Consider the following 72,089-nt stretch of genomic DNA (forward strand, 5'->3'; position numbering starts at 1 on the left):
TTGCCCTGTAGTGTGCAGCCATTCTTGCAGCCACATCGCATAGCCTCTGGTAGGGTTGTCCAGGATATTTCCCATCCAACTTCATCCTTTGTGAGGAGTCAGAAATGAGAAGCAGACACAATGTGGACATTTATTCAACATCAGACATCTTCATTAAAATAAAGGGGTTGGATAAAGGCCTTCCTGTCCCTATCCTAAATAGAAATTCCCTGCCTAGGAAACTCAAACTAAATACTATTCTGTGTCTTGTCGTCAAAATTCTGTAAACTGTCCTTGTGTCCAAAACATATATGACCCTCACACTAGAAATGAACAAGTAAGCAGTGAAAGAAAACATTTCTCTGACCTAGATTTAGCAAAAAATGTTGCCAAGAAAAGCAAATAGTTAAAGCCAGCAAAATGTTTTTTTTCGAAGGAGAAGTCTTTGTATCCAGAGGGTAGTTCCCTTCCCCTTGATTATTTCAGGAAGGATGGTGAAAGTGTCTTTTTTCAAGCAATGTTTCCTTAAGGATGGTAGTAATATCTCTTCCTTACAAATTCTCTAACTTCAAGGATGGCAAAGGTATCTCTTCCACACAATGGGCCTCATTACGACCCTGGCGGAACGGGTCAACAGGTGCCGCAAAAGGATGCAGACCTGTTAAAACCATTCCACCACATTACGAGGTCCCCTCGCGGGACACGGTAAGCACGCCTGGTAAAACTACTAAACCAGGCGTGCTTACCGGGTCCTGTGAGGGGAAGAGGGAGCAAACAACGGGCCACTCATAATCGGCCCGTTGTTTGCTCCCTCTCCCATTCCCATTGAGCCCTATGTGGGCTGAAATGGGAATGGGGAAGGTCTGGGTCCGGGTACTTGGAGGGAGGAATTACTGGGCCCTCCGAACTCAGAATGGCCCGGTAATTCCTCATTCTGGGAACCCGGACCCGGATGAGATTTCGGCGGCAGCCATGCCGCCAATAGCGGAATGGCTAACGCCGAGGTCGTAATGAGGCCCAATACCTTTCTAAAGATGGCAAAATAGTTTCTTTCATACAAAAACTGTTTAAGCAGGACCTCCTGGTATACTCCCTGCCAGGAATCCTTCAGTAGATTCTTTGGATCCCCCAGTATACTGTCCTGCCGGGTATGTTTTTGCAATCAGTTTGCCTTTTAAATACTTTAAATGGGTTACCTGGTGTAATACCCTGTCAGGAATTCCCCTCTGGGTTTTGTAGATCCACTGGTATACTATTGTGCCAGGTATCTTTTCCCCAAAACGCTCACTGTCAGATGTACTTCATTTACGAGGACTTCTTTCAGTGTTCTCCCTGTCCTTCAGAATAGCACAGTTGTATTCCTGCACTGTCTATACTTTATTGGCTTTAGAAACTACTTGTTCCAACTTTCCCCATTTGAACATTTCATATATGGAGACTTGTTCAAGTTATAATAATAATTGGTTGTTTGTGTTGGTTATTTATACCGCACTTAATACCGAAGAGGAGGAGCTGGGATTCAAACCTGTGCTGCTCTGCATCGTTTTGCTTCCAAGATAAGTGCATTGCCACTGAGCTATACTGCCTGTGCTAATCTACTTCTGTCTTTTAACCTCTTCACCAGTATTCATTTGCTTGTGGCAACACTTGCTCCAACTTTCCCCATATTGGCATCTCATATATGGAGACTTGTGAAAATTCTATCTTACAACTTCTTCATTAACATTCGTCTGCTTGTGATAACATTTGCTGCAACTTTCCCTATATTGACCTCTCAGGCATGAGGATTTGTGCAATTTCTGTCTTTCTATTTTGCTTGGTCGGTATTCAAAAATGAATTTTTAATTTTTCATATGTTTGTCGGTGTGCCCTTGGGGTTTCCACCATCATTGGGCAGACTCACCGGTGTTGATAGCGTTTCTGATTTGTGGCATTTTGCTGCAGCAAAGTCTTCACTCAGGGATGCTGTCTCCCGCCTTGCAGACCCTCTTCCAGCTCTTCCGCCAACTCCTCATGCCCTTGCCGATGAAGCTGCTGCTGTTTGGCACAACCGTGTCCTTGACAGCTGCGCTGATGCTGCCAGTTTCTCAGCAGCTCTCCCCTGGTGCCTGCTATGCTTCTCTGGGTCTTGTGCCACTCAGGTAGGTAATGCTTACAAGTGTTAAGTATTTCAATCAGGCGATACACCCTGGTCTCAGCCTAGTATGCAGTTCACAACCAAAATACTTATTTTATTATATATATAGGGTCAATATTTTGAGTGATACACCACTCATATCACAACCCTTTTCAAATACCCCGGGTCACGGTGGACCAAGAATCATGCTGGTTGGTTAAGTAATATTTATTTATTTATTTAAAATTCCAATCAAACACATACTTTTTAATAGGGAGCAGCAATCACCAATGTGGTGACAATAACAGATAAAAAGGTATGTAATGCACTTAAATTCACTCTTTAGCAAAACAACTGGAAAACACCAAAGAAAAGAACAATTGTGGCTTGTATGGAGAGATAGCACTTAAGTTAGGATTTCCCCCTGCAGTATTCCTCAACCCACAAATAAGCAATTCTAAATAAATATAAGGAAGCAGCAGGTAATCAGGAATAAGGAATAGAAAACAGAATTGAATCCAACCTTCCCTCCCCAAACAAGAGAGAAAAATGGATTTAAAACTCTATTGTTTAAAATGACATTTTGGAAACACTGCAAATGTGCAAAAATCCCAGTAAACATTTCTATGGGAGCAACATTGGAAAGATACTAGCAGTCATAAGCAATATTTTGAGCAAAAGTAAAGAATTCGAATTTGAATGGAAGGCTGAAAATAATTTAGAATAAAAATCACACGTGTAAAACTTTGCAAAAATGTTAATTCCCACCTAAAATTAACCAAACGGTTTTTAAGAAAAACAGGTGAAATTCAAAAATCTGATTTTGAGTGCGGTTCTTGGGTTGGGGTGTAGCTATAGGTCTTAGGTACATTCTAAAATTGAAATGAAGTATCTAGCTATTAAACTGAGGGAGATATGCAATGTAGAATTTGAGGCGTTTTTAGAACAATCGGGTAGTGAAAACAGAAAAGAAACTCAGTTTGGACAAGAAAATATTTACTATAGTTTTACTCTCGACTAGAGCATTCTGGCTACAATACCAAAGAGGGACACAGTAAGCTCTGGAGTTGATTCATGACTTCAACCCCAGATCCCCAGCGCCCGCCCTGGCGGAACCAGTCAGATCACTTGAAATAGGATTGATAGTTTGGGATTTACACAAGATAAAATGACTAAAGAAATGGCGCTTAGCAAAATAAATCAAGACAGGATTGCAATAAGGATTCTGACAATGTTACAAGTTATTAAGGTAATGATAGGAGGGTTTGGAAATTGGGATAGGACAAGGCAAGGCAAGGTATGCTATGGTTTTCTATGATTCCTATTAATAGTTACAGTCCACTTTAATTTAGGATTTTGGACCGTCAAGGGTTCTGGATCACCACATTGATCTGGTCTAGCAGAGGACAGCTGGGTAAATCTGGTGGAACAGGATCAGCTGGGCCATTCTGGTCACCGGACTGCACTGGACTGGTTACTGGATACTACAGATGAGCAGAATGGCGAGTTTGCAGGCATGCATCTAGTAGCAGCAAGCTAGGCTGGATCAGGATGCTTCCCTTGGGTTTTTGAGATTTTTAGAATTTGAGTCCTAGCTGAAAAGGGGTTCAGCAAGTCATAGGCCTTGGCTTTACAATGAAAATCTGGAATCAGGATCAAACAGGATGAAGAAATCAGGAACAGGATGCCACGCAGGAATTCAGGAAGAAAGTCAGGAATCAGTGTGTGTGTGTGTGTTGTCAGGTGCCCTTAGTTATCATGCCAAATGACATCACTACAATATATGGCAGGGGCAGGTTTACTACCCACACCTATAATGCTAGGATTGGGCATGAGCATAGTTTCTGCCTTGCCCACAGCTGATTGGATCACAGAAAAAAGATGTCATGTTTATGGTGTGAATTTTACAGTGTTTAGAAACCTCCCCTAGCTACTGGAACCAAAATCTAATTTTGCCACAAACAAATATTTATGCAGTTATAACCTGTGAGATAATAAGATACACAGGCTACATATTTTGTGTGTCATATTTTAATCCAAACCCCAAGTCTGTGGGACCTGGTTTTGCCTTTCTGATACATTCTGGTCATTTTAACCATGAAAGATTTGGCCTAAAATTTCCCATTTTTGTACCCAGATGTGCATTTATCCCTGGGATGTGTGTACAAAATGGTGTGTTCGCAACATCAATACTTTCCCTGTAATATTTCCTTTTTCAACTTCTGTTCCTTATGCAGTAATAGGTTCTACCAAGTTTTCAAAGAAAGAACATAAAATTAGATATAGAACTACAAACCTTTCATATTTGTCCTCATTCTTGCTGCAAAGTTAAACATCTTTTAAAGTTCAATTACAAAATAACTTTAAAACCAAATGTCACTTGATCAGTTTTTGTTTCTTTTCCCCCAACTGCAAGCAGCTGTCAATTCCTTTGAAGCAGGATGAGGGGCCTCTCTCTTGAATGAAGGTTTTATTGCCCCTCACACTTGACAGATGAGAGTCTCAGCCTGCTATTGTCCCAGCCTGGAGCAAATACAAATGTCTGATGAGCTTCTGAAGTTCCTTTGTCCTGGTGTATTCAAGGTCCTTCCAGCTAGCAATTAGCGCTTTCCTGTTCCAGAAGTTTATGAGGTGTCACCCTTTCTCAGGGCTAGCAACTGGCGAGCAAGTTTTTTTTAAATATAGTTTGTCAACTTAGCCTATAAGTTTTAACATCTTGACTTAAACCTATGGAATTAGAACAGTTTATAGATGTACTTTTACCAGCAACAAATCCTTTGACCTTTCTAAATAAGCAGGCCTTCACACAACAATGTACTTTTAAATAGGCAATTTTCTCTCTTCAGTCAGAAAAAGCACATTTTACTATTTCTTTAAATTTGGTTTTCATCTCCAGCAAATACACACTTTCTGCAGCGATAGTTCTTTTCTTGAGTGTTGGAGTTGTTTTGCAGCATGGGTACATTGAACAGGCATCTATTTAGAGTCTTTCTCTGAACAGCTGATTCTTGATACTTTTTCAAAGAAAATAGACGTGTTTCTGTCTAAAATGTAAACAAAGCCCATGGTTGATTTTTCAAAGATACTTTTGACAGGCGCTGTCATTCAAATGAGGCCTGGTTCCTCTGAGACACAATGGATGATCCTGGGTATTTCAGGGCCTTTTTAATCACAGTGGTTCATTGTAAATGAAGGTTGAAAGATGTCATTGTAAATGAAGGTTGAAAGATGTCATTTTAAAGAAGCATTTTGGGTTTTCAGCAAAGTAATGCTGCCTCTTTCACTTGACTCCATGTTAAATGTTGCAGAGCACACTGGCAAATTCCTGCAGTGAGTACTCTGTTCCACCCCACGTGAAATGTGGGTGGCAGGGTGGTGCAGCCACTTTCTGGTTGTTGCAAAAACGCAACTTAGAGATCTTGGCGCCCCGAGGAGTCAGCACGGCCATTTTGCTGTTTCTTGCCCCAATGCAGCAAGTGATGTGGTAAGGCACATCTGAGTGGGTCAATATATCCCACACAAGCGGCAGCTTGAAAACACCTGCCACTTTCAGTAAAGTCTGTTTCCATGTGTCTGCCTTCACCCGCTCTGCTTCTCTCTTCTCTGACTTCCATTTGAAAGAGTAGGCCATTTTTAAATGTCCCGTGTAGCTGATCTTCATTGGAACAACTAGTCTGCGTGGTTAGCTTGGGGTTTATTTCAATCCAAATTAACTCATTCTTCCTCTTCTTTATCTTAGTACTTGAGGCGTTATGGGAGTCAGAGTCCATTGGATTTGCAGGACTTCTAAGGTGATTTCGTTTAACATGTTTGTTTATTATAAAAACATCAGACAGAGGAGATATTATGTGTGTGTTATGTTCACATGAGGTGTGAATGGTATTTTGCGTAGCATGTCTGGTAGGAAGGGTTTTTAGGGTTTTGTAAGTAGAGGGATTTGTATAGTGACAACATGCCATCAGGAATTTAGGAATTATGGTGTCTTCTTCATTTGGAAGGAAAGAATAGTGTGTCGCTCCTGATAGGGTCACTACATCTCCCCGAAAGCCAGCCATCTTTTCCCACATTATCCTTCCTCATGATACCAACCCCAGGGTCAGGATCAGTTAGCAGCTGCATCCCTCTGGCCACATGGAAGGATATTCCTGGGATGACTCCACAGCATTCATCACACCTTATTCTTCGACCCCCAATAAATTGGCGATGGAAGCTGTGGTATTGTGACCATTGTTTGGGCCCAGGAGTAACCAACCTGGTAGACAGCTCTTTTTGTTTGCTGAATGAGTGCTTCTTGCGTGGGAGGTAAATTGTCATTTACTCTACCTTTCTGAGTAAATAGGTGTTGTCTTGCCTCATTAACATGTTTGTCGCTACTAGTATGGTCATATGGTAAAACCTCAAATCTCTTGAATGATTTCAGCATTTCTTCTACTGCCCGATGACTAGGCCTGTCAACGAATCCATAAAAAACTGAGGTGACATTGCTGTATGCATTCCAGGTGTCCCATGCAGCCCTCCTGTCCATTCCTCCAAAAAAGGTCACAGTGTCATGGTTCTATGTCATATTTCTGCATTTTTAAAACCGAACACAAAAAGACAGATTTTTCCCCCCATTTTCTGTGTTGACTATAAAATGCATAAATATGACAAATTCCTCATCCCCCTTACCCACCACCATCTCAGACTAGGTTTCTTCTAAATTGGGAGTTTAATCCCCCAAAACCCTTCGTTTTCCCCACTCACCACCCCCTTCCCAGCACAACACACACTGACTCCACACACACATTCACTAACCCAGCACTCTGCGCCTGACAGCCCCTGCGCACTGTTCGATTTTTAGGTCACAGAGCGGTCTTTCTAAATCGATTCTTTTTTATAAGATGGTCTTTTAACCTAATACCAGTGTAACACCCAGTTATTGTGTGAAACATCGGTACGGCAGTACAACGATCAAGACCCAACGATCTTGCTAACTCATGAGCAGTAAAGAACCAAAGGTTCTTCTCAACTGCAAATACAACCCATAATTCCTCAATGTTCAGATGTTGTGCACATTTTTTGGTGAGAACTGCACTGTCAGTGTCCACAGTGCGTATTTCCGGCTTTGTTATATCCTTGCTGCAAAGCATCACATAAATGGAGTAGGATGCACGTGTCTGTTTCTTCATGTGAGCATGGAGCCAGTCCCAAGATATCATGATGATTTATAGAAAGCACATCATTCATACTATTTGCTTATGTCAATAGCTGTTACGATTTTTGCCAAGAAAGAGAACAATTCAGTCTTATTTTCATCAACCCAGAGAAAATCCTGCCAATTTGTAGGAAGTGCATTTCTTGGTTCACCACATTTCCGAACACCTTTTCCCGTTTTTTCTGCGTGTGTCTCTCTTCAAGCTGTCAGGTCTGTACGCATCCTCAATGATATCTAGCCTTGTATCATATTGAAGTTGAAATCTGATGTAGGGTATGAACACAGTACTTGCCCAATCTTCAAAGGTTTTCACAAATCCTGTTTGCAGTATGTTGACAATTGCAGCAACCGGAAGGATGGTCATTTGCACTGTTCGTTTTGGAAGTAGTGTTTTCTCCTGGTTTGTGTTCTTCCAGACAAATTAATAATTTAGGCGTTCTACCAGTTCTTAGGCTCCCTAACTTCAATAGTGCTGGAGGATAGGCTTAATTTTCATGTCTAAAGAAATCATCCAGATCTCCATTCAGTATCTCTAATGCAATGTAGACTCTGGAAAAAACGGAGCAGTCATCCCTTGTGATGTCAGTTGTAACTGTTTTCTTGATTTTTCACGAACTGGAGGATGGCTGAAGAAGTGGAGATCATTATGCTTAGCAGGGTCTGCAGTACGTTAAGTTTGATTAATATACCTGTCACTGAAATATAACTCATACTGGTCAACTCCAATTTTTATAACATTTAGCAATGTGTCTCCAACTGATGGATGCACTATAATTTTGCTGCCAAATACCATTAGATCACAGCTGGTTTCACTAAATGGGTTTCCCATATCTTGTATTGCATGAGTAAGAGACTTGATATCATTGGCAAAAGACGTCTGTGAATGTCTGTTGGCCTTGTGGTGACACTCATCTTTGTCCCATCTCTTTGTCTTTGTAGAATTCAATTCTTCTACTTAGTGGGCCATCTCAGGACCAGAGAACATCCAACAATGCAGAGCTTTTGGGTATTCTGTCAGGCCTGCAGCCCCTTCTTCACCTTTGAATGATGCGTGATGTTGTTTATGGGCTTGATCAATGGAAATAGCATATAACTGTGAGAAACCTGAGGGTATTTTCACTCCTACACCTCCTGGATCCTCCGCGTAGGTGGCCAGGTAAAGGCCATCACTATTGGATCCCTGCCCTGAGGGCAGAGAAGTGAGAGAGGATCACCAGGGTGGAGTGTTCTTGGTGACTGGGAATGGGGTGACCTTGTGTGAGATATAGTATCCCCCTTTCCTCAATGACAATCATCCCAACCCTTCCCCAACCATCATGATCTGTCTTAGGCCAGCCCCCACTCATGTCTCCACAATTGACTCTTGACAGTATTGGGACGAAGAAGAGCCAACTAAGAGCAATGAAGACTATGCTCTTTTTCAACTCTAGTACTGGAACGAGGAAGATGCCTGCTAAGATCAGTGAAGCTCAGGCATGCCTCTTTAGTTGTGGTCAGGCAAGGCTATGTGATCATCTGCACCTGCAGCCTGTCAAGGTGCTGCAGGTGTATAAAGGTAAACCTGACCAGTGGAAAACAATAGGTGAAGGTCCAGAAGACCGGTGCATGTAGCAGGGGACCCGACAGTGTGGCGTGGGAGATGGGATTCCCTTGAGCAGACTATAAAACATGAAACGAGCTATGCAGGAAGACTGTCCCTTTCCGTTCTACTCAATGTGCTCACTCCCCTATGGTGGAGGACAACCCCAGGAGTGTCAGAGGGGAAGGAACTGGAGCCCCAATAACAAAGTAAGAGGGGCATATGATCTGCGCTGCAGCACAAACTCCTAAAGTGACCAGTGAGTTTCTGCTGATTGAGAAACCCGGTGCACATGTGTGTGAACTTCTGCATTTCCTGAATTCTTTGTATCAGAGTGGTTGCATGCGCTGGATTAGCCATTTTTTTTCTCAAAAGTCTCTCATTATTTCATTTGTCAATTATCGAAGAAAGGGGAAATACTTTGTATTGGAGTGGTCACGTGTTGCAAAAAACACTTCTTTGAAGGTCTCGAAACAGTGAACTCTTCAATTAAAGTGAAAAGAACATCTATTGAACTACCACAAAGGGACAATGAACTAAAAGCAAATTATGTAATTATTGAATACCAAACTGAAGTAAATCCTTACTATCAAACAGAATTAAAACAGTTGGAATTCATGAAGGTAAATGGAAGTTTAAATCCAGGCAACCATCATATATTGAAGTACAAAAATGAATATAATTCTATACAGATCACAGTGTACTGAAAGCTACTGAAGCCTGATTTATGTTGCCATTTTTCAACTTGTGTGAAAGCCACTATTTGACTGAAAACTACAATGCATCTGAACAAATATTTGAAACAACAATAACTGAACTGTGGAAACAAGGATTTTTTGTGTTTCTTTTTATTTTTACTTTGTCATTTGGAACTTGGGGAAGCGAACCTGGGCCCTAACCAGGAATATTTCATTTCAAGGTTGTTTGAACTGTGTTACTTTGAGAAGGGAACCCTGAATCCTGACCAGGAATATTTCATTTCAAGGTTATTTGAACTGTGTAACTTGGAGCTTGGGGAATGAACCCCCGAGACCCGGATAAGACTATTGCATCCTAAATCTAAGAAAAGGAATTTCTTTTGTAGAACGGTTTTATACTTGGGGAAGGGAGCTGAAAGGAAGCTGTGAGCTGGAAGAAGCTCAGAACTTTGGATCAAACACTGTTTTGTTTTTGGTTGCTGACATCCCTACACATTGTATAGTTATAGTTGTGAGGACAAGTATAGGGTTTGGACACAGACAGATTCCTAAGGTGAACTCTTTGACTCAGACTTTCCTTATTTTTACTTAGGTGGGAAATCCCACCTTAGCATAGGATAAGTCAGGTGTTTTTCCATACTGACATTTAAGTTAATAAAATGTATTGTTTTTGTATTTGGAATCTGTTGTCTGTGTCCTGAAGTGGGATGCGGCTCAACCGATACAAGTTGGGGGACCTTAGAATTTGAGAAGCTAAGTGCTTAGAATCAGAACCCTCAGGGACCCCTACAGGCTCTATCGGGTTGGTATTTGTAGAAGAAGGGACAATTTAATTCCTCCAGGTGAAAGAAGACTGATACCCACTGACTTAATATTGATTCCTCTCGCTTATACCTATATCAGGCTAGTGCCCAAGTTAGGGTTAGCATGGAGATTTGGGAGTGATGCTTTAGCAGGGGTGGTAGACTCAAACATAATTGATGTTAAGTGGTGGGGACCTAGTCTAGGTCAGGCCCTGAAGTGGTAGACAAACACACAGACACATGTTTACTGCAGGTTTTATTGGCGTGTGACATGACTGCACTAGCAGTCACTTAAAGGGGCATTACATTCCTCCCTTTTCAAAGAAACCATAAACAGAATATACGGAACATTAACATTTATTTTCCTCTTGAATTGAACACATCAAACTTCAAACACAGATATCACAGTTCAATAATACCACTTGAAGAATTGCACCAATGGGTGCCCTCCGGCCTCAGGGAAAGTCCACCTCAAAGTCATGCAGATAGGTAGGCTGTCTGCACTGCTCTCTTACAGGGTAGTGCCTTTCCCCTCCTGGGTCATCCTCCGCCGAGGTCAGACCTCCTGCTTGGTCAGTCAGGCTGTCTCCCCTGTCACTGGATGTCTGGCCCTCCTGGCTTGTCTCTTCTCTTTCGCTGTCCGCACGTAGCCACCTCTATATTGAGTTGGTCCCCCGGCGTAGCTCAGCGCACAACTCTGGGGATTGTCCCATCTTCCTGAAGAAACGTGAATTCCTGGTCACCGTCGTATTGCTGTCCAACGCCATTACCATTGATCTGTTGGTGTCCATCATCCTGAGGGGAGCAGGCTCATGAGGCAGGGACAATTTCCCTCGCACATTTCTTGTTCTCAGCAGTACCTGATCCACTATTTCAAAATGGTCACTTTGCAGATTCCTATGATCGTTCACCCTCTCATTTGCCTTTCTCCTTCCTTCAGCTACTGCAGCATCATCAATGATTCCTGAGTGAGCGTGGCAGGTGGTCTGGGAGAAATCCACGCTGGCACCATTGAAATAGTGCTTCAGCGGGCACCACCCCTGTAGAGCAGTAAGGAGTTGCACGATACTCCACTAAAAACCTGTATAGAGTGCGTCTCTCACACTCCCGTTGCCTGTGGGCTATCCGGAAGACTATGTTCAATGTCCTCATGACTCCTTCAGAATCCCTGTTTGCTCTCAGCTACAGTGGTGTGATTTTTCGGTGGGCAACACCATGGTCACGCAAATACTTTGCAAACCCTCTACCTTGAAATAAAGGTCTGTTGCCGGAGTATATTTCGACTGGGAGTCCATGAGTGTCAAATATCCTCTCCAGCGCTGGGATTACCTCCTACATTGCTGTGGATTCAACAAACTTGACCTCCAGGTGTCTTGACCACTGATCGACAAGGACCACAAAATGGTTGTCTGTACAGGTCTATCCGAAGTCCATGTGTATTGTGCCCCATGGCACACAGCCTCTTTCCATAGACTCAATACAGGGTTCTTGTCTGTGAGGCAGCGCAGCCTGGTGCCACACACAGTTGCAGACAAATTCCTCCACTCGCTCTTCTAGGCCCGGCAACCACACCTTCATGTAGAGCCTTGGTCTTGGCAACACCCTGATGACCTTTGTGTGCCAGTGCCAATGCCTTGCCCACCAGGCTGGCGGGGACCACCATCTTCATGCCCCTTAGTACCAAACCATCGTCCAGAAATGTGAATTCCCCCCTCATTCTCCACATCCAATCGAGCGCTGTCCTGGCCTCTGTGATCCTTGCCTCAAACTTTTCAAGGGCTCTCTGCCACTCCCCTTTCGTTCCAGCAGCCTGAAAAATTCTGAAACATTCGTCATCGGCTGAAGCCTTTCGAATGTTGTCGATTGACGTGAGGGTTGGGGTCATCGCATCAGAAATGTTGTTTATGTTCTCCTCCGTTTCCATCTCTTCAGTGCTCTTGGTACTCGGGCTAGGGTAGCGTAACAAAAAGTCTACAGCGTTGGTGGCCCCGGGGCAGAACACAAATTCCACATCATACTCCTGTAGGGCAAGAAGCGTCTTTTTTAATTCTCGTTGGTGAAGTGGTTGAATTGCCGGTCATGATCGGAATCAGGGGTTTATGGCCCGTAATGACCTTCACAGGTTTGCTATAGATGTAGAGATGGTAATGCCTGCACCCCCAGAGCACCGCCAGGGCCTCTCTTTCAATTTGTGAACATCTCTGCTCGGTGGCTGAGAGCACCGGCTGGCAAAGACCACCTGTCTGCATAAGGACGGCCCCTAAGCCGAACGGGCTGTCATCCACTCTTATCTCTGAATTCTTCTCTGGATTAAAAAATGCCATCATTTCTTCTGCTGTCAGCACTCCCTTGATGTTGTTGAACGCACTTTGTTCAAGCGCCATCCACATCCCCGTGCATTCCTTTTTCGTTAGACTTCGGAGAGGTTCGGCAAGAGTGGCTAGGTTTCGTTAACACTGGCCACAATACATGGCCATCCCCAGAAAACTATATACCTCTGACACATTTACCAGGGCACATGTTTCCTTGATGTCTTTCACCTTCGCCCGGTCAAGGGATATGCCACTCTCTTGGAATACAAATGCAAAGAACTCGTTTTTTCTCTGCATAAGCGCGTATTTGTCCCGGTGCAGAGTGAGGTGGAGATATTGGATGCGCTGCAGTACACTTTCCAGTCTCTCCAGATGCTCCTTCTCTGACTTCGCGTAGACCATGATATCAATGTGGATGTTAATTTCTCCTTGTAGCCCAGCCAGCGCCCCTCTGATGGCATTTTGGAAAACAAATGCGGCCGAGGAGACCCTGAAGCTCAGGCGCTTATATCTGTATAGCCCTTTGTGTGTGCTAAAGGTAGTAATGTAGCGCGACTCCGGATCCAGTTCAAGCTGGTGGTAACCAACTTGGAAAAGTAACAGGCACCCTATAGGTCCGCCAGGATGTCGTTGAGGGTCGGTGTAATGTGTCACTCCCAACGGATTGCTCTGTTTGTGAGACGCATGTCCATGCAGATGCATATGTCGTCTGGCTGTTTGGGTTTTCTTGCGATCACTATAGGAGGTACTCATGGAGTCGGACCTTCCACCTTCTCGATGATGTCCAGTCTGATCAGATTGTTGAGTTCTTGTTCCACATGGTCTCTCAGGTGAAATGGCACATTGTGATGCTTCAACATAACTGGTTGCAACGTTTTATCAATGTGCAGCCGCACCGGGTCTCCCACGAGTTTCCCAATTCCGGTGAATACCTTTGCTGCATATCTGGTGAGCAGCATCTGGCTGTCCTCAAGATGCACTCATAACGCAAAGTTCACAATGTGGAATGCCTTGGTTGCAGCTCACCCTAGTAGAGTCACCGCGCTCACTTTGGTTACAAAAAAATGGGCCCTGATTGATGTGTCTTCATGAGTGACCCCGGCCAAAAATGTGCCCTCCGGTGGTAGTGGTTGTTTCCTGCCGAATGTAGAAATATGCACGTACGTCTTCCTTAGGTACGTCATCTAGCTGTCGGTAGCGGTCCTCTGCCATGACACTCACAGAAGAGCCTGTGTCGATCTACACGGGTATCAGGGAATCACAGATGCGAATTACGCACCTGGGCGGTCGCCGTTTTAACCTTTGTAGGACTGACATGCTCGAAATGAAGAAGGCATCCTCTTTGTCTTCTTCTGGTACCTCGGGCTTGTCCTCCTCTGCCTTAGGTTGTTCGACCTGGGCAACCTTGCTCTGTGCCCTCTACGTCATTGGTCTCGAGGACACTGGCTGCAGATAAGCGCAAAATGGTTTGCTATGCCACAGTGACCGCACACATGTCCTTTCGCCGGACACTCTTTGGGGTGGGGCAGGTCATAACCGCCGTTGAGGCATTAGGGCATGCCCCCTCCTTGATCTTCTTTCCTGCTCCACTGCTGGCATCTGTCACTCCTTTGAAACTGCCTCTGTGCTACCGCACATGCGTCCTCTAGCTTGATTGACTTCATCGACAAGCACATCTTGTTAGGGGGGACATCCGCCTGCTTGTGGTAGCGCCCAAGCTCCAGGATGTGCGTGTGGGTGATTCCGGGCTCACGCAGTATCTGGCGTCACAGCTTGATCTTGAGGCAGTCCTGTATGACTTGTTTTCGTATCTCATACTCCACGCCCGGCCAGGCACACGCAACTGCCATGCAATGCAGCCTGCTGTGAAAAGCGTCAAGAGATTCACCCTCTTTCTGCACAGCAGTTCTCATGAGGGTCCTCTCATAGTACACATTTGCCATGGGTGCAAAGTACTCCAGCAGGGCTGCTTTGGCCGATGCAAATGAAGCTTCCACGGGTTGTAGGGTCTCAAAGGTATTGTGTATCGCCGGTCCAGTCGAGTACAGCAGGATGGACTTCATCGTCTTGTCGTCATACTCTCGGTGGCATTGAAGAACATATCCAACCTCTTCACCCATGCAAGACATCTGGGACCCAATGATGACAGGGCGCCCGAAATGTCAAACTCCTGTAAAGGGGTGAGTTGCATTGATCAGCGTGGTAGCCTGGCAGCCTGCAGTGCTTCCCCTTCTTCCTTCATATTCACGTGCTGTGGTGGTGTCTCGTATATGTAGTAGCAGGGCCAACTGACGATGGATGCACCAGCGTAGTAGTCAGCTGGGGGGTCAGGGTGCACAAGCACTCACCTCTTGAGCTGCAACCCTGCCTACCATTGGCTTCCTGGGCTGTGTCTGGGCACCCCCCTGGGCAGCGGTTGGGCGCACAGGCACTCCTCTGAGGAGCCGAAACCTACAATGTCTTTGGCAGTGCATGGCACTGTATTCGTGGCAGTGCGTGGCGCTAAAAGGGGTGTTGGGGCTGGATTGCCCTGTCCCAGATGCTGGTTGCATGCAGTGCCTAATGAGAGGATTCCCTCCAGAGGAAGGATGATAAGTGTAGAATAGGGAAGAAACATTTTTTTTTATTGTCCCCGCACTGTGGACCGAAGCAGGGTGAAGTACCCCTCCCCCTCCATGCAAAGGCCTGCCCGGCATTTGTGATATGGCTGTGAGGGAAAGCAGGGAGTGTGTGGGAGTAGCAGCGTCTTTGCCGGGTTTATCGGCAGACATCCGAATCCTGCCATGGGCCGGAACAGCAGCGTGCTGTGAATGGCGGGGAGTCCCATCCTTGTTGCCAATGTTAAGTGGTGTGGGGCCTGGTCCAGGTCAGGCCCTGTAGCAGTAGATAAACACACAGACAAAGGCGTTATTGGCATGTGACGTGACTGCACTCGCAGTCTCTTAAAGGGACAATACAATTGGTGATGTTATGGTGTTGCTGCAGAACCACAGAAAGGGCCCATTTCAAGTTTACCAACGCCTTAAAATTGCACAAGGGGTAATTGAGAGAGCAGTGCTTCCCAGATTCAAAGAAGAATTTGAAAAGGAGAACAGTGACTGGAGACCCAAGCAGGTTGGGGAGGTTGATGAGACTTTGGGTGTCCATTCCAACCCTGAATCCAAAAAAGATGGCCAGGGAGAACAAACCTCACTTCCAGAATTAGCCATAGCTCAAGGAAATGACCCCTTTCTAAGGCCTTTTCACAAGTGGTTTATGAAAGGGAGGGACTTGAAAGAGGGGAATCTTTCTTCCTTCTGAAACAAGGGTTTCTCTATAGGGGAAATACCTCTCCAGAGGGTAAGGTGAAAGTACATTTGGTGATCCCAGAGAGTCATAAAAAGATGGTATTGGAGAGAGCTTGGTCACATTTGATGGACGATCACGTGGACCATTTGAAACTTAAAATCTATTCAAGAGAAAGGTTTTCCTGGTTTTGAATGAACACCAACATTAAAGCTATAATGCAGATGTATATGACTTGCCAGAAAACTAGTACTGCTATAATATCTGTCCCACCAATGCACTAAAATCTCAAGAAATAGAGGCTCGCCAAACATTTTTTATGGGTCAGCCCCACAAACTATGAGTCATTGGGAAAATACTAACTTTCCCAACCAAAATGGATCATCGGGTAGGTGTAGTTTTCCAGGCTTTGTGCACATATGCCATTCTTCCTATCAGGAACTCTGTAGAGGGGAATGGTTTCAATATGGTGTGTCCCCATGACTGTCCAGTGCCAAAGAGAGACAAAATAATAATCTCTTTGGGCGTACAGCTTGATTTTCCCGATGGTTTGCGCATTTATATATTATCACCTAAAGGAAGAGGGTTAAGAATACAGTCTATACTCTCATTGGGGGAGGAGTTTAAATGAGTTCTTTTTCATTTTTCTGCTGGGCAGTTGATAGGAATTTTGAGGTATGAAATCTTGTAAAAACCTTCCTCCTATCAAGCTTTGAGAGAGAATTATTGGAAGAAACTCCCTAGTTAGGAAAGAAGTCAAACCTTTTCTTTGATCCTTTAGAAGCAGAAAGACAATGCTCACGTGGGGAAGATATGTTGACAGAATCAGCAACTACCACAGAATGGTTGGGAATACAGAAAGTCAGGGAGGAAGAGGGGAAGAACATAAGCTCAGTGAATACTTTTGAGGGGACCTCAGAGAGCCCCAGTCAGTCATCATGTAACTATCTTCCTCGACAAAATTACTTGATATCTATCTTCCCCAGATAACGGCATCTTTAGAACAAGGGTCCACAAGAACTGAACCACTAGGGGAAAACAGAGGAGAGAAGGTACCCTGCTGTAATAAACCCATTTGTAGATCCCCATTAGAAGTGTTACTCTTGTAAAGGGTATGGACACATTGTGAGATGTTGTCGATTGAATGTAGTTGACCTTCCCAAACTTCCATCATCCATGGAACCCGATCAGACTCAAAGAAGACATGACTTTTTTTATATACTAACGGGAAAACCTCTTATAAAATCCCTGTTATCTTAGAGGAGAAACTTATTTGGGGAGAACTGGACACCGAAAGTAAGAAAGTGCCATAAGAATAGAGTTACTTCCCCAGGGGTGGAAAGAAGCAGGAAAAGAGAAGCTAACTTGTGTACATGGCCATACGAAAAGATACCCGTTAACCCAAATTTCTATTCCCATTTTGGGAAAGAAAATAGATGTGGCTGTAGCAGTGATCTCAAACTTCCCAGTTCAATTAGGGGAGAGATATACCACAATTTGCTCAACAGGTTTCTCAGGTGGCCCAAATCAACTCTAAAGGTTCTATAGTTGGACCTCCTTGCCTCTTGAAACCAGAACCTGCACAATTTAAACAAAGGGCTAGTGAGAAGGAAAATGGTAATTTGTTGGAAATTGACCCAATATCCCAACAAAGAGGCTGTAACCTAAGGGATAGGCAGGGTTACTTGGACCGTCATCCTGGTTTCTCCACAGAAGAACCCCGAGAGGATGGAAAACATGATGAGGTAGACTTCTTTCAGTTTTCCTGTGAAACACCCCGGTCCAACCTGCATTGGTGAATGATATGTGAGAAACCTGAGGGTATTCTCACTCCTAGACCCCTTGGATCATCTGTGAAGGTGGCCAGGGAAAGGCATCGCTATTGGATCCTGACTCTGGGGGCAGAGAAGCGAGGGAGGATCACCTGTGTGGAGAGTCCTTGGGGACTGGGAGTGGGGTGCACTTGGGTGAGACATGGTATCCCCCTTTCCCTAATGACAATCAACCCAACCCTTCCCCAACCTTCATGGGCTGTTATAAGCCAGCCCCCCTCATGTCTCCACAATTGACTCTTGAAGGTACTGCGAGGAAGAAGGGGCAACTAAGAGCAATGAAGACTATGCTCTTTTTTCCACTCTAGCAAGGGGACAAGGAAAATGCCTGCTAAGAGCAGTAAAGTTCAGGCATTTCCCTTTAATTGTGGTCAGGCAAGGGTGAGTGTACATCCACACCTGCAGCTTGTCAAGGGGCTGCAGGTGTATTTAGGGAGCCTTGCCCAGCAGCAAACGAGAACAACAGGAGAAGGACCAGGAGGCCGGTGCATGCAGCAGGGTACCCAGCCGCGTGGCGTGGGAGCTGAGACTCCCTGGAGCAGACTGGAAAACATGAAGGGAGCCATGCAGGAAGGCTGTACTTTTCCTTTCTACTCAATGTGCTTGTTAGCCTGTGGTGGAGGACCATCCCCAGAGTATCTGAGGGGCAGGAACTGACACTAAAGGAAGAGGGCCATGTGATCCACGCTGCAGCACAAGCTCATAAAGCGACAAGTTAGTTACTGTTGATTGAGAAACCCGGTGCGTGCGTGTGTCAACTCAAGCATTTCATGTATACTTTGTATTGCAGTGGTCGCGTGCATTGGATTAGCACGTTTTTGAAAGTCTCCTATTATTTTGTTTGTCAATTATCAAAGAAAGGGGAAATACTTTGTGTCGGAGTGGTCGCATTTGGCAAGAAACACTTTTTTTCGAAGTTCTCCGAACATTGAACTCTACAATTAAAGTGAAAAGAACATCTATTGAACTACCGATAAAGGGAAAATGAACTATAAGCAAAGGATATAATTATTGAATAGCGAACTGAAGTAAATCCTTACTCTCCAACATAATTAAAACAGTTGGTATTCAAAAAGGGAAAAGGAAGTTTAAATCCCGGCAAACCATCATATATTGAAGTACAAAAACGAATATAATTCTAAACAGACAACAGTATACTGAACGCTACTGAAGCCTGATTTACAGTGCCATTTATCAACTTGTATGAAAGCCAGAATTCATCTGAAAGCTGCAATTAATCTGAACAAATATTTGAAACAACAGTAACTGAACTGCAGAGACAAGGATATTCAGTGTTTCTTTTTTTTTAACCTGGGAAAGTGAACCTGAGTCCTGACCTGGAATATTTCATTTCAAGGTTGTTTGAACTGTGTTATTTGGAGTTAAGGGACGGAAGTCCTGAGGGCTGGATAAGACTATTGCATCCTAAATCCAAGAAAGGGAATTCTTAGACTTTCATTTCTAGAACAGTTTTATACTTGGGGAAGGGAGCTGAAAGGAAGCTGTGAGCTCGAAGAAGCTCAAAACTTTGGGTTAAAAACGGTTTTCTTTTTGATTGCTGACATCCCTACACATTGTATAGTTATAGTTGTGAGGGCAGGTATAGGGTTTAGACACAGACAAATTCCTAAGGTGAACTCTTTGACTTACACTTTCCTCAGTTTATTTAGGTAGGGAAAACCCACCTTAGCATAGGGCAAATTAGGCTTTTTTTCCATCCTGATATTTAAGTGAATAAAATGTATTGTTTTTGAGTTTGGAATCTGCTGCCTGTGTTCTTCTTCATGATGCCCTCACAGAACGCACTCTTTTTGTGGCAAACCTTCTGTTCATGAATTCTGTATTAGTATTAGGGTACTGCTGTTTTAGTGAAAGCATATCACCTAAGTGGACCGAAATCCACCAGGCATAGTGAGTGTGGTCCAACGAAAAGGACCAGGGAACAATCTTGGATGGCCCTTCTATATAGAGCTGGAAATCTCCTTCTCGTATCGCTCTAACAAAAGTCATCAAAAGGATATCTAGTTTTAGAATGATGTACCAGTCTTTAAGTGATTTAACTTGACTGCTAGCCTCTATGTCTTGGCTGCAGTCATTGTAGTCCTGCTTCAGAAGTAAATACAGACTACTGGCTTTGATTTGAGGAGCCCAATGGGTACGAGTCACATTGGAACCATTTATAAATTAATTAATATCAGCCCGAACAAGTGCTCCAGTCCACCCACTTTCATCCAAGAGAATTCCAAGAACCTTCAGAACTGCTATCTGAATATGCAGCCCACCAAATATTACAAATGAATTAATCTTTGCCATGAATTGTTAGCCAGTTCCACTGGATTCGTTTTACCAAAGCATAAAGTGGCTGGTCAAACGTAATGATTGGAAGCTGCCTAGGATTAAGGCCTTTACCTGCTGTCTTCACAATATTAATTGAATGGTGAATCATGGCCACTGACATAGCACGGCCTGGAATTAAAGGAAGCAGGGATGAAATTGTTAATACACAACCTTTTGGAGTTTCCTCGTGTTGTCTTGTATGGTATGCTGCACAGGTGATTATTTAATCCCCTTGTATGTTGTCACTAGCCAACACCTGTATTATATGCTTCTGCCAGGTGTATTCTTTCACTATAGCTTGCAGCCTAACTTGATAGTCAACTATGTTCCCTTCTACTGTTGGCAGAGGACAATTAGTTCTCATAGGAGGAACAGGGGGCACGCTGGTTTAACACTCAGGAAGATGTTTAGTCACTTTCTCGACACAAGAATTTTTAGTCATAGTCCAATCAGTCCCCATAAAATGATCATCTGGTTGTTGACATATTGATGTTTCTGTACCATAGAGCCATGTTCTGTTCTGTGGTAGAGCATGGATTGTGCTCTATATGGTTGACCACACTAGTCGTGATGAGGCCTCCAGTTAATTGAACTTGAATGAAAGCATTTTCCATCTGATGGCCTACTTCATTGCCAAGTTCTGACGAGATGTGCAGCACACGGTCTTATGGTATGCTTAACCCAAGCTCATGGAAGTTCACACTTGTGAGTTCTTTTATGGATTAAAATACCTAAGTAAATAGGCAAAGGAGTTTCCCATTCTTGGTTGTGCCTGCAGGCTCTTTCAGGCTCATACTCCCGGCGTCTCACCACCAAACTGTTGTACATTAGTAACTATGCAACAGCGAGGATTGGTTGTGACATTGGTGAAGAACTTGAATGTGTTGTGATTTTTGGGCCATTCATAACCATAGCAACCTCTGCTAACAGAAATACTGCCACTCAGTCTTCCTGACACTTGTTTACAAATGATCAGTTGAAGTGATTTTTCATTTTAAAGATGTCTCTTCTGACTATATTCGCTGTTTTAGCAAGATGAACAATGTCTCTCTCTAAATCGTATTCACATGCTTTGCTCAGTGAATACCCAATATCACTATTAAACATCACATGAAGGCCTTGTGCATGTGCTTTCAAGTCAGGAAAGTAAGCAAGTGTCCTGTTTTTTTTGGTTTAATGGAATGTATATGTCCTGAAAGATCACTGCCAAATTGTTTCATCCTCATGCTTTACAGATTGCTTAGGTCAACAAGTTTAAATATGGGTGCAATTTCATTGCAATTCATTATATGTTGGATGTATGATAGCAAATGGAATACCATGGTTAATTTGGTCCATCTCAGTTTCTTTTGTTGTTTTTTTGTCTCTTGCTCTATTATATAACACTAAGAGGCAATGAATATGGTACATGGCATCTTGTGCAAGAAAGTGGCCTGAACTCATTTTATCAAGCTGTGGTTTGTCTTCTAGCTTAAGGGCACAGTGATGAATGCAAGTATCAAGGCCAAATGTAGATGCTGTACACAATGGTCTTCCAGATGGGGCAGGCATGTCACACAAAAAGCATATTGGTTTTGTATTAATGGCACTTTTTTTCTTGAACACTCTGACGGTTGAATTTCATAGAACTATCAGCATTATCCACTGGTGATATCTTCCTTTTCTATGCTGTTTACCATTTTGTTTTATTGAACTGAAATCTACATGATTCGTTAAACCGAGCTTTAAGTCATACCAATGTTGCCTCAATACGTCCACCTTCATCCAGATGCAGCAGATTACTTGTCCTTGGTAAACATCCAACACTACTAAACCCCACAAGCACATCAGATATTGTGTTATTACCAGCTCCCTTTGTATCATGTTTAGTCTCTGCTGGACAGCGAAGAACCTCTGTATTGTCTACTTGGCAGATGAAACACTTGTTCACCTCTGTTTCTGTTATTTGTCTAGAAGTATCAGTCTTGAACAGATTCATCAGCTCATGCACTTTCTCCATATTTGTATCTTCTTTTTCTTCTTCTTAAATTGTTATACAAACTCCTTCATCTGCGAACAAAAAATGATAATAATATTACACTACTGTTTTCTCACACCCTTGTTTGGTTTATGCATTTTTATGAACTATTGGATGTTTTGCGCACATATTTATAACATAAATTCATGGAAAATGGCGTTCAATATGGAAGTAACAGAATCAAATAACATACGAACAAGCAGATTAAAAATGTTCTGCGGCTGCCATTTTGAATGTACGCCATTACTGTTAGGGGGAAAATCTCAGATGGCCTCATAGCCCAAAAATAAGCTTTCAATATTCAGTATGTGTGCCCCAAGTGTTATGCTTCTATCTATAATCAATTGCACAATTCTTCCATTTATTTCACCTATCTGCTGTACTATATGGAACTGTTGGACTAACTCCTAGATGACCTCAACATCACAATCCACCAGTACGCAGGTGATACACAGTTGTTCGCCTTGGCTCATGCCTTGTAACCTTTCAAACATGGATGATAAGCGCCTATTTAAAGCTTATATGCACCAAGACAAGGTTAATACTACTGGGCTACCTCTCCAAGCACCAGCCCACTCAAAGGTGTCTGGCTGAAGTGAAGTGCTATTTACCATTTTCAACCCCCCAATTCATCCACTCAGCAAAATCCCTAGACTTCATTGTGGTGAGCAGTCTATACTTCCAACCACACAATATGAAAATGGTCAAATGCTTGGTATCTGATCTCCCTACTCCACAAGCTCAGCCCTCCTTCCCACCCCAGGACATGCACAGTGTGCTGCAGGCTCTAGTGACCTTACATACTGAAGAGCAATACCCTCCTCAGAGAATTCCCAGCTGATAACTCGGGCCCCTTCAAAGCAGCCCATGACACCGCAGTTTGGCTCATCACTGGGTCAAGGAATGTGACCACATGTCCCCTTTCTTGCATGATCTACATTGGCTTTCCAGTCCAGCTAGGAACTGGTTCCAAACTGCCTTATTCACCAATAAGGCAATCTCCTCCTTTATTCCTGCATTCCTGATGGCGTAAGGAAAAACATTGGTTGACACACAAACATCTTTCAGTAAAATCATCACCAGACAGGAAACCAGACTGGCTTACGAGGAGAAAACTAGGAAACAATCCTTTTCATGCTACAAGCCGGTCCTCTGGAACTCCATCTGGGTGGCATTCAAAATTTTCCAAGTGTCCCTTCGTTTAGGAAAATACTGAGGACATACGTCTTCCAAAAACACTTTGCTCTAACCTGGAATTTGGCTGCTTTGTGCACACCCCCATCTGTGTATTGTACTGTGATCCTTTTTTGCTAATGTTTACTTGAAAAATTACTCTATGGCCTATACAGCACTCTATTACTCCCAAGACAGGTTTGTAATATAAAAACTATTGATAAAAAATAAGCCTTTCATGTTGGCTTTGCCCATAATGCCAGGAACAAATGCCATGCTACTGTTAGAAAACATGTCCATATTGGCTGCACAAATATAGTCCAGAATCATCACTTAATTACACTCATCATGTTAGCATTGTCCACAATGTCAGTACAAAATTGCCATGCCATTATAAAAAGGATGTCCATAACACCAGACAGGTTATTTTTAATATACTTTTTTCCAGATTCACATATCACAGTTAGACGATATGTAGGCAATATTTAGAGTAACCCATACCTTCTGATTATTCAATCTACAGTTTCCCTTTTCGTAACTGATTCAGTTCTGTCTTCAGCGATGTGCCCTCCGGCGTATTAGCAAAGTCACTATCTGTATTCCCACATCTGTGCTTGGATAGAACTAGCGTGCCTGGGTACTTATGCTCCTGCTCTTAGTTCACGATTAAACCAACGCGATTCACTCGCTAAAAATGTATATTTGAATGTAGATTACTATCTTTTTCAATTTCCAATTACTAGGCCCCCGCTGTTTATATTTTACCTTAGTATCAACTCCTGCTCTGTTCCGAATATGTCCCGAGTTGCCGTGTCTCCGAAAGCCTCGCACCGTCTGTTGCTGCCTGTTGCCAGGCGACCCACAGAACTAGTCCACGATGTTCAGTGCACAAATGGGCTTAAAACCTTCTCCTCAAGGATACCAGTGATGGGCATACCATTACAACATGGTTTGTGGTTTCTGTGTAATTAGAATCAAGTCATATTATCTGCAATCTTATCCCACCTTCTTAACTTTTTTCACCCATTTTCACCCATTTTAAATTTCATCAATTGACAAACTCCTTTTTCTGTCTGTATTGCTCTCGATAAATCGCCCTCCACATTAAGTCTAACCTTGACTTCATTATTGGAGTAGAATAATTGCAACATTGTAAGCAAGCCGGGAGCTATTCCCCAAGCATTAACTAAACCCACAGTCTTTCTCTGTCAACATTATCGAATGCGGAGGATAGATCGAGGATTGCCACATACAAAGTTCTCCCTGTTCCACGACCCGCTTGTGTGAAGCATGCCAAAATTATCATAACACTGATGATCGTGCCTATACCTTTCCTGTACCCAGTTTGCAAGGGGCGCGTTCTATGTGTATTCTTCGCACACTTTGTTAAATCCTTCAACCCAAGACTGGCTAGTATCTTTGATTAAATATCTATTATAGAAATAGGTCCATATCTTAAAGGCAACTGTCTATTTCGCTTCCTATAAATAGGGATAATAATAGCTGAGTCCAGGTCACTGAGACAGTTACAGGCACCACAATGTGTGTACAGATTGAATAAAATATTTTCCCAAAGATCTGAATTATTCTTCAAAAGAGCATTTATCATCCCACCCGGGCCACTTGCTCGCAAGTTATTTAATCTTCCTATCGCAAGCTGAATGTCATCTTTATAAAATTTAAATATTCACCTGGCCCTCGACCACATGCTTTCCTCGCCTGATCTTATTTCTGCTGCCACATCCCCCCACAGCAAGGTTAAATGAGTCACCCAATCTTTTTTGGGAACACAAATAGATTGTAATTTCTCTTGTAAGTGTTCTTTATTATGTAATCTCCACCAGATGCCTCTTGCATCTTTTTTTACAAGTTTCTTTAACATTCCGTGGTTAGCTTCAACAAATCAATACAAAAGAGGCGATGGCTGGAAGGTTTAGAATTAATTTTAACCCTTGGCATTGCTCTGGGCAACCCTTCAGACCAACATTCTTCACCTGCCAATCCATTGCAAAAGGGGAAAGACCATATGCAAATCAGGGTTGGTCCCACATCTAAAGGGGCTGGCCAGCCCAAACTGCTAGGTCACATCGCCTCTGCACGAGACCACAAACATTGCAATCATGCCTCGGCCTTGTTGGGCCTCATCAGTGAAGAGTAGCTTGGGTCTCTAGGCCCAGCAGGCACAGGACCCATGTCTGGGCATACCCGTCCCACTCTGGGTGACTATAGCAAAACAAAAGAGGTGATGGCTGGAAGGTTTCAAATTAATCATAACCTCTGGCAATGCTCTGGCCAACACTCCAGACCATCATTCTTCGCCTGCCAAGGAATTACAAAAGGGTAAAGACCAAATGCAAACCAGACTTGGTCCCACACTAGAGGTGCAGGCCAGCTCAAACTGCTAGGTCAGATCCCTTCTGCACGAGACCACAAGCATCCCAAAACATGTTTCATCCTTGTTGGGCATCATCAGTGAGGAGCAGCTTGGGTCTCTAGACCTAGCAGGCAAGGGACCCACAAGACCGAAAGATGTCTGGGGATGCTTGTCTGGAAATAAAAGAAAATATAGTTAATTGTAGAATATGGTATGGAAGATATACATAGCTTGGTATGCAGTGATTATATCGAATACAAAACAACTAATACCAAAATAACTAATTAAAAAAACGACTAAAAATTGGGTTGTGAGAGGGAATAGAAAAGTATTATAGAAAAGTATTATAACAAGAGGGGGCTTTTGGGGGGAACCCACCCAAAAACAACAAAAAAGTAATTAGTTATTTTGGAATTAGATATTTTTCATTTGTTATTTTTTCATTAGTTATTATTTCATTAGTTATAATTGCATGCTACAACATAGTTTAGGTTGTATACATACATTTGCTTTTTTACTCCTCATATATAGTACATTGTATGTAATATGTTTACTCCAACATGTGTGTTGATACACTGTTGTTGTATTAACATATTCTAATTATTGGTTCACAGGGAATACAATCCAAGGTGGATTGAAAAAAAAAACTTTGTATATTCAGGGGTTGATTTACAAAAGCACTTTTCAATGGAAAAATCCCACTAGAAAACACTGTAAACCAGGCCCTTATTGTTAATAAAATGTACATCTTGTTCAACCTTTTCTCAATTTATTCAGACTGTTATATGTATGAAAGGGAGCAAATGTTGTATGTATGGAAAGTAGTGCAGTGGTAGTATGTATGTATTAAGTAATTACATAAGTAATAGCATGTTGCCACATCCCCCACAACAAGGTTAAAAGAGTCGGCCAATCTTTTTTGGGAACACAAATAGATTGTAATTTCTCTTGGAATTGTTCTTTATTACGTAATCTGTGTTTGTTTATATTTAAAGTAGTTAGAAACCCACTGGTGTATTCTAACTGTATATTATTGTAAATAGGAATTCATAGAATTAAATGACTACATTTAGGTTTAAAGAATATTAAGTAGGCATTTGTTAGATTTGCTGGTAAACTTCAGTTTTGAGTAACAGAAATATTGTTACATCCAAATCAACCACTTCTCTTTTTTCTCATGCACAGTACAGTGGCTTGAAGTGATTGTGGCACAAGTGTGGTATTCTATGCATACTGTTGTCAATGTTTTTTTGCAAATAGCTACTTTGACGTATGTAAAGTTAGTGAGTTTACAGTTATTTTTAGTGTCATCTCCATTGTATCTTAAAAGCATTAACATTAATATTGCAAACTGGGCATGTGAACATATGTGCTTGTTTGAAACATTGTCTGAATTGTAAAATTAGCATACTTTGCCATGATTTGCATTTTGGAGAAGTTGTTGAAATTGAATTGTATTACAATTTGGTATAGATACATATACAAGTCGGTTGTTAGCAACATACTCTTGGAAACATGGTTGCAGAGACTGCATGTATTTCCAAGTGTATGAAATTTGCAGGATTTCTGTTATAGGGATATGTTCTCTCTCTAGTACTTCTATCACGTACATTAGGAATCTTGTGTATCATCCTGTGTGTTAATGGTAAATTTCACAATTTGTACACAGTGGTCCAGTACTTGAGTTATCCCTGAAACACTATAGACAGTGTCAGGGATGTTATTGTAATTTCTGTGCAGGATGAGGAGTAGTAAACATAGCTGTTCAGAGCCATGTAAGTAAATATAGTCCACAATTGGTGGCAATTGGAAGATAATACTGATTGCTACATTTGCATAGCAATTTACTCCAGTTGTTCAATTTAAAAGGACAAGATCATTTGGTCTTGTTTGTTTTGAAGGTCCTGCATTTGTTTGTTTTTCTTTTTTTAACAGGGATTATTTGTATTTGTATTTGTATTTTTGTATTTTATTTATTTATAGAGTGCACCAGGCCCGAGGGCATCCAGGCACGTACTTTGGTTAACAACATGATAAGGCAAATATTATACAAAATGCAGTTAAGGGGTAAGTAGAGGGTCATAGCCTATGTACAAGAGGTGATGTGGGTGGCTAGCGCATGGGGGGGTGGTTTGTGAGTAGGTGAAGGGTCTTGGGCGGTAAGCCAGGCTTTGGACACATTTTTGAAGCTGTGGAAGGAGGGTTCAGATCTTAACGAGTTGGGGAGCGAGTTCCAGAGTTTGGCTTCCATTACTGGGAAGCTGGCTCCGCCAGATCTTTGTAGGTTGAAGCGTGGTATAGCGAGGCAGTTATTCTGTGCAGTTCTAGGAGCGTTGTTGGTGTTGTGGAGGGCAAATCTCTTGGCTAGTTAGATGCATGGTTAGATAAGCATTTGTGAGTGAGAGCAAGTGTTTTTACTGAAATTCGTTGAGGGACGGAAAGCCAGCGAAGGTTGTGTCTTGTGTCTGAGATATATTGGTTCCTAGGGATGTTGAGAGCTGCTCTGATAGCATTATTTTGGATTATTTGTAACTTGTTTAAGTTGTTACTGTTGGTACCCAAATAGAGGGTGTTACATTAATCAATTTTTGACAGCACGAAGGGCCTGGCAAGTGTGACACTGTTGGTTGGTGATAGGAAAGTTCGGCTAGCTGTAATGAGTTTGCAGGTGTAAGCTGCTGCGGAGGAGACTGCATTGGTTTGTCTGGCCAGGGATAAAGTAGAGTCGAGATAAATCCCTAGCGTTTTAGTATCCTTAGAGGCCCTGATGGTGTTACCATCAATGATGAAATAATTGAACTCAGGGGCCAGTTTGGATAGTTTTTGGGGAGAGCCGAGAACGAGGAGCTCTGTCTTCTCATCGTTTAGACAGAGTCCCTGTTGCACCATCCAGGCTTGGATGACTTGGTAGATAGCATTCACTGAGAGGGAGTCGGGGGCGTAGTCTCCTGAGATTGGATGAGTATCTGGGTGTCATCAGCATAATTTGTATATGTGACACCCAGATAATCCAAAAAATCAAATAGAGGTTTTGTGAACACATTGTACAATGTGGGAGGGACACAAGAACCTTGTGGTACCCCGCAGGTGATGGATGCTGGCGATGCTGCTGCTAGGGGGGAGAAGACATGCATCGATCTGTTGTCCAGAAATGAACTGATCCAGGCTGTGGCTTTATCTGAAAAATGGGCAGCTAGTTTGAGGTGTCGACATAGAATTTGATGATTGACAAGATCAAAAGCCGCAGAGAGATCAAGAAGAAGTAGTAAGGCAAGTTTACCTTTGTCTCATAAATCTTGGATCTGTGTTTTAAGGTCGATAAGGGCCGTTTCAGTTCCATGGCGGGGCCGGAACCCAGATTGCCTTAGACCCAAGAGTTTATTGGATTCGAGATAGTCTTGAATCTGAAGGTATGCAGCTCGGTCGAGGATTTTTAATAAGAATGGCACTGTGGTGATGGGCCTGTAGTTCGTAGGTATATTGGCATCTAGAGTTGTTTTTTTAGGAGCGGGATAACCCAGGCATCCTTCAAATTGCTGGTACAATCCCAGTGCTAAAAGAGGAATTGATGAGAGTGGTGATGAATGGAGCTAGCTCGTGGCCCGCTTCCTTGATGATGGGCGCTGGGCAGAGGTCGCCTTGGCAGTTAGAAGGTTTAAGACTATTAATAATATTTTCCACTTCAGTAATAGATAATGGTGAGAAGCTGAACGGAGTCAATGAGTCTGGGATAGTATTGTTTAGTGTTGGGAGAGAGTTAGGTTGCAAATTAGATTGTAGATAAGGGGATATATCTGGGATATGTTTGTACTGGTTGTCTTTTTAAAGATTTACTTTTTAGATGTACATATCCAGATGTGCAGTGTACAGTACATGTATTCTGTTGTTTTTTAGGGGTCAGTGTTGACCTTGTTTGAATCAAAGTTTACTACGAATAGATCAGTGAGTGTGAAAAGACGTTAAAGTTCTATGTAACTCATACCTACTTTGAAGACTGTGCTGCCAAAGTCTACAAGTGCCTGGTAGAAGGTTAAACCTCGTAACTTGTGAATGGTAAAAGCATATGAAAGAGACAGAGGGAATTGTTCTCTGCATGCATACATATCTTTGAAAAGAAGGAAATGTGCTGTGGTACGGGAATCTTTTTAATTTGTTCAAGTTTGTCAAAATTGACGATGACAAACTGGATATTGCTTTCATTTGGATATGTTTGAAAGCCAACAAATGTTCCAATTGCTCCATTGATTAAACCTTGTTCTATGACAAGGCTGTATTGTAGTATCACTCTGCAGTTTAGGTAGAGAGTTCATTCTTTTCTCAATCCATCTGTGTTTGAGGAGGATTATTCTAGGGTATTTAGTCATGCTTTTTCTTGTTGACAAGTAGGGTGTCTCATGCCATGCAGATCTAGCTTGCCTGTGCAGCTGATGAAAATTATGAGATGTATCTCTGTTGTGTGCATTGGTTCATTTAATTACTCATAGTTTGCAAAGGTTGGCATTAAACATGTGAATTGTAGATTGGGTTCTGTTAATTGTCCCATAACGACAGGGGCAGATGTGAGTTGGCCTTACAGCTAATTTATCAATCTACTTTTCAAGTAAGGCTTCGGACCTCATCCATAGAAGCACGGTATAATGGTGTAATTCCATTAGAAAACGCTCTGTGAATCAAGCCCTTGGCGTCTTCAATAAGCATATTGATTCTAATTATTTTCAAAATGTGAGCATATGTTGGATCTGCAGACTGAAGCATTTTTTGTGCATGTTTTCTGAAGCGAGCTTGACGCCACAGATTGACATTGCCTATGCTGCCGAGTGTAGTACCGTATTCTTTGTAGCCTAATGTGTTGAATATGGGTTTCCCATTCATTGGTGTTAACTGTAGGAGGTCTCCAAAGGCAATTACATATTTTACTCCAAACAGTTCTTCATGTTCAGTTTTTAGGACTCCCTACATTCTTAGATGAATTAAAGCAAGCATTAGGTTGGAAACCATGCTTACTTCATCTACTAGTTGGACTTTCATTTGGCATAGCATTCTTCGTACTCCATTTGCAGCATCTGCTGACAATTTGTAATATTTGAATTTGTTTCTGTGTTCCACTGGGAGGAGCAGTAATTGGTGAAAAGTTCCATTGCCTATGTCATAAGCACCTAGACCTGTGGGGGGTTGTTACAACAGCTGAAAGGTTGTTACTTGTTTTGTCTTCTAAACATTTCTGAACTGTTTTAATTAAGAAGGTTTTTTCCAGAGATGGTTTAATTTGCCTTGAATGCACCTTTAAATGCATCATTCACCTATTATTCCTGTTTTCTCCAAGGTTTGAATAGCTGCAGTAGAGCCCTCTAATAAAGTTATCTGTGCTCTTCAGATTTGAAGGATAATTTTCCATGGTTAAGTACACTGGGTTTTGAAAGTCTTACTGCACTTCCTTCACAATTTAATTCTGAGTATTTGCCAGTAGCCTCATTTGGCATCACATTATTTTTGTATGTATAGTTTTGGGTTACATCATACAAGCATATGTTTCCCAAAGCAATACTTCTGCTTGGTAAAATGTGTTAATTAGAATATTTGTTAAGATTTCTTGTTGGGATATCTGTAACTATAGATTCAATTTCTTGGTAGGATTGCATGATGATGCTGTACGTTATAGAAGAGAGGGTCCTCGGAATGGCTCTCATGTCCCCTATGCGCATGTCATCACGACGGATGAGAAATGAGAGATGCCTGGTGCCAACCACCAGGTTGACCAGTGTATTCCATGTTTGGGAACAGATATTCTCTTAGACAACAATTCAAACCCTATCCAGCTGATATATTTGCAGAGACTGGTGCCTCCTCAATGGATCAGGTTGACTGATAATAATAACCAGCACTAGTGACAACATGACCTAGCAACGTTAGTCAGAAAGTAAATCTGCACTCCTACACAGAGTTGCGCAGTCACACATGGACACACAAAGAGCATACTTACACTGTTCTGTAGATGGACAGATACATATGCATACTGTCAAAGGATTTTCCTTTTCACTAGTCAAATGCAAAAATGCAAGAAATCAAAGCATAGATGGAGAAAGCTGGCAACCGCTTCATCACAACTAACCACGAGGAACTACGGGGACGTGTAACGAACTTGTAAAAGCTCGATAATTACTAATCTCTGAAGAAAATATTTCAACATATAGGGAAATCATAGAATGACTGTAGAGAATCTGCAGGAAGCCATAGGCCTCAAAATATGGAAGAAAATATGCAGAATCTGCAGTGCGAAGCACAGAGCCAGTGTTCGCAGCCAAGGACATGAGCGGGTGGAAACTCCCTTACTCCTGAGGCAGTGAGCCACCTGCGAAATAAAAGAATAAAATCCTCACAAATTGCTGACCGAAAGTTTCTGTTTTGTGTCCTCACCCACTTGACCCAGCCAAGCCAGAAAAAATGGATATCTACTCATGGTGAGAAGAGGAGCCATTTCCAGCAAAGCAGACAATATTGAACAATGCGTTGTACACCGAACATTGCAACCAGCATGCACTCTTTCAGGCTAGGTGGCCATATCAGTGGCAACAATGGGGACACACAGTCTTTCTCATCACCTTAGAAGGTACACAGAGCGGTGTGAACAGAACAGGGTCCAAGGCCTAGGTAGACCCGGTCCAGCCAATCCAAATCTTGGGGTGGTGCATAATGTTGCAAGGGCCAATGGTCATTGTGCGACCCTGCAACAAAGTAATAGATATTTTTGGAGAACTCTCAAGCAAACCCACCTGACATGGGAAGACCAATGAAAGAACTCACATAGGGGATTTCTATAAGTGGTATCACCCAAGCTACCCAATGGATATGGCCACTTAGGTTTTGGGTATGGGTTGGTGATTGTGATGTCACTAAGAGACAAAACCAAGTGATGCGGGTTCAGGAGCTGTGACTGCTAGAGATTTTGTTGTTTCCTGTATGATCCCTGTCTTTTGGAGAATAAAGACGTATATTTACCCCATGGCTGAGGTCTCCGTTATTGTTGAGGGAAGGGTTCGGATGGGGCACAGATACGCTGCTGACCTGTGATAATATTGATACGAACAACCCCCTGTCCTTTGTTAGACTATTACTAAGTGGTAGCATAGGATGGTTGGCTATGTTCGATCAGCACAAAACTGTCTCTTCCCGTCACAATGCCTGGAGGGCTCTGAGGTGACCCAGGGAGACTGAGAATCACACGGAAAGTGCACCCCATGAAGAGGCCGTCAGGAGCCGCCTTTAAGTAAATCCTGCCTGCTGTCCATGCAGCACCCAGCAGACCAGAATGGCGGAGTGGCAGATTAGGGGAGAGCAGGTGGCTGAGCGACGCCAACTGATAATGGAGTGCAAATACAGACTCAGTAATACAGCAAATATAGGAAGTGGTGAACAGATGTTGGCTGTGGGGTGGTGTTGAGTACTTTGAGGTGCTCAGACGCAGAGGTGGATTTGAATTGTTTGTGGTTAGGGAACATTCGATCTGGAGGTGACCAGTTTCAGCATTTGGCCTAGATGATTGGCTCAAGGGTATGGATGACAGAAGCTATGTAAATATTGGATTTCCTGTGGGTTGGGCATTGTAGTTCGGGTCATGGATGAAGTAACCCCATGTATAGGGCTTAGCAAGTGAAGCAAGCTCGAATTGCGGAAGGTGTTCTTCTGGTTAAGTCTCACAGAGGTGTTTTATCTACAAGGTGACACTGTAGGCACAGGTTGAGCACATGAAGTATTGATATCCCCTTTTAGGAGGCAGGAAAATGGCCATGCATAGACGTTGTTTGTATTTGTTGGGTTCTCACTGTCATTGGGGAATGTTTTGGTTAATAATGTGAGTGGGCGATGTAGAGGAGGAGCCAAGTACCCCCACCACAATCGACCCGCCCCTTTTACCTGTAGACTGGAGACCAGAGTATGTGACGTATACAGAACAGCTGATCGACAAAGCGCAGAGTATGGACTCAGTCCAGTACCAGTGAAAGGGCCAGTACTTAAGAGAATCTGGGAGCCAAGGTACCCATTGGGGAAACCATATCTGCATACAAAGAAATATGATGGCCATTTGAATTAAATCACTGAAGAAGCAGAGCCAATAAGCGGCAAGAATGAATGGTAGTGTCACTAACCATTGCTAGTATATGTTACATGGAGCTGAAGATGACGTACATAAAAGAGATACAGTGACCAGAGAATACAGATATTCTATAAGGCATCAAGGAAGTACTAAGGATAAGTGACATCTTGGGCTCAAGGTGAAGAAGCTTATGCCACAGAAACAGATGAAGATATCAAGTTATTTTACACGTGTACAGATGCAGAAGAAACGCAAGCAGAAAAGTAATCGTGAAGATAGCTCTAAGCTTATAATAAATAGACTGTGGCAAGCGCCAACGTATACATACATAGGAATGAGAGAACTATGGATGTTTCCACTAAACCTATTATAGCATGTTGGACAATAGCAAAAGGCCTCATTTCAGTGTGTCGCAGTAAAAAGCAAATTTAATTACAAACAGAGTTTCAGCTAAGGCGAGGCTGGGCGAGCCAAGAAGCCAGTCTTATCAAGACTGGAGTGAACTGTCTTGGGATACAAAATCATATGAAAGAACAAAACTCCTGTTCAGAAGGCATGAAAATAACAAGGAAGACATCAGAGCTCTTTTGGAAAATAATATTAAATGCACAAAAAGTCTCGATTCCATGGTCTCTAGTTACATGTAAGCATGAAGTTGGATGAACGAGGTGGTCACACCTACGCACGAAGGCAGACTGTGCTTCTCACTCCCTAATTTTCTCAGAGCTAAGAACACTCTCAAGGACGAATTTCAAAGACCTAATTGACAGTAGACCAATGAGGTAATGATAGATTGATATGCTAATTGGTGGGAAGCTAAAGTTAAGGCAACCGCACAACCATCTGGATGGCCAGCCAGCAGGCTGCTAACGTAGGTGGAAAAGTACTGAAGGGGAATAGAGTGCCAACCAATTGTAGAGGACCTGCGTATTTAGGGGTCCTATAGTTGTGTAAACCAATGGGACGTTGTGTATTTAGTGACGTTCATAGTGGAAATTTTTAGGGGAGGGCTTATTTGCCCCACCTGATGTTGAGTTACCAATCACATAGTTGCACTTTTTTAGACTAGTATGCATCATATACTTAGATGTTCACTCAGAGCCAATAACCGATGCACGTAGGTTTTTGTGGTTTACCGCTTAGGATGACATTAGTACACATGTGGTTTAGACATCATTGATGACACATATTGCTTATAAAAGTTAATTTTTTTCTTCAAGTACTTTGAGTGAGAAGATCGAGCGATTGCATTGATGTTTGTTATGCTCCCTGTTTTAGATAATTGACATTAAAAAAGTCTTCCTTTTGTCAACTTCCTGAGTCGGCTCCATTATTGATGTATGAGTAAGGTCTGCATCCCCATCCAATCTCGAGGGTAATTGCTACTCATCAAAGGGGTTGGGCTATCCAGTTCAGCTGGATTTCTTCTTTCCTTCTGTATTATAGAGGTGACGTCACTAGTAAGTTTTGTGAAAAGGACTTGGGAAGCATGAGGGGTGTATGAGTTTCTTATCACGATCTAGGGGAATAGGAGTTCTTGTGTTTTGGGGTGGTGCACAGAAGACACATGTGCAAGATTGGTGGGTGTGCCTACAAAGGTGGAGAGTTGCAGATTGGCAGTACTCCGAGGGCATTGATCAGGCGCCAGAGAGGCTTGTGTTTTTTTCTGGTTTGAACTGTTATTTGAACATTTGGTATTTAGGAAAAATAAAGTGAACTTGTTTGATTACAGCGGAGGTGTTGAAAACCCTGGCTCAGGCTCAACTAAGTATTGAAGTAAATGTACTGTGGCAAAACCATGGGGACACACCCGTAGAGCACATATGCAAGTCCCTTCCGTGATAAAAGGACACAATGTGTAAATATAGTGCAGAACGGACACGAAGTACACAGGGTGAACTGCCCAAGCCATGGCCAAAAGGAGGGTACTGCTCCAAATGTGTGCAGCAACCATTACATGCTCAAATATATGAAGCTTACAAGGGAAAGAAGCTGAGCTAGCAAATGACTATATTCGAGCTGTAGAAAATGTTCCAGGATGATGGAGGGGATGCGGCACGGCATCACTGATGCTGAACCAACAGAAGGACACGGGTGAAAAACCCTCGGCCCCTACCCCTCCTCCTCCCGAATATAAGAGCTAGGGCACAACATTGGCGGTACAGTGATTATATCCAGCAAGGGAATTAAGAGCAGCTGCAGGATATACAAATCCAATATTTGTACCTCCAGCATACAGCAAGATGGAGGGGCAGGACGAGACCAGACAAGTGGTTGAGGGTGCTGAAAGTGCAGGAGGCGAAACGAGAGAGCGCAGCGAGATCGAGGCATGAATAAAAGAGAATGACATTGGGATAGAGAGGTGAATTGAGGGACACAAGAATATAGTTCAGATTGAGTGGGTAGGTGGACAAATATTGCTTAAACTAGATGGGAAGGTAGCAGGAGAAATGGGAGAGCTTATGAAAAGTAACGGGGTGCAAGCATACAATTGAAAAAAGAGAATGTGCAGTGATAATGGAAGAAGTAGAGAGGCAAGAGAAAGAGGAAAGGAGGAGTGTGAAAGAGCACGAAGGGAGAAACTAAAGACAGAAGTGTGAGGAGCGAGAGGCGCAGACACAGAAAGAGATCCGGGATATTGCGAGAAGGAGGGCAGAAGAAGACAGGGATATGCAATTGAAAATAAAGAAGGACAAGAGGAAGTTGGAAGTGGAGCACCTTTTTAGAGATTGACAGTGCTGAAAAGAAGATAAGTGCGAAGTAAAGGAAGTGTGAGTAATGTTGGGTTTAGCATGTTAGCGACAATTAATAAGGAGAGGAGCAGGGGAGGCAAGAAGAAAACCAATGCGGGAGACATAGCAGTGTGGCCCCACTACTAGACAGAGACACCATCGCGTCCTCCATGAGGGGAGATTGCGGAAGCATGAATAACATAGAAGACGGCCAGCAGGAAGGCACAGTGTTAAGGAGGCTTAGCTTCCAAGACAATTTTGACAGAGAAGGTACAGGGTCTGATGATGACTTAGTAGGGAGTGACGATGAGGGAGTAGAGCAATCTTTCCAAGATCCTCTAGAGAAGAGCCCGGACAGAGACAAGGTGTGGGAAGATGATATGGGCACGGGTGGACTAAGGAAGGACAGGGGTGAAAGATCACAACACTGTAGGGATATATCACGCTGCACAGACAGCATTACCCCAGACACACAAAGGCTCAGGGACCTCACAGCACGAAGGAAGGGAGATTTGACAAGGGCATTTACTGCCACCAAAGGCAAAGGGAGACAGGGTGGGAAGACTGGACTGACTCATCGACAACTAAGGGGGCAACCTCAACACATACAATGGCAACAGATTGTCAAAGATAACTTGAGATGTGAGATACCCTTGTTGTCCTCGGGAGCTGGGAAATGGATATAGGAGGTGGAAAGATTAACAGCATGCACAGTATTAGCGGTCGGTGACATGAAAAGTGTACTTTCAGCCATTCTTGAGGAGTTTGCCGACAATGTATGGAAAAGGGCCGGCAACCGAGGAGTCACTGCACAGACTACGGCACATGATGGTTCACCATTTAACAACTGTCGAGTGGCCATGTGGCTTGCTCTATGGGTGCAGTACCCAGACACCTCGGACATTAGACCAATTATGGCATGCAAATTGGGGAAAGACGAAGACCCCTTGCAGTATTTCCAAACTATTCAAGAGAAATGGAGACTTGAAACACAAGAACCGTGGGACAAAACAGTGGGGTTGGTTTATCATATACTATGTCAAGGGTTGCCGGAGCAGGTGCAAAAGCAAATTTAGAAGATTGTTGGGTATAGAGGCTAAACAATGGTCCGAAATCCAGCTTACTATAGTGCACTATTGTAGGCAAATATAAGATAACACGAGAAAGAAGTGCAAGGAAAGAAAGCAGGAAGAGGCGAAGTTAGTGCAGAAACAGATGTCAAAGTGTACAATGGAAGGGGCCATGTTAACGAGCACGGAAGGACCAGGTACCCTGCATGCACAGTACAGACCACCACGTGCGGGAGGAAGTTTAATGTGATGGGGCGACATGTACTATGGGTTGAGAGGAAGTGGAGGGCTACCTAGGGGAAGAGGGTATGGGTATAAGATGCAGCAAGGCTGTGAGGGGTGTTTTGGGGGGCTATCAGAGATCAATGGGAGTACCACCCCAGTGTTGGGTGTGTGGACAGATGGGTCACATCTCACAAGTGTTAAGGAGGCTTCGCTTCCGAGGCAACTTTGACAGCGAAGGTGGAGGTACATGGTCTGATGATGACTTAGTAGGGAGTGAGGATGAGGGTGTAGAGCAATCTTTCCACCATCCTCGAGGGAAGAGCCCAGAACCAAGATAAGGTGTGGGGAAAGGATAAGGGCACAGGTGGACTAAGGGAGGACAGGGGTGAAAGATCACAGCACTCTAGGGATATATCACGCAGCGCATACAGCGTTACCCCATACATGCAAAGGCTCAGAGACCTCTGTGGGATGTATTGACCCACTCTTCTATACTATGTGGCCTCACTCTGCTATCTATGGTGCGAGAAACAGCAAACGGCGGCAAAACCCTTGTGCGTCCCAAAACCTCAAAAACCACATTTCAACACACAAAAAGATGGCTGCACAACCTGCCACTCATCGTGCATGTGTGGTGGAACTGAGCACATGCTACAGAACAAGTGCCAGTGAGCTCCATGACAAACAACCATAGAGTGCAGAGGGAGCAGTAGCGCTTTGCAAGTAAAACTCCAACATTTGCCTGTAAATGACATCTACTTTGCTGCTGAAATTTCAAAATGCCTGTACATAATACTTTTTAACACTCAAAATCTTGCTTGGTGCTAAGTTCCATTGAATCTAATGAAGCACTGTGAATCTACAAGGTCCTGAAATGTTAAGAGCAAAACATTTTCTCAGCAAAACTGGATTGCCTGTGAATGACAGTTCCTGTCAAAATCTGTGTGCAACCACACTAGGCTACCTGGGAATGACAGCCTCTGTCAAATGTGCTTTCCTGTAATGCTCACCTGGTATCCACGGGAACATCACTCAGCCTGGCCTGACCTCTTACAACCTCGAACCCTTCCCTGGAGGCTATTCGACTGGAGACTGGGCCTGAAACACAGGATTGGTAGAGTTTAACTCCCTATTGTCTCTGTGTGCTTGAACCCCTTCTTCCCCGGGGTCCAACCCTTCCCTTTTATACACAGCTCACCTTGTTTTCTTGGATAGTGTGCTTTCTGTCCTGCTTTCAGCGCAGGGGTGTGTTGATTGATATGGGCTCGTTGCTGCCTAGTTACTTCACTGGCAAGAGTCTGACAGGTAAGTATAATGAGTCTTTTGAACAGTTCTCTAACTTCGTTCCTTTCCTTCCGTAGATGATGGCCGGCGTCCGGGGATGGCGGTGTGCTGCTGAGATGAGTAGCGCTGAAGGTGAGGGAGAGCGCGATGCGCAATGCACGCCTTTCGTATTTGTATTGAACTGAGTTATGTTCCTGTTTCTTTTATGTGCCGCGACGTTTTCAGCGTGAATGCCGCTTATGAAGAACAGATGCGGTAAGTAAGCGCGGTATGTGGTGCCTCTAGATGTTTCCACGCTAACCTGGAGTGTCTTTTCCCTCTTGCAGATGGATGATAAGTTCCGGAGACAGAGTTCCCCCAGAGCAGCTGGGATTCAGGTAAGCGTTTGAAGCTCGTACAGTATTTAAAAATAAGCGAAGATTTGCTGAATGCATACTAATGCCTTTTTTCTGTTCTTTTCCCTTTTTGTTAGGAAGCGGCGTGCCGGGATGGGAATGACACCGCCGAAGATGCCCGCAGAACAGAAGGAGCGATGAATGATGGGCACAAGCGCTGCAAGGTAAGGCTGTTCCTAACGGTGTTCTTGTTCTTGCAGGAGCTGAGCGAAGAAGAAAGATGCAGGCCTACTGGAGACCGATCCGAACAGGTGCAGAAAACACAAAGCATGTTTCTCAGCCTGGGCATGGCTTAAATAGTCTCTGGGTATCCCAGGTGTCTCCGGGCTGAACCACACCCAAAAGACTAGACTGCACATGCAGTTCTGGGAACCGAAATATGTGGGGGAATCCATCTTGTCCCCATCAATGCACTACAAGCCCAATCCCCAATGTTATCCTATGGGAGTGAGTGAGTCTGGTGCCACAAGCGCCAAGTGTGACTCCAAGTGGGTCTTTGGAGTGATGGAGAGGCCCTGGAGGGCCATGTAGGTGATGGTGGCCTGGCTCCAGCCTGACATCTGGGAGGGCTGGGGACATGAGGGGCAGGAATCATGACATTTCCTGATTAAACTTTGAAGTTGTTTAAAACTAAAGATCTTCCAGATTAGCAAATATAAAAGGATTGTTGCTGAAAGGAACACAGATCTCAGTTGCTTTGATCCCACAGGTTTAAATCTGAGAATGTAATTTATCTATGTCATCTGATGCAACAAGTTTATTTCATGCTGGGTTTTAAGTCAAGAAATAAAAGTTTGTTTTAGGATGGCTGAGCCTGCAAGAGCTTGAAAAACAGGTTTCCACCCAAGGGGAGGGCATTCCTCTCAGCAGATGCTCACTGACACATGATCATTTTGGGGTAGGACAGACTTTTGTCTGCAGCCAAGGACTGAACAATGGCAGATTTTGCAGGCCAGGAAATGGACGTGTGAAGAGGTCATAAACAAGGCTTGCAGAAGGAAATCCAAAAGGTGGGGGTTTGCTCCTGGAGGAAATCCCAAATGTGGGGGCTGCTCCTTGACTCCAGAGACAGACAAAAGGTAGACCATTTGCTGCTAAGAACATGGAATGAACAATTTTGTAGAGACGTATAACTCCCTATAAGAAGAGGTGAGAAATATAAAAAGGGCAGAATTGTTGTTCTAATTTTTGTCCCTACATTTTAAAATATGGTGCAACCGTGTACCATATTCTGAACAGGAATGGAAATATATGTGCTTTTATGGGAACTAAGAATATTCTGAACAGGAATGGAAATATATATGCTTTTATGGGAACTGTATTTATGCTAGAATTGTTAAACTTTGCACACACATTGTTATGGTAAACACACATATGGTGGAAATTTGGAGAAAGTTTGGAAGTTTGTAAAATGTGTTCATGGCAAAATAGACAAAATTCTGCAAAAAGGCAAAACAAGGTCTCACAGCTGTGGGATTTTGATGGACAGATACTCGATAATATATGTAATCCTTGTATGTGATTTTCATGGAGGTTACAAATGTATACATATGTATTTTGGACAACATTTGATTTTGATACTAGTGGCTAGGGGAGGTTTCTAAGGATTGTAAAAACCAAACCATAAACTTGACATCATCTGCCTTTGAGCCAATCACTCGGATGCAAGGTGGAGATGAGGCTCTGATCCAATCCCAGTTCACAGGGGCAAGTTTAGTTATGCCGGCCCATACACCCATTTTTGTGATGTCATTTTGACATGATAAATAGGGACATCTGACAACAAAGGTCTCTCTCTTCTGATTCCAGCAAAGCACTTTGTTCCAGCATTCAAAAAACAGTCTTCAACATCCTTCCAGATCCAGATGCCAATGATCAGGCCAGGCAGTAGCTGAACCATTTTCAGCTAGGCCTCATCCTTAACTAATCCTTACAACCCAGTGAAGTGCTGTGGTGTAGGGAAGCATCCTGAAACTATCAAGCTTGCTACGATTAGGCTTGCCTAATGAACTCTCCATCCCGCTGATCTGAAATATCCAAAAACAAGACCGGAATCTTGACGGGCCTAAAATCTTAAATCCCAGTGGATTTTGAGTATTAATGGGACGCTAGAGAACTATTGTATACCATGCATTATCTTGTCCCACCCTAAATCTCTGAACTATCCTTACATTCATAACCAATAACAGTGTCAAAATCTTAGTGCTATCTTATTCTGTCTATTTGCTTAATCTCCATTTTCATAGTCATTTTTATTTGTGTAACTCTCATCCATAAATCCCACTTCGAGTGTTTGAACTGGTTCCGCCGTGGAAGGTCCTGGGGATCCGTTACTGAAGTTATTAATCAGTCTCAGAGCTTACTTCGTCCCAACCTTGTTGTCTAGTCTGCATGCTCTAGTCTTGAGTAAAAGCATAAGCCATATTTTCTGGTTTTAAACTGAAGTTCTTGTCCAAAACTGTGTCTTTATTTCCGAAAAAACACCTCTCACTAAAACCTCCATAACTTCCTTAGTTTTTATGATAGAAATGAAATTTCAAGTCCCACTGATACTTAACACCCTCAGCTACATCAACCCAATACCGCCTTTCAAAACAATGCGGTTGACCCGTTTTGTTAAATCAGAAATTGCATAGTAAAATTTGGACGCAAATTTACATTTTGCAAAAGTTTTACACGTGTGAATTGTCTTTAAATTATTTCCCACTTTGCTTTTGAGATTTCAAATGTTTTCTTTTGATTAAATCATTGTTTGTGATTCCTTGCATCTGTTCAAAGCGGCTCCTGTAGAAATGTGTAATAATTTAAGCATTTTTTACCATATTTAGTGTTTTTGCTCAGCCAGTTTCAAAGCCATCTGACAGTTGAAAAGTCAAATCTGTTTTTCTCTTGTGTTTAAGGGGGAAAGGTGGGGGTGATAGCTTGCATCTGTTCAAAGCGGCTCTCTAGAAATTTATAATAATTTAAGCATTTTTGACCATATTTAGTGTTTTTGCTCAGCCAGTTTCAAAGCCATCTGACAGTTGAAAAGTCAAATCCGTTTTTCTCTTGTGTTTAAGGGGGGAACGTGGGGGTGATATTCTGTTTGGTCTGTATTATTCATGAGTACCTGCTCTCTCCTCGCATCTATTTAAATTGCCTATTGTTGAGTCGAGGGTTGTCGCAGGGGGAACCTCTAACCACAGTGCTATCTGTTCCAAACCAATCCAAATGTATTATTTTCTTTGCTGTATTCTTTTTGTGTTCATTACTTATTCCCAGTGCATTAAAGATATTATTCATTGTCCTTGTCACGCCTTGGTGATTGTTGTTACCTATTAAAAATATATTGGGCCTCATAATGAGAATGGAGGTAATGAAAAAAGGAAGGCGGAATGGTAATAGCGGCATAGTTAATGGGTCTGGGGCATTCTAACCCAACAACCCGTCAATACTGGCACCGCCCATACCGTGCCCCCTCATACCGGCATGGGCGTGTACACGTGCCCCTTCTTAGAGTAAATACCGGCATGCCGGTAATAGGAGGACAACACAACCCACGCGGGCATGCAAATACCGGAATCCGGAAGCCGGAAATCAATGCCTGCACGATGGCGGCCACACAGGGATCGCGGACCACCCGCAAACATCAATCAGCAATCAAGCCAACTTCCACAGGCGCACACAATCATCATAGGTGAACTCAATGGCCCATTATAAAAGGAGTACACCCACACACCACACCCCTTCCTACACCAAAATGCTACCACTAGCTGTTGCAATCATGGTGCTGGAGGACATGCCTATACTGCTACAACTACAGCAACAACACCAACTACAACAACAACTACAGCTACAGCAACAGGCAGCACAGAGGAGACGCAGGAGGAGAAGGAGGGTGAGACAGGCCCAGCAATTACCACCAGTGCAGCCAGTAGTACCTCGTAGGCAGCCACTAATCCCTCGACTCAGACCCAGCCCATTCAATCTAACCCCTGACCAGATCCACCCCCTGTACCGATTGGACCAGGACACCATCACCACCATAGTGGACATGATAGGCAACAACATTGCCAGCCTCATAGAAATACGCATTGCCATCCCCCCGCTACTAAAGGTGGTGTCTATGCTCCACTTCCTGGCCACAGGCACCTACCAGCACACAGTGGGCCAGCTGCATGGCATTTCACAACCACTATTTTCACGCATGCTGACCCAAGTGCTGGATGCCCCCCTGAAGCACCCTAGCACCCACATATCCCTACCACGGACTGCCCAGGAGATAGCCGACATCAAAGTAGGCTTCCATGCACTGGTAGGCATTCCCAATTGTGTTGGTGCCCTGGACTGCACCCATGTAGAATTGGTAGCCCCCCATGCCTTAGAGGCTGTGTACCGCAATCGCAAGCTATACCACTCCATCAATGTGCAGATGGTATGTGACTCCAGTAAGATCATCACACATTGCTGCGCCCGATTTCCCGGATCAACACATGATGCCATAGTGCTGCGTAACTCCACGCTACCCCGTCACATGGAGCGACATGCTGGACCACGTGCCTTGCTGCTTGGTGAGTTGCCTGACTGGCCCATGGCAGTGCATCGGGGTAGTGATGTGTTGGGATGCATACTCTACCTGGGTGGGAATGGGAGGGGGATGCATACTCCACCTGGGTGGGAATGGGGGGGTGCATACTCCACCTGGGTGGGAATGGGGGGGATGCATACTCCACCTGGGTTCGAATGGACGGTGAGTGGAGAATTCACACAGAGCTCATGACTCCTGACCTGAACCCCCAACCCCAACATGACACATTGTTGGCACACATCTGACTATTAACGTACATAAATGAACGTAAGACGCACAACCTGGCCACCATGTGTATGTCAAGCAATGCATGACTAAACAGGATCGCAACTGTGCCAATGGGGCTAGTGTGACCATGCACAGTGTAGTATACAGAGCATACATTGGAGGCTAAACATTGTCGTACAACCACAGTACATCAGCCTCAGCATGCATTATTTCACCCTGCATCATCTATTCAACACCATCCAGACTACCACACCTCATAGCAGTATAGAATGCATCTAGATAATATTTGTGCATACCTACAGGGACATGTGCATGTCCACACCAAATAGCTCCGGGAATGACTGTGAATCCTGAAAGTGGCAGCTTAGAGTGACACACACCTATTTGTATTTGCCTGCAGGCGATGGAGGATATCCCTTGAAGCCGTGGCTACTTACCCCTGTGTGGAACCCGCGGAACAGCCATGAAGAGGAGTACAATCGAGTTCACACCCGTACCCGTCTTGTGATTGAGCAGACCTTTGGCCTGTTGAAGGCGCGGTTCCCCTGCCTAAGCAGGTCTGGTGGAGCACTCCTTTATAGGCCTGAGAAGGTGGCAAAGATCACCATGGCCTGTGTCATGCTGCACAACATGTGCGTCCAGAGAAATGTACCACTGCCACCTGACATTGACATGCATGCACTGGGTGAGGATGATGAGGATGGAGACGGAGGTGAAGCAGCACCCCTGCCAGTACGTGATGTACAGGATGGCCATGCAGTACATAAATCACAGATTCCCGAATATTTCTGAACCACAGGGACTTTGATAGATGTGTGTCAGTAACACACTGGGTCCATGTGGACATGCACACAGGGAATGTTGGGATTTGGGCACTGAACACCAGCATACATTAAATGGATACACACAAAATGAACAATGTCCAGGCATTGAATGTTTTTTCACACAACGGGTGTATTGATTCAAACTGCAAAAATGTGACAACCCTCCCAACCCCCAGTGAACTCCCAAACTCCCCCAGTAAACTCCCAAACCCCCCAGTGAACTCCCAAACCCCCCCAGTGAACTCCCAAACCCCCCAGTAAACTCCCACTCATGCTCCCATTCACCCGCAACACCATCTGAGCCACTCCCATAGTTCTCCAACACTATTTGCGGGACTTCTTGCTGTCCGGGGGCAGCATTTCAGTGTGCCTTGCACTCCTTCTCGTAGGAAGCACAGGGCTGGGGCGTCCAGAGGAAGTGGGGACAGAGGAAGCAGGTGTGGTGGCTGGTGAGGAGTCAGTGGGGATTTCCACGCCTGCTGCAAGTCGTGACTGCTGCATATGCAGCAGGATGGATGTCAGGGCCTGTGTGATGGCCCCCAGACAGTCTCTCATCATCACTGCCGAGGCATTGACTGCGGCTGTGTTGGCCGTTATGGCGGTTGTGATCCCCGCTATGGCTGTGGCTATCTCACGCCTGGTGTCCTCGCCATCTCCGATGTATTGGTGCAGCAGGTCCAACATCGACTCCTGTCTGGCTTCCACCCTCGCCAGCCGTACCTCAAGGCCGTTTGTGGTTGCAGCAGTGGTCGAGGGTGCTGTCATAGGGCCTGCATTATCAGTGCTGTCCTCGTGGATGGGGCTCAGGTCAGAATCGTGCTGGCAGGGATCGGCACTGCTGTAGGTGGGTGAGGGCTGAGCTTGGGGCGGGGGGTGGAAACGGGGCTTGGGGAGTGTGGACATCTGGTATCCAGTTAAAATTTCCAATGAACAATTGGAATGCCTTTTTGTCGAAAAAAATGTGGAAAAAAAAATGTTGAATATTTTTATTTTTATTTTATATGGTTTTATTTTTGGGTTTAGTTAGTAAAAAAAGGGTCAATAAAAAATGGGGGGCTGGGGAGGAACTCCCCATTAAAAAAAACAAAAAGATCTTTCTACATGTTTTTTCCTGGCATTTATCGTTCGAGAAAAAGACATCCAAAATTGTGACATTCGAAAAGGTCACTATAAACCGGACATCCCACATGCGTGACTCCTTCCTGGTCCACATACTCCTCCACGTCATCTTCGGTGGTGGCCAGTAATTGTAGGGCCTCGCCTTCCACTGGTGTCGGTGTGGGCAGCTGAGTGTCCACAGTGTCAGGTGCACTGGGTGTAGGTGTGGCCAGCTGGGTGTCCACAGTGTCAGGCGCACTGGGTGTAGTTGTGGGCTGCAAGGCTGCCCCGGAAGTGGTGGTGTCGGTTTCCCTTTTCTGTGTCCGGCATGTGGATGCCCTTGTGGTGGTATACTGGCTGGCATCTTCTCCATCGGTGCCTGGGGGGTAGAAGAGATGCAGGGCATCATGGAAGGTGTTACATGCCAGATGCATTTTATGGTGCTGTGGAATATCTCATTAATCATGCATTCATGTCTTACAGGTGTGTCACACAGGGTAGTATGAGGGGGCATTTTGGCATTTGCTGCATGGCAGGTGGCATGCCGTTGTATTGGGGTTTGTGTGATGTATTACATGGGCATGGTCCGTGTGTGTTGGCTGTGTGTTGGTAATGGGATTGGCACTCAGCATGCATTTCAGTGTGGCAGGGTTTGCCCCACCATCTGGAAGAGAATATGTTCATGTGCGTGTTGGGACATGCATTGCCTTGCCTAGACTCTCTTCCACATAACTTGTGCTACGTCATGGTTTCCCCTACAGGGATCTGCAGGGTCACTCACCTGCATCTGCTGATGTTGCCGCACCCGTCTCCATCTCCCCTAATCCCTCGATGGACTCCAGATTGATGAAGGTGCTTGCCGTCTCTACCAAGGTGTTCAGTTTGGCAGGATAGTGGGGACCCCCGCCTGTAGCCATGGCCTCCCTCCTGTTGCTTGCAAGGATATTGCGGACCCTGAGGCGGAGGTCATCCCACCTCTTCTTGCAATCCCTCACTGTCCGTGGGATGGTTCCAACAGCGGAGACCTTGGGGAGTACCTCTTGCCAGATCGCCTTCTTGCACTGCTGCACCTCACGCTTCAGGTTCTGGTCGTGTATCACATCAGCATGTGCGGCAAGGGTGTATGCAAGCATGTTCAATTCTGCATCAGAAAGTGTATTTTCCGCAGGCGGGGGGTAGTCTTCCGGGTTGCCTTCGACATGGTGTATGTATCTCCACTGGTCTCTTCTGTAAACAACTGTTGGTTTGGGAGGATTGCAATGGATTGTGTTTTTAAAGATGTCCACAGGCGCATTTCTCGTTCCGACGCGATGACCTTACTTCCGGGTCCGGTATTACGAGCCCAGTATTAGCATGTTGTTATTACCGGGTCAGTATTAAGGGGTTCCTCCTAGGCGGAGGCTGTATCGGCGCGTCCCGTGATGGCGCTATCAGGGGTTTGAGTTCCTTTAGCGGCATGCCGGTATGGCCATTACCGGCATGGGGGTTCGCGCGTGCTCGCGCACTCGTAATCACCCTCTATTAGCGGCATCATACGAGCACGGACCCGCTCTTACGTCCATGCCAGTAATGACCCCCTTTTTACCGCGCTACTCGTAATGAGGCCGTTGTGTTTTAAATTCTCAATCCATAAATAAATATTTACCGCTACAAACTAGCCTGATTCCTGGTTCAGTGTGACCGGGGGGGCGGGGTATTTTGAGAAGGTTGTGATATGAGTGGTATATCATTCAGAATATTGAATTTATAGACTAAAATACATAAGGGTTTCCTTTGCGCACTACATGCTGGGCGAGACTTGAGTGTGTGCCTGATTGAAATACTTTACAGCTTGGGGGCTCGTGTCCGGGATCCTGAATTTGACCTACCACTCATGACAGTCTAACACAGCATACTAGCCGGCAGGGTACATACACCTTGTTGGGTTGGCATATTGTGCTACACTGTACAAGCACCCCTCAAAAGAAATACTCAAAAATGACAAGATGGATGCCCCCACATATTTCGGTTCCCAGACTGCATGTGCGGTCTAGTCTTTTGGGTGTGGTTCAGCCCAGAGACACCTGGGATACCCAGAGACTATTTAAGCCACACCCAGGCTGAGAAATATGCTTTTCGTTTTCTGCACCTGCAGCGTGACACTCACCGTGTTCGGATCGGTCTCCAGTAGGCCTGCATCTTTCTTCTTAGCACAGCTCCTGAAAGAATAAGAACACCATTAGGAACAGCCTTACCTTGCAGCGCTTCTGCCCATCATTCATCGCTCCTTTTGTTCTGCGGGCATCATCGGGGGTGTAATTCCCATCCCGTCACCACGCTTCCTAAGGAAAAGGGAAAAGAACAGAAAGAAGGCATTAGTAAGCATTCTGCAAATCTTCGCTTATTTTTAAATTCTGTACGAGCTTGAAACGCTTACCTGAATCCCAGCCGCTCTGGGGGAACTCTGTCTCCGGAACTTCTCATCCATCTGCAAGAGGGAAAAGACACTCCAGGTTAGCGTGGAAACATCTAGAGGCGCCGCATACCGCGCTTACCCACCGCATTTGTTCTTCATAACCGGCATCAAAGCTGAAAATGTTGCGGCACCTAAAAGACACAGAAAAATAACTCAATTCAATACAAATATGAAAGGGGTGCATCATGCATCGCGCTCTCACTCACCTTCAGCGCTACTCATCTCAGCAGCACGCCGCCATCCCTGGACGCCGGCTATCATCTAAGGAAGGAAAGGAACGAAGTTAGAGAACTGTTCAAAAGACTCATTATACTTACCTGTCAGACTCTTGCTAGTGAAGTAACTAGGCAGCAACGAGCCTGCATCAATCAACACGCCCCTGCACTGAAAGCAGGATGGAGAGCATACTATCCAAGAAAATAGGGTGAGCTGTGGATCAAAGGGAAGGGTTGGAACCCGGGGAAGAAGGGGTTCAAGCACACAGAGACAATAGAGAGTTAAACTCTCCCAAACCTGTGTTTCAGGCCCAGTCTCCAGTCGAATAGCCTTAAGGGAAGGGTTTGAGGGCGTAAGAGGTCAGAACAGGCTGAGTGATCTCCCCGTGGATACCAGGTGAGCGTTACACCTGCACAAACTGTTTGTCACGGGTGACTGGCCTGAACAGGATGAACAGGTATGGCTGCAGGAAATAAAACAACAAGTCACTGCAATCGACCTTGATATCTGGCAGGACAAGGGTCCAGTACATCAAGCGCTTAGCAACTATACATGGCCCCACAAATAAAAGAGGAACAGTGTAAAATTGCCAAAATAGCGGCCTACCTGTACCCCCTCATAGGAATTATACAGGAAAAGCATGCAGACAATATAGATTTGACAAAGAGGCAAGGGGAAGCACTGCAGAAAATCCAGACTAATCTGGACTCTGCAGAACAAAGGCTCCAGAACAGCCAAGAATCAGAAACAGAGGCTAGGCAGTATGTCACCAAACTAAAAGAAGATCTGGCTCTCTTATAGGAAAAGAATGCAGAACAAAATACTCAAGTACAGACACTGCAAAAAAGAATGTCAGGAAAGGCTTGGCTCTTTACAACAGAATCATTAAAAGCTGGCGCAACAATTAACTTTTAATGGAGTCTGTGATGAACAGATGGTTATTTTACAAGACCAGATAGACCAATTAAAAGAGGAAAATAATAAATTAATTATTAAAGACTTCCACTCTCAAGAGGAATTTGATGAGGAGCACCAGAAATCTAGTGCATTTAAAAAACAGAGGGACGACCTGGCTGCCCAGAGGGGCACTCTTACTCAGGAAAGGGACTCCTTAGGACAGGAAATCAGCCAATTAAAAACTAAGTTAGAGAAAAGAAAGCTGACCATTCAGGAATTTAGTGAAATTAAAACTGATTATGAAAAGCTACTAGAGCACACCAGGTGGGTGGAGGATGCTCTGACAAAGAACACTCAGACCAATATAGACCAAATTCAGGAGGTGAGTCTCCTGCAGCACAAATTGGCCCAATATTTCCAATTCAGTCAGGAAGCACAGAGAGACCATGAGGCTCTCTGTGAAAGGAATGACAGGGTCCACAAATATATAGCCATGCAGGAGCAAATCATTGAGACCAGTAAAGCCTTAATAGATGAGCAAAAGGGTCAGAGTTTGGCATGTCATCAGGGAATAGGGGCTGAAAAACATGAGGTAAGAAGGGACAGAGAAACCCCCGAGTATAACCTCAGGACCCCTGTCATCAGAGACTTTAATCCCTTCAGTTCCGTGGACTCTGCCACCCTCATGTCAACTGGCACATATGAACCAAGGGCCATGTGGATGGTAGACTTCAGCACAATGGGAAATATGCGACTGATAGATCAGCGCCTCCCAGAAATGGATGGGCGGTCATCTATGTACAGATTCTCAATGTTAGGGCTAGCCTCTCTGATCAAGAAGACTCCAGTGAGGGGAGAATCAGAGAATTGGATCCTCAAAAATATCACGTACCAAGGGATCAATCTGTCAAATTTGGTTGGAACTCCATGAAACTAGACCCGCCAAGAGTATCTTAAAAACCTCTTCCCAGCTAGGGCAGTGGGGGGGGTCTCAGCCAATCTTGGGAGCAAGGGAGAATCAGAAGACTCTTCTGAACTCCATTCCCAAGCTCACAGAATCAGAGAGAGCCTAGAGGATCAGAGAGCCACTTCCTGTAGCAGTGCCTCTGAGTCAGAGGATGTGTGGACAAGGGTGACTAAGACAAAAAAGGCCAACAAAATTAAGAGGGCCCTACTGAAAGATCCCCTGAAGCAATTCAAGGCCATTAGGAGTGTCATAACTCCCTATCATAAAAATGCCAAATATTCAGTTGGGGAGCACCTCGAGTTGAATGAGCAAATGATAGATACTTTCCACCTGAAGGATAGCCAAAGTTGCATTCAATATGTCAAGTGGATATTTTCCCCTGAATACTCCAGCTTCTTTGCGGGGCTGGAAGATCAGAACCACTCAAGATGGTCCACCTATCGGGTGGCCATCTTAAAGCATTTCTCCATACTTAGAAACCCTCAAGAGGCCCGCAAGGTGGCGTACAATCTGCAATGTGAGGAAGACCAGACCCCACAAGAATTTGTACAAGAGTTAAAAAGTGCCTTTGCGCAGACCACCAGGAGGATGCGCACAGACATTAGGGAGTTCATCAATACTTTCTTTCATACGCTCCCTAAATACATCATGACCCAGCTGGTGAGGGACTTTCATGAGAAGAGATCACTTCGCATTTAAGAAGTGCAGAAACCGGTAGGAAATAAAAGTATCAATAAGAGCCCCAAACCAACCAACACCCCTGCTGCTGGTAAGGTGGCAGAGGTGATGGTCTTCCCCATTTTAGATCTGGAGATGGGGGGCCTAAAAATATTCCAGTGCAAAATCCTCCTAACCAAAGACCCAGAATGCTCTCGTGCCAATCCCAAACAGGTAGTCATGGAGGTAAACCCACAAATGGGACCCCTAACTCTGCTGACTATATCAGCCCCCGCTACAAGGGCAGCAAACCCATCCTGGGATATGTGTGGACTCCCCCAGCCCAAGGGGGGGATCCAACCAGGCAGCTGCCAACCCAGGAAACTTCCCTCCTAACTTTCCCCAGGAGGGTGGTCATCCCCCAAATGCCGGGTTGAGTTTCTTTCCCCGGTCCCTGCCAAACATCAACCCCAAAAACAACCCTTCTTTCTTTCCCCACTTTCCTGAGTTCAGAGAGCCCAATCTGGGAGAGAGGAGGCCAAGAGTGGAGGGGTACCACAACTATCCCAACTAAGGGTATTATGGGAGAAGAGACTGTTACCCTTCCCGTGATCAACCTAGGATGGACCAGAGAACCCCGTACAGCCAAGAGCGTGTCTCCAAACTGGAGCGCCAGGTCCAGAACTTGTCGCAGGATCTGGGTCACATGTTGAGGGCTCAGCAGAACCCTCAGATGAACATGGTGTCCCAGAATCCCTCAAATCAAGGGTCTAGTACTCCAGAGAAATGACGGGGAGAGAACCCCGACAACCCACCGGTTCACAGTGAGGAGGCAAGGGGGAAGGGGTATGTAAAGCCGTAGAGGAAGCTTTATTCCCCACTTGTGAAAAGCCCCTGGAAACCCAGGAACTGGAACCAAAATCTCCTGCCCTCGAAAGTCTGCAACCTAAGGAACCGAGGGCGGGTAGGAGAAATAAAGGGCCTAAAAAGTCCCATTTTGTGGTGGAGGTTAGAATCTCCCAATTTGAAGGAGAGGGGTCCTCAGAGAATTCTGGGAAAAGGATATTCTACTTCGTCGATGGGGGAACTCCTCCCAAAGAAAAATCGGTCTTTGCCCCTCCCCCCACCCTCCGAGGAGAAGGAGGGAAGATTTTATGCCCCGGTCCAAATACAGGGGCAATGTACATTTTTTAGCACTGGTGGACACAGGATCCCAAGCCACCCTTCTGTCAAAAAAGGGGCTTTGATCAGCTGAATTCAGGAAGGGGGGAAAGATACCAAATCCCTGCCACCACTCTTCCTGGACAACTTCAGAACTTCGGTGGGAAGGAAATTCCTGTCGAGGGAACTGTGGATTTTGACAAAAAGAATTGGGCGACACAAGGTGAAACACCCAGTCCTAGTTGTTACTACAGAGGGTACACCATGTTTACTAGAGAATGACATCCTGCGTAGATTGTCTCCCCTCATAGATTGTGTAAACAAGGTCCTCTGGACCCAGACTAACCGACCAATAAAATTCAAACATAGTGTCAACCATGTTAGTTTAAATGACACATGCCACATGGTTGAACAAAAACCTGACCAAATCGAATTCCAATTGTGAAACAATCAAGTCCCTGATGTGACAGTAATTGCAGTAGGACAACAAACTGGTGATGGGAAGTCCCCTCTATTTCTGAAAATCAACCTTCCATCTAGTCTCAAGTGGCATTCCACACTGGAACTGAATACTCTGAAATTCTATACAAATTCACAATCAGAAAATCCCACTGCTATAGTCCAAAATCCTGAGAAACCAGCTCAAAGCTTGGTCGACATTCAGAAAATTGGAGAACAGTTGTTCATCCCTATTCAGTTAAATGGGGGGAAGGACTCTGTTCTCGCCTGAGTGTGCCTGAACAACGGTAAGAGCTTCATCAGCGAGGCCATGTTCCGAAAACTCCCAAAAGATCCAGCCATTGCCACATTTAAATTGATAGACAAATGGGAAATGGACCCAGAAACACCCAATTCCAAACATCTCCTGCCTAGCAGGTGTATGCTAAAAATTTCCATAGGCAACAAGAGCACAGTCCATCATTTTTGGGTCGTGCGAGATGTCCCTGCTGCATTTAATTTAGGCAGTGACATTCTCAATCGCTTTGCATTAGTTTGGACCCAATAAACTTCAAAACCTGGTCCTGATTAGTGGGTAATCCCATGGACTTTGATGACCCAGAGAAAGCATTTCAATCAGCTCAATTGCTGCCCTATGCAGTTGAAATTCAGATTGGAGAGGAAGTCACCATCCCAGAACGGACCCGACAAATCACAATTAAAGTAAAAATTAAAAGAGGACAGAAACTGAAAAATCCTGATGCCTATGTTCACCTCAATGCCCATTTCTAACAGCAAAGGTTGGGCTTAAACCCAACACCACTAGTCAATACAGAACACAACACCATTCCAATAGTGGTGGATAACAGCGTCCTTAGGAGTATCACTCTGGGCGCAGGCACCATTATTGGAATGGTGGTTGATGACCGACATTTTTCCATAAATTTAGGTAATGAACTGGTAGGACCAATCCTCAATGACTGTTTTGACAGTGATAGCGACAATGACACAACATCACACAGAATCTTCACCTGACAGGGGGGGGTTATTTACTGGTGTACTCTTCCTGCCCTTATGGTAAGGAAGATGTGACCTGTGACTTCAGGAGGGATGAGGTGATCTTTCAAGTCCACCAGGACTGCCTTCCCCACCTGAAGCCATCAGTCCAAGTCAGTACTTTAACCAGGGACTTCTTCACCCAGCTGGAGGAGGCCGCTGATATAGCAAAACCAGAAGTCTTTCCGGGCTTCAGGCAGATGGTTAAAGAGAGAGTCAACCTAGATGATGCCTGTGAGACTCTGGAGGGTTACAGGTCATTTGGTCGAAAAGAAATGGTCGACAGGACAAATGGTCGACACAATTTGGTCGAAAGACAAATGGTGGAATTTTTTTTTTTTTGTTGTATTTTCACTTTTTTTGGGGGGGGGAGGTCCCCCCCAACCCCCTTTTTTTTTGCTAAAAAAAATTGTTTTCCTAAACGAAAACCTGAAATATATATATATAAATTTTTAAAAAAATTCAACTCTTTGTCTTTCGACCAAGTTGCGTCGACCATTTGTCTGTTGACCATTTGTCTGTCGACCAAATGACTGGACAGCACTCTGGAGCAGAAGCAAAAATTGAAACAAGTTTTCTTAGATTTTCAAGATCTCTTTGCGGTGGACTCATAGGACTGGGGTCGCACTGAAATCCATACAACAACAATTCCCACCGACTCTGGCATGACTCCCGTGTTTGGGAAGCAATATTGCTTGCCTCTCGCATCAATGGAGTCCCTTACAGAAATAATTAAGAACCTTGAGTCCCGTGGGATAATTCGTCCAGTCCACAGAACTTTCAATAATCCGGTGCTGAGGATTTTGAAACCAAACAGCCAGTGGAGACTCTGTGCTGACCTAAGGGAGCTCAACAAATGTTTCCATACTTCCCGATGTCCTCTTTCCTACATTGACCAAGGGCTGGCCCAGATCCAGGGGTCAAAGGTATATACTGCCATTGACCTGACCAATGGGGACTGGACAGTACCTGTCAGTAGGGAGGATCAATACAAGCTGGCCTTTACCTCCAAGGGCAGCAGTACACTTGAACCTGGACTCCCTTCAGATACATCAACTCCGGCAATGAATTTAATATCTTTTTGCACAAGGCCATGCCCGACTTGGGTGAAAGGGGTAACCTGGCCTATGTAGATGATGTTCTAATCAAAAGCTCAACTGTGGAGGAACACATAGCGGAGCTCCTTTATGTTCTGACACAGTTAAGGGCTGCCGGAGGAATACTCTCTTTCCAAAAGGCACAGTGGTGCAGGACCTGTGTCAACTTCTTGGGGCATGTATAACTCCTGAGGGTCTCTGTCCCCAGGAAAAGAAAGTTGAAGCACTCCAGAAACTAAAAGACCCCACAACTCTGTGGGAGCTAAGGAGCCTCCTTGGACTGACTAATTATAGCAGAAAGTTCATTGAGGATTACGTAGATATCATGATACCCCTGATCCATCTGTTGAATGGGGGGGTCAAGTGGGAGTGGGGTCCAGAACAAGCCGAGGCAGTAAGACAACTCAAAAGAAGCCTCTCACAAGCACCTTGCCTAGCTTACCCTAAAACAAGGAGATCTTCTTGGAGACAGGGTTCTCAAATACATGCTTGACTGCATTATTATACCAAAAGCATGACAAGGTCAATAAAGTTATCTCCTATGCGTGTAAGACTTTATCCTCTGTGGAGTAAAAATTCAACGATTGTGAGAAGGCACTCCTGGCAACGGTGTGGGAATTGAAGAATTACCGCCCATTAATCCAGGGGGAACATATCATAGTGCAGGCTCCACACCAGCCTCTGCAATATCTTCAAAGTGACAGAATACGGGCCAGAAATGTGAGTAATTCCCAAATTACTTCCTGGGTTCTGTCAATGCAAGGCTTTCCTGTGTTGGTCAGATATGGACAAAACAAAAAGAGTCCCCTCGCGCAAGGTCTGGCTGACTTGCATAATTGTGTACTTGTGCCAGAGAAAACTGTCTGTAGGACGAAAGTCTTAAAATCAAGGACAACATGGAGGCATACCTTTATTCCCCACACAAGGTCTATGAAGAAGACAAGTGTGAAGGAATGCCCACTGTCTATGTGGATGGGTGCTCCTACCATGTTGACAACAACGGAGAAAAGGAACTTGTGGCCGGTGTGGGGAATGCATGGGTGAATGATGCCCCAGAACCCTCCGCTGGGTACAAAATTGGTCCCTGTAGTAGTCAAATGGCAGAGTTGATCACTGTGCATCAGGCCATTCTCACTGCTGTCCAACACCAACACCACAAACTGGTCATAATCACTGATTTAGATTATGTACGGAACGGGTTCGTGGAGCACCTGATTAACTGGAAAACCAGAGGCATGCTATGTGCTGATAATAAACCACTAAAATGTGGAAAATTAATACAGAACATTGATGATCTGGTCATCTCGAATGGAACCAAGCCAAAGAGCGCAAGTTTGTCCCAAGTTGGCGGGGCCCTTTTGAAATTGTGGACAGAATCTAACCAGTCGCCTACAGTATCTGAAACCCCAAGGGCAATTTGACAGATGTGGAAGACAAGTGGGTCCACATAAAACAGCTAAAGAGTTGCCACCCCAGGCACACTTTGCGGCAGATAGAAGAGCTTACCGGAAACGCAGAGGGGGAAAATCCGGACAGCTAGAAAATGTATTAAATATTCATTGATTCATTGGGGGAAATACAGGTCACTGCTATCACTAGCTCCTAGACAAATGCTCACAACAAACTCTCAACTACCTAATGGAGTAAGGAAACCCTAGATGCTGATTTGATGATGGCTCAAAAAGGGGATCCAATAATTGGTAAATTTTATCAACACTTTGAGGACCCTGAAAACTTTCCCTGAGGGATACCGATTGCATTGGGAAAGAGGACATCAGAGTTTTGATGAAATGTCCAAAAATGTTCCGAATCCAAGACGATTTGTTGGTGAAGAGATCCATATCTGGCCAGGACCAGTGTGTGATCCCTACCTCAAGTAGGAGACCGGGTCTACTTGTACAATTTCCAAAGGAACCAAGCCAAAGAGCGCAAATTGGTGGGGCCCTTTTGAAATTGTGGACAGAATCTAACCAGTCATCTAACCAGTCGGACAGCTAGAAAATGTATTAAATATTCATTGATTACACCCGAGAAAATGGGTAAAATATTACTGAATAATAGACGGGGAATATTGCCAATTATAGAAAATGCAAGTGTCTACCACTGCTGAGATCTCCCAAAGATTGTGGGCATATTAGTGGGAACATTTTCATAACTGTGTTATGTTCTGTTTTCTAGTATTGGCATTAAAATCCCAAGAAGCACCAAGGAGGACCACTCGGGGACCTGGAGGAAAAACCCAAGGAATCCGGAGTATCATCCCATTCCAACCCGAACCGGTGAGGAGAGCGTGTCGCCTCCATCGTTGATGGGAGAAGCAACTGAATTTCTCCACATGGACAGAAAAGAACATCCCAATCGCCCGACTCCCCCTCTACTGCAAGTCAAAGTGAAGTTGGGAGGAGGGATTAGTGGGATGTATTGACCGACTCTGCTATACTATGTGGCCTCACTCTGCTATCTATGGTACGAGAAACAGCAAACGGCAGCAAAACTCTTGTGTGCGCCAAAACTTCCAAACGCACGTTTCAACACACAAAACGATGGCGGCAAAACCTGCCACTCATGATGCATGTGTTGTGGAACAGAGCACATGCTGCAGAATAAGTGCCAGTGCGTTCCATGACAAATAAACATAGAGTGCAGAGGGAGCAGTAGCACTTTGCAAGTAAAACTCCAAAATTTGCCTGTAAATTGCTGCTGAAACTTCAAAATGCCTGCACATAATACTTTTTAACACTCAAAATCTTGCTTGGAGCTAAATTTCATTGAATCTAATGAAGCACTGTGAATCTACAAGGTCCTGAAATGTTAAGAGCAAAACATTTTCTCAGAAAAACTGGATTGTCTGTGAATGACCATTCCTGTTAAAATCTGTGTGCAGCCACACTAGGCTACCTGGGAATGACAGCCAGTGTCAAATGTGCTTTCCTGATTAAACTTTAAAGTTGTTTAAAACTAAAGATCTTCTGTATTAGCAAATATAAAAGATTGTTGCTGAGAGGAACACAGATGTCTGTTGTTATGACACCACAGGTTTACATCTGAGAATGTCATTTATCTATGTCATCTGATGCAACAGGTTTGTTTTATGTCATGAAATTAAAGTTTGTTCTAGGCTGGCTGGGCCTGCAAGAGGTTGAAAAACAGGTTTCCACCCAAGGGGAGGGCATTCCTCTCAGAAGATGCTCAGTGACACATGATAATTGTGGGGTACGACAGACTTTGGGCCTCATTACAAATCACCCGGTATGGAAACAACGGTGGCGGTAAACCCGCCGCCACCGTTGTTTCCATGCCGGACGATCACAACTCCTGCAGGCGGGAGGTGATGTTCCCGCCAGGTCTGACCTGGCGGGTTTAAGACCGCCCGCCTGCAAGTGGACGAGGAAACACCGGCAGCATTACGAGATGCTGCCGGTGTTTCCATGATCCCCATTCCCATCGAGTCCCATAGGACTCGATGGGAATGAGGATTAACACCATTCCTCCTCCGTGATTCCCGGAAAACCGGGGTTGTAATGCCCTGGTAATACCGGGAATCACGGAGGCGGAATGGTAATACGAGTCTGGCGGTAACCAGGCAGTTTTACCTCCTCGGTTACCGCCGGACTCGTTATGAGGCCCTTTGTCTGCAGCCAAGGACTGAACAATGGCAGATTCTCCAGGCCAGGAACTGGACGTGTGAAGAGTTCTTAAACAAGGCTTGCAGAAGGAAATCCCAAAGGTGGGGGGCTGCTCCTTCGTGGAAATCCCTAAGGTGGGGGCTGCTCCTTGACTCCAGAGACAGACAAACGGCGGACCATTTGCTGCAAAGAACATGTAATGAACAATTTAGTAGAGACTAATAACTCGCTATTAGAAGTTGTGAGAAATATAAAAAGGGCAGATTTGTTGTTCTAATTTTTGTCCCTACATTTTAAAACGTGGTGCAACCGTGTAGCATATTCTGAACAGGAATGGAAATATATGTGCTTTTATGGGAACTGTATTTATGCTAGAATTGTTAAACTTTACACACACATTCCTATGGTAAACACGCATATTTGTGGAAATTTGGAGAAGGCTTGGAAAATGTGTTCATGGCGAAATGGACAAGTTCTGCAAAAAGGCGAAAACAAATTCACACAGCTGTGGGATTTTGATGAACAGATACTCGATAAAATATGTAATCCTTGTATGTGATTTTCATGGAGGTTACAAATGTATAAATATGTATTTAGGACAAAATTCGATTTTGTTACTAGTGGCTAGGGGAGGTTTCTAAGAATTGTAAAAACCAAACCATAAACTTGACATCATCTGCCTTTGAGCCAATCACTCGGATGCAAGGTGGAGATGAGGCTCTGATCCAATCCCAGTTCACAGGGGTAAGTTTAGTTATGCCGGCCCATACACCCATTTTTGTGATGTCATTTTGACATGATAGATAGGGACATCAGACAACACAGGACTCTCTCTTCTGATTCCAGCGAAGCACTTTGTTCCAGCATTCAACATCCAGCCTTCAACATCCTTCCAGATCCAAATGTCAATGATCAGGCCACGCAGTAGCTGAACCATTTTCAGCTAGGCCTCATCCTTCACTAATCTTTACAACCCGGTGAAGTGCTGTGGTGTAGGGAGGCATCCTGAAACTAGCTTGCTACCATAAGGCTTGCCTGATGAATTTGCCATCCCGCTGATCTGAAATATCCAGAAACATGAAGGGCAGATCCTGTGCAGTTCCGGCGCCCGGCCTAGCTGATCCTGTCCCGCACCTGATGTGCTGTCCTTACTTAATAGACCCAATCCATTGATCAGAATCTTGACGGGCCTAAAATCTTAAATCCCAGTGGATTGTGAATATTAAGAGGACGCTAGAGAACTATTCTATACCGTGCATTATCTTGTCCCACCCTAAATCTTGAACTATCCTTACTTTCATAACCAATAACAGTGTCAAAGTCTTACCGCTATCTTATTCGGTCTATTTGCTTAAGCTCCATTTTCATAGTCATTTTGATTTGTGTAACTCTCATCCATAAATCCCACTTCGAGTGTTTGGACTGGTTCCGCCGTGGAAGGTGCTGGGGATCTGTTACTGAAGTCATGAATCAGTCTCAGAGCTTACTTCATCCCAGGCTGGTTGTCTAGTCTGCATGCTCTAGTCTTGAGTTAAAGCATAAGCCATATTTTCTGGTTTTAAACTGAAGTTCTTGTCCAAACCTGTGTCTTTTTTTCCGGAAAAACATGTCTCACTAAAACCTCCATAACTCCCTCAGTTTTTATGATAGAAACAAAATTTCAATTCCCACTGAAACCTAACAACCTCAGCTATACCAACAACCCATTTCAAAACAGTGCCGCGGTTGATCCGCTTTTTAAATCAAAAATCGCATAGTAAAAGTTTGACGCAAAATTTACATTTTGCTAAGGTTTTACATGTGTGAATTGTCTTTAAATTATTTCCCACTTTGCTTTTGAGATTTCAAATGTTTTCTTTTGATTAAATCATTACTTGTGATTGCTTGCATCTGTTCAAAGCGGCTCCCGTATAAATTTATCATAATTTAAGCATTTTTCACCATATTTAGTGTTTTTGCTCAGCCAGTTTCAAAGCCATCTGACAGTTGAAAAGTCAAATCCGTTTTTCTCTTGTGTTTAAGGCGGGAAGGTGGGGTGATATTCTGTTTGGTCTGTATTATTCCTTAGTACCTGCTCTCTCCTCACATCCATTTAAATTGCCTATTGGTGATTCGAGGGGTGTCGCAGGGGGAACCTCTAACCACAGTGCTATCTGTTCCAAACCAATCCAAAAGTATTCTTTTCTTTGCTGCATTCTTTTTGTGTTCATTACTTATTCCCAGTGCATTAAAGATATTATTCATTGTCCTTGTCACCCCTTCGTGATTGGTGTTACCTATTAAAAATATATTGGGGCTCATCACGACTTTGGCAGTAACCCTTAAATCTGGCGGTAGCGCTATTGCCGCCGTATTTAAGGGTCTGCCGAATCAGGGCTTCGGCAGATTTCGCCCCAGCTCTGAGCTAGGGGGAAATCCGCCAAAAATGTTCACTATTACCGCCAGCGGGAAATCCGCCGGCGGTATTAGCGCGAAGATTCCCCATTGAGCCCAATGGGGAATGGGGCATTCCCGAATGGGCTCAGTGGGGAATGGGGACTTACATTACCGCCGAACTCATGATCTGGCGCTATTAGCACCGGGGAGTTCAGCGGTAGGGCTAATACCGCCCACGCTAATAGCGTTACCGCCCAAGTCGTGATGAGGCCCATTGTGTTTTAAATTCTCAATCCATAAATAAATATTTACTGCTACAAACTAGCCTGATTCCTGGTTCAGTGTGACCGGGGGGGCGAGGGGGGATTTTGAGAAGGTTGTGATATGAGTGGTATATCATTCAGAATATTGAACTTATAGTCAAAAATAAATAATGGTTTCCTATGCGTACTACATGCTGGGCGAGACTTGGTTGTCAGCCTGATTGAAATCCTTTACAGCTTGGGGGCTCGTGTCCGGGATCCTGAATTTGACCTACCACAAATGAAAGTCTAACACAGCATACTAGCCGGCAGGGTACATACACCTTGTTGGGTTGGCATATTGTGCTACTCTGTACAAGCACCCCTCAAAAGAAATACTCAAAAGAATTGGGCCTGTTTGCAAAAGTAAATTAACCTTGAGATAAGTCAGAAGGAAATTAATATTTCTGGAATGGCAACCCTAGTCTAAATTAATATTGCCAGGGAACAATCCCTGCCCAAACTGTTTGTCAGGGGTGAATGGCCAGAACAGGATGAACAGGTATGGCTTCAGGAAATAAAACAACAAGTCACTGCAATCGACCTTGATAACTGGCAGGACAAAAGTCCATTACATCAAGTGCTTAGCAAACTATACATGGCCCCAAAAATAAAAGAGGAACAGTGTAAAATGTGTAAAATTGCCAAAATAGCGGCCTACCTGCACCGCCTTATAGGAATTATACAGGAAAAGCATGCAGACAATATAGATTTGACAAAGAGGCAAGGGGAAGCACTCCAGAAAATCCAGACTAATCTGGACTCTGCAGAACAAAGGCTCCAGAACAGCCAAGAATCAGAAACAGAGGCTAGGCAGCATGTCACCCAAGTAAAAGAAGATTTGTCTCTCTTACAGGAATAGAATGCAGAACAAAATACTCAAGTACAGACAGTTAAAAAAAGAATGTCAGGAAAGGCTTGACTCTTTACAAAAGAGTCATCAAAAACTGGCGCAACAATTAACTTTTAATAGAGTCTGTGCAGAACAGATGGTCATTTTACAAGACCAGATAGACCAATTAAAAGAGGAAAATAATAAATGTATTATTAAAGACATCCACTCTCAAGAGGAATTTGATGAGGAGCGCCAGAAATCTAGTGCATTTAAAAAACAGAGGGACGACCTGGCTGCCCAGAGGGGCACTCTTACTCAGGAAAGGTAAACCTTAGGCCAGGAAGTCAGCCAATTAAAAACTAAGTTAGAGGAAAGAAAGCTGGCCAGTCAGGAATTTAGTGAAATTAAAACTAATTATGAAAAGCTACTAGAGCACACCAGGCGGGTGGAAGATGCTCTGGCAAAGAACACTAAGACCAATATAGACCAAAGTCAGGAGGTGAGTCTCCTGCAGCAAAAATTGGCCCAATATTTCCAATTCAGTCAGGAAGCACAGAGAGACCATGAGGCTCTCTGTGAAAGGAATGACAGGGTCCACAAATATATAGCCGTGCAGGAGCAAATCATTGAGACCAGTAAGGCCTTAATAGATGAGCAAAAGGGTCAGATTTTGGCATGTCATCAGGGAATAGGGGCTGAAAAAGATGAGGTAAGAAGGGACAGAGAAACCCCCGAGTATAACCTCAGGACTCCTGTCATCAGGGACTTTAACCCCTTCAGTTCCATGGACTCTGCCACCCTCATGTCGACTGGCTCATATGAACCAAGGGCCATGGGGATGGTAGACTTCAGCACAATGGGAAATATGGGACTGATAGATCAGCACCTCCCAGAAATGGAAGGGCGGGCATCTATGTACAGATTCCGAAAATGTTAGGGCTAGCCTCTCTGATCAGGAAGACTCCAGTGAGGGGAGAATCAGAGAATTGGATCCTCAAAAATATCACGTACCAAGGGATCAATCTGTCAAATTTGGTGGGGAACTCCATGAAACTAGACCCACCTAGAGTATCTTAAAAATCTCTTCCCAGCTAGGGCAGTGGGGGGGGGTCTCAGCCAATCCTGGGAGCAAGGGAGAGTCAGAAGACTCTTCTGGACTCCATTCCCAAGCTCACGGAATCAGGGAGAGCCTAGAGTATCAGATAGCCACCTCTGAGTCAGAGGATGAGTGGACAAGGGTGACTAAGATGAAAAAGGCCAACAAATTAAGAGGGCCCTACTGAAAGATCCGCTGAAGCAATTCAAGGCCATTAGGAGCATCATAACTCCCTATCATAAAAATGCCACATATTCAGTTGGGGAGCACCTTGAGCTGTATGAGCAAATGATGGATACTTTTCACCTGAAGGATTACCAAAGTTGCATTCAATATGTCAAGTGGACATTTTCTCCTGAATACTCCAGCTTCTTTGCAGGGCTGGAGGATCAGAACCACTCAAGATAATATTAATAATAATAATTTTGCATTTATATAGCGCTACGAACCCTCAGGTATCTGAGCGCTGCTCATTATTACCCACGGTGTGTGGTGCTCATTTATCGACCTTGGAAGGATGAAAGGCTGAGTTTGGCCCTGCCAGGATTCGAACCTGCGTTAGCAAGCTCTGCACGGATGTCAAAGCAAGCGCTCTACTCGCTGTGCCACTTGACCGGCTATTATGATGGTCCACCTATAGGGCGCCCATTTTAAAGCATTTCTCCATACATAGAAACCCTCAAGAGGCCCGCAAGGTGGCCTAGAATCTGCAATGTGGGGAAGACCAGACCCCACAAGAATGTGTACAAGAGTTAAAAAGTGCCTTTGCGCAGACCACCAAGAGGGTGCGCACAGACAGCAGGGAGTTCATCAATACCTTCTTTCATGCACTACCTAAATACATCATGACCTAGCTGGTGGTGGACATTCATGAGAAGAGATCATTAGACTGGGTAATTGAACAGGCAACTCGCATTTATGAAGTGCAGAAACCGGTAGAAAATAAAAGTATCAATAAAAGCCCCAAACCAACCAACACCCCTGCTGCTCCTAAGGTGGCGGAGGTGAAGGTTTCCCGCATTTTAGATCTGGAGATGGGGGGGCCTAAAAATATTCCGGTGCAAAATCCTCCTGACCAAAGACCCAGAAGGCCCTCGGGCCAATTCCAAACAGGTAGTCAGGGAGGTAACCCCACAAATGGGATCCCTAACTCCTCTGACTATATCAGCCCCTGTTACAAGGGCAGCAGACCAATCCTGGGATATGTGTGGACTACCCCAGCCCAAGGGGGGGGATCCAACCAGGCAGCTGCCAAGCCAGGAAACTTCCCTCCTAACTTTCCCCAGGAGGGCGGTAATCCCCCAAATGCCGGATTGAGTTTCTTTCCCCGGTACCCGCCAAACATCAACCCCCAAAACAACCCTTCTTTCTTTCCCCACTTTCCTGAACCCAGACAGCCCAATCCGGGATAGGGGAGGCCAAGGGTGGAAGGGTACCAGATTATCCCAACTAAGGGTATGGGGACAGTTACCCTTCCTGTGATCAACCTAGGATGGACTAGAGAACTCCGTACAGCCAGTGCGTGTCTCCCAACTGGAGCGCCAAGTCCAGAACTTGTCGTAGGATCTGGGTCGCATGTTGAGGGCTCACCAGAACCCTCAGATGAACATGGTGGCCCAGAACCCCTCAAATTAAGGGTCTGGTTCTCCAGAGCAATGATAGGGAGAGAACCCTGACAACCCACCAGTTCCCATGGAGGAGGCACAGGGGGAAGGGGGATGTAAAGCTGTAGAGGAAGCTTTATTCCCCACTTGTGAAAAGCCCCTGGAAACCCAGGAACTGGAACCAAAATCTCCTGCCCCCGAAAGTCTGCAACCTAAGGAACCGAGGGCGGGTAGGAGAAATAAAGGGCCTAAAAAGTCCTATTTTGTGGTGGAGGTTAGAATCTCCCAATTTGAAGGAGAGGGGTCCTCAGAGGATTCTGGGAAAAGGATCTGCTCCTTCATTGATGGGGGAACTCCTCCCAAAGAAAAACCGGTCCCGAGAGACTGAGTTAAAACCGCCCAGCATTGAACCCCAGAATGACCAGCTAGAAAATCATATTGCCCAAACCAATTCTGGTGACTGCCTACAAAAAGTGGGGGGGGGAGCAGCCCAGAATCAGAACCAGTTGAGTCCAAAACTCCCCCAATATCCAACTGTCACCTTTTTCTTACCGGTTCCCAAGATCCCAAACCAAATCCTGCCCAAACTACCCATTTTTCAGAATCAAAAGCAAGGAAATTATCCCACCAATTGGGGAGAAGGAGGGAAGATTGTATGCCCAGGTCCAAATACAGGGGCAATGTACATTTTTGGCACTGGTGGACACAGGATCCCAAGCCACCCATCTGTCAAAAAGGGCCATTGTTCTGCTGAATTCAGGACGGGGGGAGAGATACCAAATCCTTCTCACCTATCTACCTGGACAACTTCAGAACTTCGATGGGAAGGAAATTCCTGTAGAGGCGACTGCAGATTTAGACATAAAAATTGGGCGACACAAGGTGAAACACCCACCAGTCACAGTTGTGACGACAGAGGGCACACCATGTTTACTAGGGAATGCCATCCTGCGTAGATTGTCTCCCCTCACAGATTGTGTAAACAAAGTCCTCTATACCTAGACTAACCGACCAATAAAATTAAAAAATAGTGTCAACCATGTTAGTTTAAATGGCCATGCCACATGGTTGAACAAAAACCTGACCAAATTGAATTCCATTTGCGAAACAATCAAGTCCCTGACGTGAAGGTAATTGCAGTAGGACAACAAACTGGTGATGGGAAGTTCCCTCTATTTCTGAAAATCAACCTTCCTTCCAGTCTCAAGTGGCATTCCACACTGGAAGGGAATACTCTAAAATTCTATACAAATTCACAATCAGAAAGTCCCACTGCTGTAGTCCAACATGATGAGAAACCAGCTCAAAGCTTGGCTGACATTCAGAAAATTAGAGAACAGTTGTTCATCCCTATTCAGTTAAATGGGGGAAAGGACTCTGTTCTCGCCCGAGTGTGCGTGAACAAGGGTAAGAGCTTCATCAGCGAGGCCGTGTTACGAAAACTCCCAAAAGATCCAGCCATTCCCACATTTAAATTGATAGACAAATGGGAAATGGACCCGGAAACACCCAATTCCGAACATCTCCTGCCTAGCAGGTGTATGCTAAAAATTTCCATAGGCAACAAGAGCACAGTCCATCATTTTCGGGTCGTGCGAGATGTCCCTGCTGCATTTAATTCAGGCAGTGACATTCTCAATCGCTTTGCCATTAGTTTGGACCTAATACACTAAAAAAAAAGGTCCTGATTAGCGGGTAATCCCATGGACTTTGATGACCCAGAGAAAGCATTTTGATCAGCTCAGTTGCTGCCATATGCATTTGGAATTCAGATTGGAGAGGAAGTCACCATCCCAGAACGGACCCGACAATTCACACTTAAAGTAAAAAATTAAAAGTGGACTGAAACTGAAAAGTCCTGATGCCCATGTTCACCTCAATGCCCATTTCCAACAGCAAAGGTTGGGGTTAAACCCACCACCACTAGTCAATACAGAACACACCACCATTCCAACAGTGGTGGATAACAGCGACCTTAGGAGTATCACTCTGGGCGCAGGCACCATTATTGGAATGGCGGTTGATGACCGACATTTTTCCATAGATTTAGGTAATGAACTGGTAGGACCAATGCTCAATAACTGTTTTGAAAGTGATAGCGACAATGACACAACACCATACAGAATCTTCACCCGGCAGGGGGGGAATTTCCTGTTGTACCCTTCTTGCCCTTATGGTAAGGAAGATGTGACCTGTGACTTCAGGAGGGATGAGGTGATCTTTCAAGTCCACCAGGACTGCCTTCCCACCTGAAGCCATCAGTCCAAGTCAGTACTCCACCCAGCTGGAGGAGGCCGCTGAGATAGCCAAACCAGAAGTCTTTCCGGGCTTCAGGCAGATGGTTGAAGAGAGAGTCAACCTAGCTGATGGCTGTGAGACTCTGGAGCAGAAGCAAAAATTGAAACAGGTTCTCTTAGATTTTCAAGATCTCTTTGCGGTGGACTCACATGACTGTGGTCGCACCGAAATCCATTCAACAATTCCCACGGACTCTGGCATGACTCCAGTGTTTGTGAAGCAATATCACTTGGCTCTCGCATCAATGGAGTACCTTACAGAAATAATTAAGAACCTTGAGTCCCGTGGGATAATTCGTCCAGTCCACAGAACCTTCAAACATCCGGTGCTGAGGATTTTGAAACTAAACGGCCAGTGGAGACTCTGTGCTGACCTAAGGGAGCTCAACAAATGGGTCCTTACTTCCGATGGCCTCTTTCCTACATTGACCAAGGACTGGCCCAGATCCAGGGGTCAAAGGTATACACTGCCATTGACCTGACCAATGGGTACTGGAATGCACCTGTCAGTAGGGAGGACCAATACAAGCTGGCCTTTACCTTCGAGGGCAGCAGTACACTTGGACCCGGACTGCTTTCGGATACATCAACTCCGGCAATGAATTTAATATCGTTTTGCACAAGGCCATGCCCGACTTGGGTGAAAGGGGTAACCTGGCCTATGTAGGTGATGTTCTAATCAAACGCTCAACTGTGGAGGAATACATAGCGGAGATCCGTTATGTTCTGACACAGTTGAGGGCTGCCGAATGAAAACTCTCTTTCCAAAAGGCAAAGTGGTGCAGGACCTGTGTCAACTTCTTGGGGAATGAGATAACTCCTGAGGGTCTTTGTCCCCAGGAAAAGAAAGTAGAAGCACTCCAGAATCTAAAAGACCCTACAACTCTGTGGAAGCTAAGGAGCCTCCTTGGACTGACTAATTATAGTAGAAAGTTGATTGAGGATTACGCAGATATCATGATACCCCTGATCCATCTGTTGAAGGGGGGGTCAAGTGGGAGTTGGGTCCAGAACAAGCCGAGGCAATAAGACAACTCAAAAGAAGCCTCTCACAAGCAACTTGCCTAGCTTACCCTGTAAAAAACAAGGAGTTCTTCTTGGAGACAGGGTTCTCAAATACATGCTTGACGGTAGTATTATACCAAAAGCATGACAAGGTCAATAAAGTAATATCCTATGCGTGTAAGACTTTATCCTCTGTGGAGGAAAAATTCAACGATTGTGAGAAGGCACTCCTGGCAACGGTGTGGGCATTGAAGAATTACCGCCCGTTTATCCAGGGGAACACATCATAGTGGAGACTCCACACCAGCCTCTGAAATATCTTCAAAGTGACAGAATCCGGGCTGGAAATGTGAGTAATTCCCGAAATACTTCCTGGATTCTGTCAAAGCAAGGCTTTCCTGTGGAGGTCAGATATGGCCAAAACAAGAAGAGTCCCCTCGCGCAAGGGCTGGCTGACTTGCATAATTGTTCCAGAGAAAACTGTCTCGAGGACGAAAGTCTTAAAATTAAGGACAACATGGAGGTATACCTTAATTCCCCACAAAAGGTCTATGAAGAATATAAGTGTGAAGGAATGCCCACTGTCTATGTGGCTGGGTGCCCCTACCATGTTGACAACAACGGGAAAAGGAACTTGTGGCCGGCTGTCATGATGCCATCAACCCCGGAAGCAGGCATCATGTTACCTGGAGCAAACCCAGCAACCCCTGTTAGGGGCTATCTGGGTACAGTCCTGGCGCCTACGGCGCCAGGCTCATATGGGACATCAATCCTGGTCCCATAGGCGCCAGGCTCATATGTTAAAACTTACCTGATGCAGACCATGCTGCAAGGGATCCAAGCATCCAAGCCCATGTGATGCTTGAAGGACTATTTTATCTTAGGAACTATTTTGTTACTCGGGTGTGGTTTTGGAGGAATACTTATCTGGGACTACTTCGAAGGCTATTTAAACCACGCCCGAAGAGCAGCACATGTTTTGTGTTATTCTGCATCCAGCAGCATAACACTCACTGTGTCTGCAGTCAGCATCCAGAATCCTGCCACGCCCGCCTCGAGTCTAGAGCACCTAGAAAGAAGGGAAAGAAGAAGAAAGGTTAGAACAAGAACTTTACTGATTTCTTACCTGATTTCGGATTCAGCGCATCTTCGAACCAGAAACAGGCTTCATTTTAAACGTGTCGCATCGCCAGCAGCAGCGCCGTGCCATACTCACCGTTCCTCGCAGCATCTCTACGATCCGGTGCTGTCTCTATCACCAGGTTGCCGCATTCCAGCACCTAGGGGGGACAAGAAAGCAACAAGGTGAGCCAAGGGAACAAACAAGGACAATCTCTTGCCACCATATGCTTACCTGATTTTACCGCAGGAGGTATTATCCACCAGCACGCCAAATCTTCCTACGCTGCACCTGAAAGAAATGAGAAAGCAGCGAGTTAAACATTGGCATCATTTAGCGGACAGTGTTACAAAACACAGACTCTTACCTGAACGCTTTCAGCTGCCACAAGACGATCATCTTTTGGGTCTAAGCTGCAAAAGAAACAAGGAATTGGACAAGAGTGATTATTCGGACATTTTGTACTCTTTAGAACTATATACTTACGGCCTTTCGCCCGGAGGTTTGGAGCCAAGATTTGTCCAGAACTCTTGCAATACCCTCAAGCCAGTGAAGTAACTGGCCATCAACGCGCCCCTGCCCTGCATTCTTCGCAGGATGGAGAGCTCATCATACAAAACTATAAGGTGAGCTTTGTGAAAGTGAATGTCAGAAGTGATAAGTGGGGACGCAGTGAGGTGTTACTACTCAAATCCACAGGTGGCTAATTCCCTTTCCCCGTCTTTAGGAGACTACTTCTACGGGCAAGCAGAAAAAGCTAGGTGGGCCAGTCCAGTCAGTCATCTCTGCACCACGCATCACGTTGGGGGAGACCGTGGCTGTCCAGTTCCGCACGACACCCCTGTGGGAGCCAGGTGAGCGTAACACCGGCGTGGGGAATGCATGGGTGAATGATGCCCCAGAACCCTGTGCTGGGTACAAAATCGGTCCCTGTAGTACTCAAATGGCAGAGTTGATCGCTGTGCATCAAGCCATCCTCACTGCTGTCCAACACCAACACCACGAACTGGTCATAATCACTGATTCAGATTATGTATGGAACGTGTTCGTGGAGCACCTGGTTATCTGGAAAACCAGAGGCATGCTATGTGCTAATAATTAACCACGAAAACATTTAAAATTAATACAGAACATTGATGATCTGGTCACCTCAAATGGGATGACCATCTACTGGAAAAAGATTAAAGGTCATTCTAAAGTAGAGGGCAAACAGAACTGGAAATGGTCTAGCTGATCAGCTGGCCAAAACCAGAGCCATCCAAGGGGATCTAATTGAGATCAAGTCCCTGTTGGGGGAAATACAGGTCACTGATATCACTAGGTCCCAGACAAATGCTCACAATGAACTCTCAACTGCCCAATGGAGTAAGGAGACCCCAGATGCTGATTGGATGACGGGTCAGAAAGGGGATCCAATAATTGGTCAATTTTATCAACACGTTGAGGACCCTGAAAACGTTCCCTGATGGATACCGATTGCATTGGGAAAGAGGACCACAGAGTTTTGATGAAATGTCCAAAAATGTTCCGAATCCAAAACGATTTGTTGGTGAGGAGATCCATATCTGGCCATGAACAGTGGGTGATCCCTACCTCATTCCAAAGCATGATGCTAAGTCATGCCCATGATGCGGCCACAGCCAGTCATCAGGGTTTTCATACAAAATTAGAATACTTGCGAGAGGTTGCATATTGGCCACACATGGGGCAGGACTTCGACCAATCCTTGAAGGGGTGTCTTGTGTGTGCACAATTTCAGCCAACATCTCTCACACACCATGCTCCCCTCCAAAAGAGGGGGATGACACTGCCTTGGTCAGATTTGCAAGTCGCTTTTATCAGGCCCGTGATTCGCTCCTCTAGGGGGAACAAGTACATGTTGACCGTAACATGCTTGTTTACTAAATGGGTGGAATGTCTTCTGGCCCCAAATTGCAATGCAGAAAAAGCAGCTGCCCTGATGATCAATCACATCTTCTTGCATTTTGGACTACCCCAAAGGATCGAGTCAGACCGAGGTAGTCACTTCACTAGCGAAATGATGACAAAGATGTGGGAGATACTTGGGGTAAAAAGGAAACTACACATTGCCTACCGGCGGTCTTCTAGTGGTGGAGTTGAGAAGTACAATAAAACTATTGTGAGCATATTAAAAAAGTTTGTAGCAGATTCTGGGCCAAGTTCGGAAATTCGATTACCCCTTGTCCTGATGGCCATCAGATCTACCCCTTCATTTGCAACTAAAATGTCTCCATTTGAGTTGATGAATGGATGAAGGATGGTGCTACCCCAGCATCTGCTCTACAGAACCCAAGATCAGACCTTAATAAATGCCTCCACAACTCATGAGTATGTTGAGAATCCGAGAAAACACCTTCAACATGCTTTTGCCTATGCTCAGCGGAATCTAGAGAGATCTGTAGACCGTATGACGACCCACTATGACCTTAAGACAACTAAAAAGGAATATCAAGTAGGAGACCGGGTCTACTTGTACAATTTCCAAAGGAACCAAGCCAAAGAGAGCAAATCTCTCCCAAGTTGGCGGGGCCCTTTTGAAATTGTGGACAGAATCTCACCAGTCGCCTACAGAATCTGCAACCCCAAGGGCAAGTTGACAGAGGTGGAAGACAAGTGGGTCTACATAAAACAGCTAAAGAGTTGCCACTC

The sequence above is a fragment of the Ambystoma mexicanum genome, chromosome 7q, assembly GCF_040938575.1.
Source record: "Ambystoma mexicanum isolate Mex_15411 chromosome 7q, UKY_AmexF1_1, whole genome shotgun sequence".
NCBI lineage: Eukaryota > Metazoa > Chordata > Amphibia > Caudata > Ambystomatidae > Ambystoma > Ambystoma mexicanum.